Consider the following 60,948-nt stretch of genomic DNA (forward strand, 5'->3'; position numbering starts at 1 on the left):
TATATTTTAAGAGAGCAGTATAGGGATCCTTGGAATGAGGTTAGGATTGGTAAACTGCTTGAGGATCTTGATGCTTTGGCTGGCACCATCTCTGTCAAGGTACTCCCTTTCTTTCTTTTTCTTATTTCTTCTTCTTTTAAATGAATTTATCTGTGTAGTGATTCAAAGTTAGTTTTTTGAATTGTTCTGGAATAATAGGTGGATTAGGTTGTAATGAAAGCTCTGACTTTTTTCTTTGTCTGTGGTCTCAAGGCAAGATTTATGCCTAATCTTATATATATATATATATATATATATATATATATATATATATATATATATCGGTTGAGGAGTAAGCTATGTTGAGGATACCTCTTGCCGTTAAATAAATAATAATAATAATAATTTTAAAGTTCGCAATGTTGTGGTTAAATTGGTTGTCTTTAATACTGTGACATGGGAAATGGATAATGGACTGTATCATATGCTTGGTTTGTTGGCTTTTTTTTTAATCTTCTGTATGCCTGTTTTTGATGCGTAAAGAAATTTGATGTGGAATCCCCAACTACATATATTTTTGGATGATTACGTCTGTTAGTTGAGTGTTTCTCGACAATGATTGAATATTTTGAAATGTAATGCTAGTTCATGTAATTTGGATGGAATTTTCATTGCAGTATACAATTCACATGCATCTTCCTTTCTATTTGTGATTGACTGTTTGTTGTTGTATTAGCACTGTTCCGACGATGATAGCACAACAAGGCCACTGCTGCTGGTGACTGCTTCTGTGGATAAGATTGTCCTGAAGAAGCCAATTAGTGTTGACGTCGATCTTAAAATAGTTGGTTCTGCCATATGGGTTGGTCGGTCATCAATTGATATTCAACTGGAGGTCATTCAGTCCACAAAAGGTACTTTATTCTGGTACCAACTTTAGCTTTAAGATATAGTGTTCCTTGACTTTAAGAGAGTGGAAATAAAAAGGCAAGACAGAACTGATCCTGATGGAGTGTTGTCAAGTGGGTTTGAGTGTTAAGCCCTTTAGTTATACTATTAGTAAGAATCTTATTGTTGCTGTGAGATGTCTTGTGTGATCCTTTCAATCTGAATGCTTCAACATACATTTTGAAGAAGTGAATGAAGAAATGTAAGCAGGATGGCACTTATTTTCTTTTATCTCAAACTACATGGAAGTTTTAATATCTGGCTAACCAAATATATTGTTGAAAATCCAATCAAATGGCTCTTTTTTTGCGTTGTCTTTATATTTCTTAATCACGGTAACTAAATTTGTTTTGCAGAGGGCTCTGACACTTCAGACTCCGTAGCTTTGACAGCCAACTTCATATTTGTGGCCCGTGACTCTAAGACTGGGAAAGCTGCTCCAGTGAATAGGCTGTCGCCTGAAACAGAGAAGGAAAGGTCACTTTTTGAAGAAGCTGAAGCAAGGAGCAAGCTCAGAAAGAGGAAGAGTGTAGAAAAAAAGAAGGAAATTCAGAATGGGGACGTAAATAGACTTGAAGCATTGTTGGCTGAGGGACGAATCTTCTGTGACATGCCAGCCTTAGCGGACAGAAACAGCATTCTTCTAAGGGATACATGCCTTGAAAACTCTTTAATTTGCCAGCCACAGCAAAGGAACATACATGGTCGAATCTTTGGAGGGTTTTTGATGCATCGGGCTTTCGAGTTGGCTTTCTCAACTGCTTATGCCTTTGCTGGATTGGTTCCTTACTTTCTTGAAGTTGATCATGTTGATTTCTTAAGACCTGTGAGTACCAGCATCTTTTCTTTCACCAGTCATAAGCTTTTACTTCATTCTGATTATGTCTCAAAATGAAATATAAGCAACTGCTCTAGACCTCCCCCAAGTACCATCTCCTTACATCGTTGATTGAGTTTAAATTTTTGTCTGAAGCTAAGACATGATTTGCTCATATAAATGTCTTGAAGTTCAACCATCCAATTCAACTACTACATTGTATTTGAAATTTAAACTGCAGATGGTGATTTCTTTGCACAGGTTGTGATTAAAAGAGTGTGTGTGTGTGTGTGTGTGAGATACCTCTGAGAGAGAGAGAGAATTCATAGGTATATCAACTACAGAAGTTGTGCATGTGAACTGCAGTCTCCATCGTCCATGCAATCAATTTGGAGTCATAGTTTGCATCAAGAAAATTTGTTTGGTGAACAGGTTGATGTTGGAGACTTCCTACGCATCAAATCCTGTGTTCTTTACACGGAACATGAAAACTCAGAAAAGCCTCTGATCAACATTGAAGTTGTTGCCCATGTTACCAGGCCTGAGTTGAGGTCCAGTGAGGTAAGTGCCCATATTCCTTTCTTTCATACAACAGAAAATGCTTTCAGAGTAATTGCTAGTCCTTGAAAAGGGTCACTGTCTAGAACTTTTACAGTATGGATTTGAAGCTCAAATTAACATGAAACTTCCCTCACATATTTCCTATCTTTTTAATTGTGTGCTTCTATTTGCCTTGGCCATATTTGAAACAGGTATCGAATACATTTTACTTCACTTTCACTGCACGTCCAGAGGCAACAGCCACAAATAATGGATTTAGGATCCGGAAAGTGGTTCCTGCAACAGAGGAAGAAGCACGCCGTATTTTAGAGCACATGGATGCAGAGTCCATGCAATCTGGCGAAGGCAAAAGCAAATAGGAATGTATATTACAAATTAAAGACAAGCGAAGATATTTGGCATAGCTCTATATCCACTCGACTGGTGTCCAGTTCCACGCATTGGAGGGATCATCAATCTCACTTGATGTAAAAACTAGTCAATCTTGGTGAGCCCACTCATCCATGAATTCATGAGTATTACCATGGAAAAAGAATTCCTGATAAATTTAGTTTCCTTATCACTAGGATACGAATTCCTGGGGTGAAATTTAGTCACCTTTATTTTATATATTTTGAAATACATTTATGTTTCAGTGCCTTTACTGGAAAATAAAAAATGCCCCCCTTCCTAATTTAATATTGCTTTAACTGTTAATTATTTGGACGGGGAAAGAAAATGCGATAGTAATTGCTTGGAAATATGGTTCTAACTTCAAAATATTGTAGCTGTCTTTCTTCTTTGAACTGAAAACAGAATTTCATGGAAAGAAAATTACGAGTTAGATTACGGTGGTAGCAGTAAATTGATGGTGAGATAGTTGTGGTTGTGGTGATGAATAGGGGTATTGATGATGTCGTGGCTATGGTTGTAGTGGTGGTGGAAGTGGTGGCAGTAGCGAAGGCCATGAGGTTGTGGAATGTTGTTGAGGTTTTGCACACCAAAACCGAGTACAGAAGCTCCATGGGAGGGTAAGCTGTTAACACCAGTCATTCTCAAGGTCTGTGAGTGCTAGTTAGTTCTGTATGAGATTTGAAATAAATATAATGCTTTTGCCAAACATATGAAGAGATTAAAATTTCAGAAAAAGACAACAATTACTAATTAGGTACAGTACAGATTGTTCTAATGTATACAACAGGAATACATCCTATGCTCATGACTTGCATAACAGAACAGCTTAGCTTTCCTATAATTGAAGTTTTCGACAGGCTTACGTGACGACATTGCCATTGTCGACTGCGAGTCAAGCCAGCATATTGCCCTACTTCACCCAAAGAAAACCTCGTCGTATACTATCTATATGACAAAAGCAAATTACAAAATCTTTGTCATGGATTTATACAAATATTGAAGAAAAATAAATTACAGAAATCTGGCAAGCCAGATGCCAACCCATGAGAACCCCAACCTGCCCAATTCACCCACCTTAGGCATTTCCTGGCTAGGTGCAACAATAAGTTTACCCTCATATGAACAAGAGCCACAAATATTAAGGAGAAGCACTCTCATCATCGGAGGAATCACACTGCTTCCTTGCATTGGATCCAGAAAAAACCTGTGGCAGCGTTGGATTTACAGGAACTGGAAGCATTGGATTAACTGGAACTGGAAATTTATGGGCAGAACTAACAACTGTTCGCTCATTTATCATACCAACTTCTTTGCACACACGATCAAGAACACTAAGAAAGTCTCTAACCACCATGAAGATTCTGAAGGGGTGAGCCTCTTCCTTGGCGGAATTACCATGGAAGTATTCCGTGATCTCCTTTACTAGTGACAAAGCAACACTTTCTTGGGCTTGAATCCTTAAAATCTTCCCCTCAGCCATTTTCATGAACCTCGTCATTGACTCTGAAAATCTCTGACAGCTCTCCACCATTCCCAATGTTTCATTTAATCGCACCACCTCGCTGATATTCTCAATCCCTCTAGAAAGCTTGGAGACATCACTGCTAAGTACATCAGAATCCATAGCAGCTGCTTTCTTCACATCACCGAGCTCTGAACTCAGACCAGAAACAACTTGCAGGCCGAGCTTCCTACACTTGGCATCTTCACTGGAAGTGGAGTTTGGAGTGTGGTTGGTCCCAGAGAGACGAGCACCTTCAGTTCTTATAATTTCCTGTACAACAAAATGCAAGAGTGTGGTCTTTCCATCTGCACCCTTGACATCAACAAGCTTAAGGAGCGTGTCAAGCTTGAAGGCATGGGCATCACCACGGTTAGTGCCAACATTCATGCGGTTTCCTGTCTTGAGCACAGCTTCTAAAAGTTTCAAAAACATCCTGCTATTTCTCAATTCTTCACAGGCTGCCTGTAAAAAGGAAAAACCAATGAGACTTGGGCAGTGACATCTCAGATCCACCAACACCAAACAATAATGACAAGAAATCACATGGATTAATTTAGAAAGAAAGAAGCACAAGGACTGGTGATTGCTAAGCGCACAGAATTTTCTATTGGATAGCTGACAAGGTAGCACCTTTGGGCCATTCAACAATCATCCATAATAAGTTTGAGCAGCTATCTCGAGAATTGCAGAGCCAAATGGCTACTAAATGTTTTTAGGTGTTGAGGAATGTACAAGCACATAAATTGTAGGCTTGATGACCACAATTATACCACAACCAAAAAGAAGCAACAAAGAATCAAAGGAAAAGGATTAGAAGACTCCATTTACCTCCAGAGTTTCAAAGGACCTTTTGAGGTATTCAACCTCGGACTCAAAATTGGCTACGTAAAGCATTGCATCCACTCGTTTAAATGCAAAAGGTACATCAATCACTGCCTTCAGGAATTTCTCAGCATGACCAAGCTTGGTTGGAGAATCATCTTTGTATTCTTTCAATTTACGCTCCTCTTCTTTGGTAGGAGCCATCTTCAATAAACTTTCTAGAAGTTCAGTTCCTAGAGTATCAACATTTCCTGCATAACAAGTGGGACCTGTTTTAGTTGCGGGATCAGTAACAAATAATTGGGCATGTCACTGCACGCTCATCATACAAATTAAAAGGGATCGAAAGAAGCAGCAGTGGATGATGGAAGCAAGATGTCAAATGTAATCGAACGCAGGCTGGCTCATAAAAATTAAATGCATTGTGTACGTCCAAAGGCCAGAAGCAACCGAAGATCTTTCAGTAAAGTTAAGCAATGGTGAAAAGAGACCTCAACAATAAAATACTGGTTCATCTGCGGGTCAAATATGTTAAAAAAAAAAACAGCCTAGAAAGGTTATTTTCAAGCATCAAAGAAATATGCCAAGAATTCATTCCCCAGACAGAACCCCAAGACATGAAATAAAACAAGACACTTGGACCATGTCTACTATATTAATGGACATTTACCTTCTAAAAGGCCTTCACAAACCTCCTCAATTGTCACATTGAATGCCCGGAGCAAAATTGCAATGTTCTGCGCCTTTTTGGGATCAAGTACCCTATTTTCTTGGTTGGGTGTTAGGCTAACTGAATGAGGAGTGGCTGGCTTTGGTTTTGGCGTATTGACGACGAACAATGTCTCAATCATTTCCTCGTTCAATCTGCGGAATATCCAATTAAACCAATTACTCAGGAGAGAAGAGAATATAATCCATATTTGAACTAGAAATTTAGACCTATTTTACTAAAAAAAAAAAACACGAAAACACCGATTAAAAGTAAATAGCTAACACAGGGTTCAGAGTCTTACTTAAAAGAGCTGGACCTCAGATGATCCCACACCATTTCACGATCAGAGCTTGCTCTAACTTTATCCCAATGCAAGGGCTTTAACTTTGGTTTAGGAGTTTCCTCGTCATCCTCCATTGTTTTAGAACTAGGTGGCAACTCAATTGGCGATACATTGGTTGTGCTTTGTAATACAAAAGGCCTTGAGGGTGGTATAAGCGCCGGAGGCTTTGAAATTGGCTGGTCTGTTGGTGTTGATAATGCATTAACACTGGGAGATTCCCATTGTCTTCGCGGTAGCAGCATTGGCGGGGGCGGGGGCGGGGGCGGGGGCGGGGGAGGCGGAACTGACATAAGCTGCTCGAAAACATTACTAATTCTTGCATTTAGACCCAAAACACTAGAAGTCATTGTTGGTGATACATCTGGGCTCTTTCTATCCGGCGAAGAAGAAGGTGAAGACAATAATGTAGGAGACATCTTAGTATGATCCGAAACATTCGAGATTCTGGGAGATGAAAATGTGCTCTTAGCTACAGACAATGAAGGAGACATCTCAATTCGATCCAAAACATTTGAAACTATTGGAGATGTAGGTAGGCTCTTCTCGAAACCTCTTTCTGGTGAAGAAGCAACAGACAGTGAAGGAGACTGCGCAGTTCGATCCAAATCAATTGATATTTTCGGTGATGGGGTCCTTTCCAAATCTCTATCAGGTGATGAAGAAACAGAGGACAACGACGGAGAATTCACATTAAATCGAGCCAAATCGTTCAGTACTCTTTCAGGTGAAGTTGAAACAGAAGAAGGTGAGCTAGAAGGTCTATTTTGGGCCAAATTGCTATTCAATATTCTAGCTGGAGATAAAGATGGAGACCGCATAATCACATTGTTTCGATCCAAATCATTCAACACTCTAGGAGAAGTAGAAGCCGAAGACAGTACATTTCTTTCCAAATTTAGTGTAATTTTAGGCGAAGCATATGGAGATGAAGCACAAGATGATGAAGAAGATTCCCTCTCATTATGAGCATCCATTATTGATGGCGATGGCGGTGGCAACGATTGAGCAGCAAGTACAGTAACAGATTCCGGCGATTTTGGTCTGGGACTCAAACTTACTGGCGGAAAAATACTGAGAGAATGAGACCGAGCAGGAGAAGCTGAAATGGAAGACGAATGCGAGCTTGAAGATTCAATACTTTTTGCATCAAAACCTGCAGCAGCAACAGAAAAACCTCTTCTAGACCCGCTGGAGCTTTCTCTACCGCCTGAAGATCCTCGCGGTGAGTAAAACTCCTCTTCCTCCTCCTCTTCATTCCCATCCCTATCAAAATTACCACTTCCATAATTCTGCCTCGAATTATCCCTGTTGAGTGGTGGAAGGGGCCGGAGCTCCGGGGACTCCAGTTTATGATGATCAGACCTGACATTAGTGTTGTCATTGGAGCTTTCATCTAACCTCGTTGAATTTACTACAGTTCCCAAGTAAAGAAACTCGGAACTAGTTGAAGAGGTTCTTAGTTTATGGCTGTTGCTACTTGCTCTTGTATCTGCAGTTACTTGGTACTGTCTGTTACTGTTACTGGATCCACCGTAAGTCTTGTTGTCGGAGAAGTTAGTTTGGTTTCTCCGGCGGCGAGCGTAATAAAAGGCGATGATGCCCAAGACAATGAGAGCGGAGATGACAGCCGAGATGGCGACGACAAGGAGTTTTTGGGAAGTGGGTTTGGGTTTAGAGGACTGAGGGAGGATGAGAGAGGAGATGTTGGCTGGGAAAGATGCGAATGCGGTAGGGGACGGGGGGGGTGGAGGGGAAGGGTAGGAAGGGAAAAAGGGGGATTGGTTAGGGGTGGGAGTGGGAAATGGGATTTGGGATGGTGGCGATGGTGGCGATGGCGGGGAAGGCGGGGCAGGGGATGGAGGTTCGGTGGGAGGAATGGAGTCCTGTGGGAAGAATGGTTGATGAAGAATCCGACGGTTAGTGGTGGTGGAGGAGGATAAGTGGAGGGGCGCGTAGGATAAGATGAAGAGTGATATAGTGATGAAGGAGGAAGCGAGGAAAGAGGTGGGCATTTTGTGGTGTCTCGGCTCTACGTTTCAAGAGCAGAGAGGAGGAGGAGGAAAGAAATGTGCTGTGGGTGTGATTTGTGGGGACTGTTTGCTTTGTTGAAAGAGAGAGCGAGAGAAAGGAAAATGGGAAAGGGTTGAATCATGAGAGAGTAAAAGGAAGAGGAAGGGAAAGTGTGGAGGAGAAGGAGGAGGAGGAGGAGGAGGAGGTGATGCATCCAGCTAAGATTCTGCTGGTGAGTTTGTCTGGTATTTGCTACTGCTATTAGTGAAGTGAAAAAGGGTGACTTGAGTCTTTGACAATTTGCGTATGAGCTACAAAAAAATATGTTCGCTTTTCTTTTGGTCTTCTTTTATTGGGTTGTGTAATTCTACGGCGTGCTCTTTTTCTACGTAATCAGACTCTACTCTCAATTTTCTTCTTTTCACAAAAAACATCATCATATCAAACATATATATATATATTCGCTAACAAATATATTTAAATAATATTTTTTATTTTTTAAATTTTATTTTTTGATATCTTACATTAAAATAATTTAAAAATATAAAAAAATTAATAATTTTAAGTTTTTGACAAACATATAATAAGCTATTAGGTTCCTGAATATCATTTACGGCAGAAATAATAAAACAAAATTATTTTATTACCTTAAAATCCGATCTTTTTCGGCTTTGAATAATTCTTTAAAAGATGAGTTTGTCGCAGATCACAAGTTGTTTAATTGTTCGACCTCCAACAATAATCTACACGAACTACTATTAATAAATCTTTTAAATCTTTATTTAGTAATAGTGATTATTGTGCTTAGAGTGCTAGTTTTTTATTTTATGACTTATGTAGTTTTTCTATTTAATAGATAACAACAATTGAAAAATAAGATGCATGACTTACTATTTATAGAAAAATTTAAAAACCCCTATAAATTTGCAAAATATTAATTTTTTCCTTAAATAATATCCATATATTATTTAAGGATAATTTTAAAATTTTAATCAATCAAGTCCCTAATTGATTATTCTAAGACTATAATTATAATATTTGAATTAAATACATTCTAATGCTTAATTTCTAAAATTATTTTAAATCAAGTAACACTTTATTAATTATCTCACTTAATTTCTGATTAATGGTTCTTAATGTAAGCAGCGTGACTTATTAGGTTCTTAATATGATGGCTTAAATATAAATTATAATTCTAATTAAATATAATTAAACCAATTAAATAAATTAATTTATTATCAATTCAACAATTGATTAATTTATATTTGAAGATCATGTGCATCGTTTAACAACGTATCATAATCTCTTAAATATTAAAAAAGTCATTAGTAGTTTCAGTGATATTTTTCTTGATGTAATTAATATCATTTTATCAGTATTGTTCTTATTTAACATTAAAGCATATAAAATGCATGTTATATTAAATCATGTTTGTTCTCTACATAATAGTTATTGATTGTTCGAATAAGATTTGAAACTCTTTTCAAATCTTATTCCACCTTAACTAAGAATTTCTTAGTCTATACTATTTAAGAACAGATAAATTTTTTTTTTAATTCACCTTAAATGATAAGTACTCTCTTGATCACTCAAATACCTTCATATGGTTCATGATATACTTAATGTTTGTCCCTTCGTCACCTCAATTAAAATAATATGTAACAGGATTAAAGTATAATATTTTTTTATATAAAATAATTTAGTGATTTCAAGTTTAAAGATTACTTACACGACTGTTACATGAGTTTTTCTATAGACATAGGTGATCTCTTCATGTGGAATTCTCATGAAGGTAAATTCAATGTATATGTCTTATGATAAACACATATATATTAGTTCTAGGTATTTCTTATACTTCAGCTTACAAGAACAGTTGTTTCATTTCATATTAAAAGGAACATGATATATATCAGCCCCTGCCTCTCTAATAAATATAGAGTATTTAAGAGAGTATCGACCACAAATATTTAAGAAAACAATACTTTAATACAACAAGAATCTCATAATAATAATAATAATAACTTTGTAATTTCCTTCGCAAAGTATTTTTTTATCTTATGAACTTTATCTCTACTCTGAATTCATAGATCGAATACTAGATTCGTTAATATAATATGATATAAATATTAAAGGTAAACTAAATTAAATTTTTATAAATAATAAATATATATTTATATAAATATAATAATGTTACGTGTACTAAATAACCAATCGATCTGCTACAGAATTGTTAAACTAACCCTAGGCCACGTAGCAAAACGGTGCCATTTTGTTTCTCAGGGCAGTTTGAAATTGAAATTCAGCCCCTTCTTCATGAAAATGATGCCTTTGAAGGCCCCAATCATGGACGAACAAGACAAGCTCATCTTAATAATTATGTATTCAATAGTTAAATCAAATAAGTTTTTAAAATAGCAATATAGTTTGTTTAATGATTATGTAACCCTAGCCTCATTGGACCACCTCCTCCCGATGTTGAAAACGGGAAAAAGCAATCGAATTCCAATCACATCACAACCACAAAGAAAATGAAATGATGTGATCTTGCTAGAGATAGGGAAATAGGGATGCTTTTGCTCTGCATGAACGTGAAATTATATTTCCAGGTTGGACGACTCCTAGGGTTTAGTTTACCGACAATTACGCCCTTAACTAGAGGTCAAGAAAAACGGTCGCGTACAGGGCCATGAAAAAATAAATCATAAATTATTTTTCATAAAAATTATTGACCCACCCCCACTACAGTATTCATCACAATTGTGGTAAACAGCTCGAAATGAAATGAACTGTTCAGTTGTAGCTACCATTCCACTACTTTTCATACCAACAAAAAAATAAATTATTAAAATAAATCATTAAACTTAATTTTTAATAGTTATTTTTTTTTCTGGAATCATTTTTATTTAATAAGATGGTAAAATAAATAAATTTTAAAAAAACCGAGCACCATCCCAACACCGATATTTTTTTTTAAAATCATGATAACCTTATAAAAAATAAATCAAAATAAATTATGAAGTCTGATTCATAATAATCATGTTTTTTTAACAATGTGATGAATCATTTTTTATTTAATAACATGATAGGAAAAAAATGGATAATAGTAAAATCGAGCACTAACTTAATACCGTGATGTTTTTCCAAGACAATAATAACTCCTGTGTAAAGAAAATCAAAGTAAATAACAAGGTTCAATTCTCGATAAACATAGTGTTGAAATATGAAAATGAATTTTTGTAATAAAAAACACAAAAATAAAAAAATATTACTATTCCAATAAAAAGTAACATGTGAGAAGACGAACAATTTCTCCTCCCCGATTAGTTCATTGTTAATTTTAATTTGAGTTGAAAATAATAGATTTTTTTAATAATTATTTTTAAGATCAATATACTAAAATGATTTGAAAATATTAAAAAATATTAATTTAAAATAAAAAAATATTTTTTTAAAAAAATGTTTTTAAAACAAAAAACAAACTAGTTATTTAGATGGGGAGGGAGAATAATTAAAGTTAAGGGTTCAAAGAAGGTGATGGGAGAGAAAGAAATAAAGAAAACAAACAATGATTCAAATATAATTATTGATGAAGAGGAATGTAAGTGCCTGTTTTTTTTTTAATTTTTTTCCTATTAATATAAAAAATTGGCAGTCATGGTTACATTGAAGACTGTCTATGGATGGACATGGTGTTGCTTTGAAGACTATAACGTTGTGATCAAATCTACCTTTTGTGATAATTTGCAGTTTTCATGTTCACTGTCGAATGATGTGAGAACAATGATGGAACATCGTATCGATTTAGTGTTTTATTATTCTCTTACTTTCTAATATTAGGTTAAAATGGCCAAGAGTAACACTCATGTCTAATAAAAATAATAAAACGAACTATATAGTGGTGTTGTAGTGGTAAGAGCTTGGGATTAAGAGATTTGCTTCTTTTATAGTCTTAGATTCGAGCCATGTGCTTGCTCATATAATGGTCGCTAGAGGTTTATAAGGTCGTTAACTTCAGGGCCCGTGAGATTAGTTGAAGTACGCGAAAGCAGGTCCGGACACCCACGTTAAACTAAAAATAATAATAGTAATAGTAAAACGAAGAAAAAAATTTCAAGGGACAGCTCAACTGGTTAAATTTTGGGTTTCTTTTTCAATGATCACAAGTTCAAGTTCTTTTAGGGTCATTGGAAACTTATGTGATTGTTAATTTTAGGATCTGTGAAACTAGTTAAGGTATGCACATACTAGTCTGAATACTCGAGTTTAAAAAACATGTTTTCTAGTTTTTTTTTCTTAAAAAAAGAAAGAAGAAGCTAGTTTTAATACAATCTTTTTTATAATTATTTTAGAGATACTATTGTTGTATATAATAAAATGTCCAAGGCAGTCAAATATTGAATCAAGTTTTCTTTTTTCTATTATTTTCTTGTTGACGCGACATCAATCACGATGATAAATCTAAATGCTATTCCACGACTCAATGTCCGTATGATCACGTAATGATGAATTAAAATAAAAGATATTGAACATCAAATTAAATAACGTTAAAGAGTAGGTATTGTTTTCAATTAAAAATCATATAAACGCAAGGCAGGCATTCAATTAAAAATCACTACTGGTCTCTTTGTCTTTTCATTTTAAAATTATTATTTAAAATTAATATTTTTTAATGCTTTCAGATCATTTTAATATACTAATATCAATAATTAATTTTTTTAAAATAAAAAAAATAAAATAAAAGAGATACAATTGCTTGGGACATGTTTGGTATAAAATATATTGTTTGGAAGGTGTACAGAACCCTCTAAGTGAAGGGAGTCGAATATCAACGCCCTTTCCCCCAAAAGAATGCAATAATAAAAACGAAAGGCAAAGACTAACCGCCCCTCTGGGCAAGGACAGGGGCGCACCGACACTTGATTGCTGGCCTTTTTGCTCTTTATTTCTCCTCGGGGCTTTGGACCGTTGAAAAATAAATAATTCGAAAAGCATGGCAAACGACCAGTAAGTAAGTGCATGATGGAGGTGGAACATGGACGACACTGTAACTTCCAAATCTTGGAAATATATATTATTGTACTATATAATATACACGATGCTCTTTTATTTTATCATACCAGTCTTTTCAAGGAACCAAGATGACAAACAAGTATATAAATTATAAGCATGATTATACACTAATTATTGGCGAGGCTGAGGCTGTCTTTCCTGTACGTTTGAAAGCTGTTTTTTTGAAAGTAATTTTTTTATTAAAAATATATTAATGTTTGTTCGGAACGTGGTTGTATTTATTTTTCAAAATGTTTTTTGTGTTGAAATACATTAAAATAATATTTTTTTTATTTTTAAAAAATTATTTTTGAAATCAACGCCTCAAAACGATCCAAAACACATATAAAAAATTAATTTTTAAAAAACATGATTTACACCGCGTTCCCAAACATTCTCCAAAATCAACTTATACACGAGTTAAAATTAATTTTAATTTCTAAGTAATCTTAATTTGAATCTATAACATAAAGAAAGAAAGAGAGAGAGAGAGAGGGGGAAGGCCACCAACCATTCCAACCCTTTACTATTTGCTAACCAACTTGTATTTATTTAAATATTTTGAACGAATACGGGCACGTAGGTAGCCACTCAAAATCACAATCATATTAAAGTCAATAACAAGCTTGTAGTAAATTCAAGAGTTAAAACTTGTTTTCTAATTTGATTATTTTGGGGGGAATGAGGTTTCTTGGCTTTAAATATTGCTATACAATAGTTTTATTCATGTCTCTTTGCTGGTGATCCGCAGCAGCAATAACAAAATTAATATTTATAAATAAAATAAATATTTTTAAAGTATTTTTTATTTAGAAATACATATTATATGAGGTTTTAAGATATAATTTATATTATTTTTTAACACACATTCTCAAGTGAAAGCTATTTAAGCTTGAAACTTGCATATACTCATATTATTTTGTGTTTAATTTTTATTAAATAAATAAGGGTGATGAGATTCGAACTCGTGACCGTTTGATCATTGATACCATATCAAAGAACCATCTTAACTCAATAGCTTAAGCTATCATGTGAGGTCATAAGATATTATTTATATTATACTCTAATAAAAATAATGCTATTTTAATTTTTTAAAATTTATTTTTGATATGAGTACATCTCTACTCTACGCTCTAAAATATTAAAATAATAATTTAAAACTAAATTAAAATTATAAAAAGTTTTGAGAAAACAGGATTTGAGATCTGGACTCCATGTGAACAAATAAAACCAGGCACATCCACACAAGTGTACTTCCCTCAGTTCTCACTTCTCTGGGCCTCTGGCTAAGTATTTGGCTTTGTCAATCCTCCATCAGCAGCAGGTAGTTCCTTTCAAAAATACTGCCAGTACTCTGTAGTAAATGCTGATTGTGGCAGTCATGAACGCCATGCATAGACGCATACATCACATATGGATTCTTCGACGAGAGAGGGAGTGAAATCAAGCTCTGAAAGCTGCCTTCCCTTTGCTGCCCAGACGATTGTTCTCTGGTTTAAAGCTGTTCTTTCTTATTGCTACACTGCGAATATTTCCAAACGGAAATAGACATTCTAGCTATTATTATTGTTATTATTATTATTTCATGAGAGTGACAATACATGACGAAAGTGATGATATTACTTGGCAATAGTCTCTATCCCTGTTCTTGGCAACTTCTTGGGATTTTTTTTCCCACGAAAAACATGTATTGTGTTTTATTAGTTCTAACATACAAGATGCCTAGAGAAATCCTAACTTTTTGGGATTGGTTTAATTTCTTAGTTTAAAAAATTTAATATGTTTTTTATAATTAAAGCATCCTCCAATTTAATACGAAAAGCCTAGAGAATTAGTAACCGGTAGTTAATATTTGTAAAATATTTTTTTAATACATGTAAGGACTTTCCGATAATAAACTTAGTAACTTTATAGAAAGAAAAAGTAAAATAATATTTTAGAAAGAGATACTTTAAAAATATACATGCATCAGAGAATGAATGAAGAAACTTGAAGGATTTATGATGTATTTATAGTATATGGATTTTTTTTTTTTGAGAAGAGGGGCTAAAATATAATTTTTATTTCTATAATATTTTAAGTTGTATTTTACTTAAAATAATAAATATTAAATTAATATAAAATATTAAAAAACTCGTTAGGGATACCAATTTTTTTTCTAATTAGTGCTGGGTACGGCCCGTGAGAAATGAGTGCACATTGACTGGCGGATGCATGTTATTACAAAAGAAAAAAGTTATGGCGCGTGTAAATTTACAAGAAAATAAAGTATCCACCACGAGGGCATAATAAATAAAGTCATAAACGCTAGTATCCAAAGCAGGGAGACGGACAGCAAGGAAAAACAAATATGAAGAAAACGCTTTGATTCATATATATAGATTGAAAAAAAGAAGAAGAAGAAGCAGAATTCGATCCATTACCAACACATCACGTGAGGTCTCAGCTTGAATGCATGATTGAGTTTCTGTTTCTGCTTCTTTTAGGGTATATTCTCTAATGAAACCTTTCCTCGATCTTCTCTTAGATTAGCTTTCTAACAATGATATGTTTTTCTTTTCTTTTTTTTCTCTCAACTCCAGAAAGCACCAAAAGCTTGCAAAGTGAGATTTCCACCAGGAGAAAAAGTTGTTGGTAGATTTAAGAATGCCAGTACTAAAGCATGGAGGTGCAAAGCCTTTATTTTTATTTTTATCTTTCTTGTCTTTTGGGCATAGCATCTCTAACTTTAGAGGAAGGGCGCCAGTCCCCCCCCTGAAGAATCAGGCCATGAAAACAATGAAAAGGAAGCCCTAATCAGTAACATACATGGGATAACAACGCTTCTAGGAAGCAATTAAACATGCTATTTCTACCGTAAACAACACAGTAATGCTCCCTACAGGTGACCACATGATATCTTGAAGCTTGCAACTTGGATAAGAGTCTGTTGTTGCTGTGGACAGTCCGTCACGCGCGCCCTCTCGCTTTTGGTAATAGCATCTTGAGGGGATTAACCTTTTTCAGTAGCCATAATAAAAGAAGATGAAGAAAAGGAAAAAGAAGAGAGTGAAAGCAATAAAGTGACTGGCTAAAGATGTGGAGCCACTGACCACTGATGATATACATGGGCGAGTGAGTGTGTATTGATTTTTACTGTGCAACGGAGATTCAGAGATCGGCGTAGATGCATACACTGCCCAGCGGTAGATTCTCAACAGCAGGAAAAAGAAGGAAACTTGCGTGGATTGCAGCAGCAACAATGATTCTCAAAATGAGCTGTTGCAAAAATAATCAGTACTGCTTCATAAGGTCCTTGAGGATATGATTAATGCATAAGACCATATGGGAAACGAAGTGAATCTTAATTATTATTAAGCCAGATTTAATATATATATATAAACTGAATTAAACAAACGCAGTTGCCGAAGTGTATGATGATTTCTTGACCGTCCATTCATCTCAATTATGGAGTTTCTATTATTTCACATGGGCTACAACCAGAGGTCCAGAACCCCTTTTTTTATATGTAATTAGCTAACTTATATTCCATATTTTGTTTGTCATCACGTGCTTCCTTGAAGTTTCGCAAGGATGGAATGCTCCCTGTTGAGGAGGCAAATTACTAAATAAAATGTGGCATCTTCTGCAGAACAAGGACTCAAGCTGTGCAAAGAGCTTTCGACCCATGCAGAGGTGTTTAATTATAGTGTGTTTCCTCCCAATAAAATCTCTTAGATATATAGACAAAACTTGTTCGAAGTCCATTGGAACGATATAGCCGCCCTCCTTTTTATACATATAGAGAAAAACAAGCCTGTTTTTTTTTTTAAAAAAAAATCATTTCCTGCAAACTTATTTTCACCATTGAACTTTTTTCCTTCTTTTCCTTTTTTTTTTTCCCATCTAGTATTTGACCAAAATTTCTACATTTCACTACTTCATTGCATAAAGTTTCCTCCTCGAGATATTACATATAATTGTTCATATATAGTCTTGAAAAGAACCTGTCTGAAGATGAACACACGGCCTGTAGGAAAATGGAAACAATAGCACTCTTTATGTTTTGAAAAGTAACCAAGAAATATACATCTAGTGGACTTGAAATCAAGCTTAGAACAACCAAAAGGAGTTGAATATGGATAAGATGCACAGCCAAAAATTCATAAAAAAAATATAACATGGTGAAGATTTAAACATGAGCTCATATATAGGATCAAGACTTGCCATGAAGAATAGGAGTAGGTAGCCTATTAATGAGAAAAATTGTTATGGTGAAGGTTGCAGTCTAGAATTTTGATGGAATAATAGCATGAGCTGTAACATTCCAGTTAACAAAACAACATATCAAACATAATAACGATATAAAAATAGCATGGTAATATTTTTTTTTTATTTCCGAATTTACATAGAGGTTGATGAAATTTCTACTAAAATTTCAACAGAATTTCCCTTATAGTTCAGCATATCAAGTTATCGACAATTGCCTACCTTTCAAGGCTTTGATAACCACATAGGTTCTTCATCTTAATTTTCATTTCATATTATCCCGCCCTTAAAAACATTCTCAACGTCACATAGATCATTCATCTTTCAGTATTAATATCATATAAATTCTTAGTAGTATAATTCGAAACATGTGTTAGATCAAATGAAAGAATTATTAAACCAATCATGCATGAAAATCCTAAGACATACATGTACGTCATGATGATATTGTCAGGTTTCCCTCTTTTTTTTTCTTTTTCATCCCTCACTTATTCATGCCTTTTAGATCTAGTCCTCTCCTCTTTGTTTTTCCTATATTAGGTCCCAATTTCTCTTTATGCACTTATGTATTTTCACACTTCAAGTTAGAGTTTTTTTTTTTTTATCTTACCAATGGTTCTTCTCTATTTACTTAATCTCATGCATTGATGTTTAAGAGGTTTATATGAGCCATTAAAATGAGACATGTCTCAATAATATGACGATGTTTAGCTAAACCATTTGTCCAGGAGTTTCAAGACAATATAATCAATAGAATCCCTATTGAAGTAAAATAGTGTTTTAAAGTTGTATTAACAAATTCACCTTCCTCGTTGCTATGAAAAATTTTCACTTGAGTTTGAAATTGGGTTTCTAGCATTCTGAAAAATTCAGGAAGAATAAGAATGACATTTGATTTATGATTCATGGGAAAAAACCATATGTAGCAATATAATTCATCCACAATAATCAAATAAAACTAAAAACCATTATAAGAAGTTATGGGAGCTGGTCCCCAAACATCCATATGAAGAGTATGCAACAATGTTTCAACATATGTAATTCTAGATGTGATATGATTCGGGCAATGAAAAAACAATTAGATTCGGATTCTGATGTAAAATACGCAATTGTCTAGTTTCACAGAAACAATCATAATTCCCAATCTAACCGTTGGATTGAGCTGAACTTTTACGTGAAGTCTCTTGACATGTTTTCCTACAATGAGATAAAATTTTAGGTCAATCAGAGTTTGGGAAGACATCTCAATACTAGTCAACATAGGCTGTATGAATTTGTTATTTACTTCCTTTTGACTTGTGGACTTCCTATTTGGCTAAGATTCTTTTCCTATAAGGATATGACAGCTAGTTTTAGGAATTTTCTAGTCTTGTAATGATATTTAATGGGCAACAACATAGTTTTTATGTGTGGTATGGACTCCATATTAATGTGAAATCCTTATGGTGTATGGAAATAATTATTCTATCCTTATTATAATAGGAATCTATCATTAAATAAGTTTCCAAGTCAACTAAGAATACTTTGCAAACAAGAAAACTAAAGAGGAGGCAACTTCAGATTTGATTCTCTTAGCTTATATGAGACTTCTAAAGGGCAACAAATCTGATCCTATTATATTTAGGATATTAAATTCAGATTTATTATTGTTATTATTATTTTCTTCTTAGTTTAGGGTTTATTTATATTATTTAGATTCAATTGTAAGCGGGCATCATATACATAAGGGGTTTATTAAGGTTTGTTTCAGTATAGAGTTATAAAGGCATAACCAGACATGTAAGGTTAGACAATTCAGATTAATAAAACTTCTTGTTTACCACACTTGTTGTGTGTTGTTGGGATAATCTCCCTTCCTTGGTTTTTTAAAGAACTGAAAAATGACTCATCGAAGAATAGATGACTTCTTGGTGTCATTCTTGTACTTCTTATTCGGGAATCAATATTCGTTAGGTGGGGGTTTTCGTTTCCAATAGTGTTGGTGCCTAGTTACAAGTTATCTTTGTGTCACACTCCTATCAAACCTGATTTACTTGGCTCTCCGGGAATTTGGTGTCTTTGTGTATGGGTTGCTTGACTGCATGATCAAAAGGTTCGCTTCATTTGGTATTAGATCTTGGCTTCATTAATCAGGTTAGTTTCGGTCAGATTGTCTTCTTCCTATATTATTCTTGATTAGTTATATTGAATTGAGTCTTTTGGGATTAAAAAAAAAAGGTGTCATGTTATTCTTTCTTTCCAAAATTTCTTTTTAGAGTAAAAAAAAAATCAGAAAATGTTATTTAGGACAAAGGGATATGTTTTGCTTCTGTTTTGCATCCACTTATCAAACCATATTGTAATTGTGTCAAAACTGATATTCTAGTTATTTAGGGTGAAATCAAATAATATATCAATTTTCAACTCATTTCGACATCATTTGATTTAGATTCCAAATTAAGGTTTTAAAAGGGCTGATTCACGTCAGTTTCGTGTCCATATATTAAATCAATTCAGCATTAAATCTAACATGATATTCTGGTTTTTTAGCATGAATTCGTTCTAAATTTCAAATTTCATACCATTTAAAAGTCGTTTGGTTTAGGGTCCTTTTTGGGTCTAAAAAGGTTTGTTACGTTCGTCAATTGAAAGTCCGTGTAATTTTGGGTCATTTTTCAGTCCTCAATGTCTTTTTACTTTCTTTACTGTCATTAGCTTTCATTTTAGGTTTTGATATAAAAAAATGCAAAGGGAGTATTGCAATCAGGATTTCATGTATTCTAATGAGGTATTATGGCAAAAGAAGAGGAAGATTCAAAAGGAAAGGTGGTATCAAAATGAGAGAAATAAATAGATTAGTGTTATAAAAAAAGAAACCTAGAGTTTATCTCCTATTCTAGGGGAGATACAACAAGAACGTGATGTGTTAACGATATTAGTTGATGCCCAGCAAGCTTTAGAAAGAGAGGAGCAAAAACACCGCTATGATGGTAAACGAAAGAGAACGGTTATTACCTTCATCCAAAGTTGTTTGTGATAATTGTTGGCAAGAAAAAAACTTTAAAGGCTTCTAAAAAAGGCTAAAACTTTGTCTATTATCCTTGTTAATGATTTGAGGATGATTCATCTAGAAGAGAGAGGGAATGATATGTTTCGAGCAACAAAAAAAACAATCTAATTCGGATTCTGATGTAAAATGCGTAACTGTTCAATTTCATAGCAACAGTCATAGATCCCAATTTGACCGTTGGATCGAGCTGAAGTTTAACATGTGGTCTCCTGACATGTTTTCTATCTTGGGTTAAACTTTCAAGTCAATCAAAGTTCAGAAAGGCATCATAATATTGGTCAATAAAGGCTATACAAATTTTGTTATTTACTTCCTTTTAACTTGTGGATTTTCTATTTGGCTAGGATTCTTTTCCTACAAGGATGTGGCAATTGGTTTTTGGGAATTTCCTAGTCTTGCAAGGATATTTAATGGGCAACAACATAGTTTCTGTATACACTTCATATTAATATGGAATCCTTATGGTGTATGAAAACAATTATTCTATCCTTATTATAATAGGAATCTATCATTAAATAAGTTTTCAAGTCAACTAAGAATACTTTGCAAACAAGAAAACTAAAGAGGAGGCAACTTCAGATTTGATTCTCTTAGCTTATATGAGACTTCTAAAGGGCAACAAATCTGATCCTATTATATTTAGGATATTAAATTCAGATTTATTATTGTTATTATTATTTTCTTCTTAGTTTAGGGTTTATTTATATTATTTGGGTTTAATTGTAAGAGGGCATCATATAAATCCATATAAAGGGTCTATTAGGATTTGTTTCAGTATAGAGTCAGTATAAATAAAGGCATAACTAGACATGTAGGGTTAGACAATTCAGATTAATAAAAAATTTTGTTTGCCGCACTTGTTATGTGTTTATGGGATAATATCCCTTTATTGGTTCTCTAAAGAACTAAAAAATAACTTATCAAAGAACAACTGACTTTGTGGCGTTATCTTTATATTTCTCGTTCACGAATCAATATTTGTTGGGTGAGGGTTTTCATTTCTAATAATGTTTGTGCTTAGTTACAAGTTATTTTTATGTCACACTCCTATCAAACCTGATTTACTTGGCTTTCCAGAAATTTGGTGTTTATGCATGTGGGATGCTTGCCCACGTGATCAAGAGGTTTACATCAAGATGCAAAAGGAAATTTCTTTAATTTCCCAATAATTGAACTTTGATAAAATGTAACTTGTTTATTTAAGGTAGGCAAACAAGTAAGTAACAATTGCAGAATTCTAGAATTGGGATGGCCTAAACATGCATACCAGATAGTGCTAGAAACCTTTGTAGCTTGGAATGCAACAGGATTGGAATTTGTTGGGATGGCATGTAATGAATGTTTGGAATGCAATAAGATTGGAATTTGTTGGGATGTCACGTAGTGGATACAGTCTAGATCAACAAAACCTTTAAATGTCTCACGTTTGGTCTTCAGGTCCTTTATAAGAAAACCACATGGATAAAACACAAAGTAGCAATTATGATCAGTAGTAAATAGAGAAACAGAGAGTAGTCTCTTTTTAAGTGTTGGAACAATAAAAGTATTGTTAATGCTGAGTGAAATATGAACACTTGAAAAGTACCAATAGTTGAAATAGGAAGACCAAGACCATTCCCAACCATCATAGAATATGTACCTGAGTATTGTTTTATACCTTTAGCATTAGTAGAAGTAGGAGTCTTGTTTTGATTTGCTCCCGTATTTGGGTACCAGACATCTTCTGAAGTGTCTCTAGTTTGGGCAGCAAGAAAGGCTTGATAGCTTTCAGTTTCTTCATCACTAGCCTAACAATTATCAGCTTTGTGATTAGGTCCACCACAGAGAAAACATGTTATACGCCTATGACGTGCAGGAGGCTTGCCATTGCCACGAGAAAGATGTTGTTGAGGACGTCCAAAAATGATGCAACTTTGATACCTACCACCTCCATGATTTGTCTTATACTTTTGATAATTATTTTGATAATGCCCACGAGAGGAATTTCATACATTGCAATGTGGAGATGTGATAGTTTCATTGGTGTCGGAAAAAACAGTGAAATGTCTCCATGTTTGAAGTTGAAGATCAAATTCCCTTAGCTTACTGATTATAGCTTTAATGAAGTGAAAATTATCTCTTGCATTGATAACAACCATAAATGGACCAAATTCAGATCATAATCCTCTAAGTAAGCAGATGATAAAATCATCATCTTTCTTCCATCAGTTTGCCAGCACCACGAAGTACAAGAGCCAAAGATGTTGTCTTGTGAAGGTAATATTCCATTGAAGCAACATTTTTTGTGAGGGATTGAAGTTCACTTTTTTTGTTGAGCATGATCCCTTGCATGTCGACCATATAAAATTTTCAACACCTCTCAGGTTTCATGGGAGGTCTCATTGTAGATCACCTAAGATAGAGAAGCATCGGACAATGAGCTATTGATCCAGCCAAGGATTAGTTGATCAATACATAACTATTTGATTGCAGCTGGTTTTGGATTATAGTATAATTAGTGGTAGTAACAGTTGTGGCTGGACAAGGAGAGTCACGTAACATAGCTTAGGAGCCAATATCCACGTAAAATGCGAACAACCAGTGCTTTTCATAAGAGATAATTTGTTGAGGCTAGTTTAATTGAAATATCAGGTAGATGAGTTTTGAAAGAGAACAAATCAAACATGGCTCACTCATCCACAAGAGTAGTTTGAGAAGGAATAAAGAAATACATATTTAAGAAAAGTCCTCTTGAACCAAGCTCTGCTACCATGTAAGATCGAGTGAAAACTTGTTTTCCATATACATGGCTTGTATTTCATTTATATAGAGATTACATAATATGAAAACAATGGTGTGTACAAAAACATACAACTTTGAGAGTTTTATTTACAATAAAGTATGTTTAAAATAGAACATGAGTGGAAAGTTGTTAAAGAAGTGATATCAGAAGAGGATCATTATCTTTAAGAGAGATGGAATAAACGTTTTTCACCATGGGAGAAGTTAGGTTAAACTTGTTTATAGAAAACATTTTCTTGTGATGGGGTTATAGTTGAAATTTTGGGTTGCCAAGAGAAATGTTTTTATATTACTATATTTACCTCTCTTTTTTCCTTGCTGAGAGGGCATGAGAGGTGTATCTCTGGTCATGATATTCGTTTTCAAACATAAAATGCTTTTTTTAGAGAATAAGGCAAATCAAAAGCAGGATAATCGTATGATGACAAAGATATTTAACTTAAACAGATGGACTGCTTTAAGTAAAAAAAATAAACTATATAGTATGCAACAATTTCAGCTAGTTTCCATCACCCTATCGATTTCATTAGTCTTTAAGTGATTATGCTGTAAGAGAACAATTTCAAAATAGAGGGCTTAGTAAAGGAGAACAAGAGGCTAAGGAATGAAAAGCAGTTGATTTAATTCATAACAAAATGAGAAAGACAAGACTAAACAAGCTGCAAAATCACCAAAACTCAAAGCTAATATTTATTACCTTGCTTTTTATGTGCTTGCGCACATCATTAAGATCTTGATCTCCACCATGCTTTCTTTTATGAGATTATAAAACAAATAAAGCTTGAACATATTGGCAATGCATTAAGCATTTAAATAATACATTAGAGCATACATAGAAGATGCAAGTTCAAAACCACCAGCAACAACAAAATTACTTTTTTTTTTCAATTGCTAATGGCAATATATCATTTAAAATCTGAATGGTGATATGTATTATTGTGCAATCAAAAGTTGACTAATTTATCATTAATGCTAAACAACTTACAAGAGTAAGGTTTGTCCATAAATTTCACCACCTTTTATCATTTGCAACATGTTCAAGCAGCGGTTGCAAGCCAGTAATAAAACCCAACCCTTTCATGGCCTTTTTTGAAGTGATCAAAGCAAGAATCATTATGCCCACTTTCATCCTTCTTCCCCTTCTCCTCGTCTTTACTTTGATATTTTATGTTTATGATGGTATGCTCTTTATCCTTCTCCTTATATCTATGCTTTTTATGCTTCATATCCTTTCCTTGGATTCACTTTTCCATTTCCCAACTATGGCAGGAGTCCCCTTCTCGGCCCAAAGAAGATAAAGGAAATAATAATAGTAATAATAATAATAATTCATTGTGACACTAAACAAAAGATTACTCATTGCCAAAATGTGTTGGTGTTAAGAATCGATGTCATCCCCATAGCTTGAATTTTGATAAAACAGATAAACCACCAAAATTCAATGCAAGATAAATCCTTATAGAAGGCACATCTATGAGAGTGGTTTCTTTCAGTAGGAAGGCCTCTCTAAATACATTTAGTTCAAATATTCACATACATGCGTTACTATCTCTGGAACAAGAGGTATTCAGGATAAGATCGATGATCCAATTGTATCCCTTCTCTATTGGGGATTCTCCAAAATCTCCACATGATTCTTAGCCCATAATTGTAGGAATGTAATAAATTGTATTTATGTTATGATTCTTTCCTTCTTGATAGTCCAACTACACATGTATACATTCCTTATATAAATAAAACATAATCTCTACCTCAAAGTGTGGTGGTTTCTTAAAACATTTACACGGTATCAAAGCCATTCTAGGTTAAACTCTAAACATCTTCCTCCCTTCTTCCTCATGGTAGAGCCCCTCTCCTTCAATACCGTGGTTCACATGGTCACCATTAAGCTCTTAGCCATAAATTTTTTGCTCTGGAAATGCCAGCTCATTCCTCTTCTTCAATGCCAAGGCCGCATTGGTTTCATTAATGGTTCTTTTTAACAACTGTTTGAAACTTTAACCACCACAAACAATAATTCTACTGCTAGCACCAACTTCCTTGAATGGAAACTCAAAGATCAACGAATCTTAAATCTGTTGTTGTCATCTTTCATAGAAGAAGCCATGACAACCGTTGTTGGCCTTGCAACCTCTCAGGATGTCTGGGTTGTTCTTGAACATGTGTTCATCCATAGATCTAAAACTCGAGAGATTCACCTAAAGGATGAACTTCAACTCATGATGAAAGGAAACTACTCCATTGTTGACTTTATTCGTGCATTTAAAGGCCTTTGTGATCATTTAGTCGCTATTGGATGACTAGTCGATAAATCTTATTAGTTTCTTTGTGCTCTTGGCACTAATTTTGTTGCCTTCTCCTCTATATAGATGGCTCATACACCTCTTTCTTCATTTCACGTTTTGTTCTTTCTGGTTGAAAGTTTTGATTTGTTTTAAAAATCACTCAAAACTCACACTCTTTTCTACATTGTCCACAACAATAATGAATAGAGGACACTTTTATTCCACAAGAAATCATCGCAATAGAGATGGCTCACATGGCAACACAAGTGGCCTCTCCTCTAGCAACTATGATGGTCATTTATTTGGGAATAATACTATCTATAGGGTCCAATTTTTGTATCCATCTATTATAGATACAACCTTATATTAGGATCAGAAGTTACTATTTAGGATTTATATATTCTTTTTGTTGATTAAGAACTCTTTTTTTCTATTTAGTCTAAAACTATTTTATTATTTTTTCAATTTTTTAGGAAGTTCCTGGTATATAAACCGCTTATAAGAGTTTTACTATTTGATTTTAAACAGAGCCAATATTGGGGGAAAAAAATTTTAAATTAGGGTTATTATGGTTAAAACCATTTTCAATAAAATTATTTATTTGTGATTACAATTTTATTTGTATTATTTCCACGTGTATTGGTTGATATTAGAGCTACATCAATCGGTATTAAAGCCCAATAATTCATAGTAGTTACTTCTTGTGTATTATTAAATAACCATGACTAGAAAAGGTAACAAAACATGATGTGCTCATGTAGAAAAGGATGAGGATGTTCCTTTTCAAAAAAATGATGTGTCAAGAAATGGTGATAAAAGACATGCTGAGATAGAATGCATAATTAACCTATTAGTTTGTGACGATAAGGAATCCAAAGGATTATGAGGAGAATGATTACATATTCATGTCCAACTTAAAAACCCATTTAAAATGTGAGTGTAAAATAGCCAGCTTCTTAATCGGGATAAGTATAATTAAGATTTAGAATTTTGGATTAAACTTTTTAAGTTCATAGAAACTTTACAGGTGAAGGAGTTTATTGATTGGTTGTACGAGGTAGAACATGTCTATAAGTATAAGGAGATCTTAGAGAGGATGAATGTGAATTTAGTAGCTATTAGTATAAGAGGTTATGCCTCTGCGTGGTGGGAGCAATTAAAGCAAACTCAGAAGAGATAGGGCATGCCTAAGATTTATGAATGAGAGAAGATTAAAAAGAAGATGAAATCTCACTTACTTCATTTAGGATATACTCAAACCATGGATTATTCAAAGAGAAAATCTTTACATAATTCAACCTTAGAAAAGCTATCATTATACACTCATCATAGTGTTTCAGATACCAGAGGCAATGTTCTAGTTTTTACACAACTAGAGGCCCCTGGGTTTGAAACTTTAAAAGACTTAAGCAAAATGGATATATAGGTAGATGAGGATGTGACTTTTGGTAATCTTTTTTATAATAAGAAATATGTGGGTTGTATTCTTTACTAATTTATAATATTTATTTTAATGATGATAATGATAGCATAAATAATTACAGTAGCGTGAGTGGTGATAATGGTGTTATAATTGATAGGTTAGAGATTGAGCACAAAGACAATATGAAATGTACTCAACAAAAGAAAAGTATTGATTTAGGCTATCTTGATCCTTTAGATTACAAGTTTACTATTATCAGAATGGTAAAGTTGTTCAAAGGTTATATAGACATGTCACGTGTTATTAAAAGACTAAAATTGATATATAAAATTGTTATACATAATCAATTAAGAAAGAAAAGGAATTGGAGAGCCTTGATTGGATATCCATAAGATCGAGGCACAGACAGTTTGAACTCAAGGACTAGTTCTTTCCAATATGGAGAGATTGATGCATGAGATTTTGGTCAAATATGTAGCCTTATAGTAACGAGTATAATTTTTTTTTACTTTTATATTAAGATGAAATCTTTTTAAGATACTTAGAGGCCTTATTCCTTGAAAGATCTTTTTTTTTTTATAGCCATTTAAGGTTGTTAAGGCCTCCATATTAGGTCCAGAATTTACTACTTGAAATTTATTATATTTTTCTAGTTGGTTTATGATTTTTTTCTATTTGGTTTACAATGCTTTATTATTTTTCCAGCTTTAAAGATATTTTTTTCATAATATATTAGTAGTTTATAAGAGCTTTAATATTCAGTTTTAATTAAAGAAAGTATTGAGTAATAAAAATTCAAAAACGATTCTTATGGTTGAGATCTTTTGTGACATAATTATGTATTTCTTTAGGCTTGTAGTCTTTCTTATGTTATTTGTGTTTGTATCGATTGGTATCAAAGCTACATCATCTGGTATTTAATGCATGGGGTTTTTTAGTTATGAATAAAATAAAGTATTTTAAGAGTCTTTGTTATGATGTTTATTTTTTTTTAATCTTTGAGCGTTTTGACATATAACAAATTTATTTATCCTTTACTCCAATTTACGTCAGTATTATAGTTGCATTATATAGGTTATAGAGACTCTTGCTTAGGTAATGGTAACATAGTTTCAATAAACTACAAAATAGTGGAAAAAGCGAAGGCAGTGAAGATATTTTCAAAGCTGTTTTTTTTATTTAATTTTATGATAATTAAAATAAATATCTAAAAGGTATCAACTAATTAAGATTCTAGAGAAAAAAAATGCATTTTTTAGTTAAAATCCTGACTTCTTATTTATGTATTTTATCATGTTTTAACGGAAGATGTCTTTTTTATTAACAACATAATTGTTTGAATAAAAAATTAAGATAATTAAAATAAGTATTTTTAAGAATTCTGATAATTTAAAATCATGAGAAAATAATATATTTTTGAGTCAAAATCCTATTTTCTTTATTAATTTTTTGATTTGATGAAAACATGTATTTTTTATGGTAGGAAAGTAGCCAACCCATAATTTTTCTCTTTTATCTTTCTCTTTCGATGATTTTTTCTCACCTCTCTTAACATCTAAGAGCCTAAACATGAGAAAATTGAATTCTTAAGACCCAAATGTAAAAGACCTAAAACTACAAGGACCTAAAATATAAAAATAAAAGCTTTAGGAACCAAAATAAACCTTTATGAAAACTCCAAGGAACAAATTGAACTTTTTGCAACATCCCAAAACTAAAAAATAAGAAAAATAAAGTTGTAGGACTGGAATAAAAATACATAAAATAATAGGGACCAAAGATGAGAAAAAAAACTTTAAAGGTTAAATTAAACTTCTTCAAAAACTTGAAGGATCAAAGTAAATGTTTCACAGCACAAAGAAAACTTGAAGCATCGTTTTCCTAAACTGCTACCTGAATGACAGTTCTACCCCTGGTTTCTAACTGCCCGAATCCTTCTCTCTCTATAATAATAAAAAAACCGCAGCATGTGGTGGTAAACGCTGCAACAAGCAACCACTAAAAACAGCATCTCACTCAATGACATCTCTCTCTGTCCAAACGCTGCTCGTGCTGATCGTCTTCGTAACGGCATCGTTTTGCATGATCGAGGAAGCGAGTGCAATAGAAGGACAGAGGGAATTCGATTACTTCGCCTTGTCTCTGCAATGGCCTGGCACCTACTGCCGCCGCACCCGCCATTGCTGCTCCAAAAATGCTTGTTGCCGAGGGTATTTTTGTTCTGCCCTTCTATTCTGGCTTCTAATTACTTTTCCGATTCTGAACTTAACGGTTTCTGATTCTATAAAGTTTGTGTGATTTAGCTTGTGCCTGCTGGAGTTCTTTTATTCTATTTTCTTATTTTTTTTGTTTATGTAATGGAAAGAAAACCTGGCAGTGGAACTAACATAGCATCTGTCGTATGTTCATTTTTTTTTTGTGCCCAGCGCAAATGCTCCGACTGAATTTACAATCCGTAAGTAGAATTCTTTATGTTACAAATCTCAATTTGATGAATCTAAGGACTAAAAAGGCTGGTGGTTGGGTCTCCTTTTTTAGTTGCATTTTTGGAACCTGATTGTTATCATGCTAATGTGTTTACTGTTCTTGTGTGGATAGATGGCCTCTGGCCTGACTATAATGATGGAACGTGGCCTGCGTGTTGTACTCGATCCGATTTCAATGAAAAGGAGGTATCTTTCTCTTGCTCCTCCATATGCTTCATTTGAATCTTACTTACTCGTATGAGATAATGCCTTTGCAATGGAGTTTTAAGTGATAGAAAATAGTTTGCACTAAAAGTGATCTTGACTTTGTATTTTTTGGACAAATTAAGTTGTAGAATCACTGCCAAAATTATGAAAAAGCTTGCACGTTATGCAATATTCCTATAGAGAACAGAAAAACATCATTTGGTCTCGTAATGCAAGGAATTGGGTCTGATAGCTATGCTATGTGCCTTTTTCTAGACATGAATAATAAGGTATCAGTACCAGGGTATGGGAGGTTTTCCACGTTTTAACTTTTTTTAAGTTCCGGCAACCATTTTTGTATTCTTAATGGGAAGCTGTATAGCATGGTCAGCTGATATGGATGCATTTCATGCTCTTATATGTATTTATGATGCAATTACCTATTTCATATAAGTAAGCCTTTTGGATCTTATCTTTTCTTACAGGCTGCAATTTCTCTTCAGACCTTTTCAGAAGATTTCAACCAACCATAACATGCACACACATAGAATAGGGGTGTGTTTGCATGTATATCTTCAAGCATGTATGCTGGTTGACTTCTGTGTTTAAAACATCAGCTATGTTTTCATACTACTTTTATGTCCCAAGTACCCAAACTATTTTTATAACATGCAGATCTCCACATTGCATGATGCTCTAGAGAAGTATTGGCCATCTCTTAGTTGTGGTTCATCATCATCTTGCCATGGTACAAAAGGATCCTTTTGGGCACATGAGGTGGTTTCAACTGCTGACTCTGTTTGTGACTAAATTATCGTTTTCTATGATTCCAAACTGACAATACTTTGTTTTTCATGCTATGTGATGGCGAAAATGGGGGAATGCACATTGGCAGTGGGGTAACTGTCCTCAACTTTTGTTCTCTTACATGATATGATTTCATCGTAGTTTGCTGTCTTTTAGATATAAACAGAGAGGGAGTGGTAGTTTGGAGACCCGTATCCAATGCCTGGTAGTGTATTGAGAGATCCTTGTTACATAACTTGGGCCTAATAATAGCCAAAGCAACTCTAGCTAACATTTTTAGATGATGGGCGGCTTTGTTACACTTTCAGATACCTAGGACTTTCTCATGATGGATGCAAAGCTTTCTCTGTTATGCATATATCACAAATAATAAGATATGGTAGTAGATATTCAGAGGCCATGTGCAATGCTAATGTCCAGCTCTATGACTAATTTGGTGAAATACATAAAATTTTAATTCAAGGTTTTTTTGTTAACTGCTGACTTTGGGACAGTTAAGTGTAAGACAACCCACAAGCTAGACAGGTCAAGAAGTGGCAGCCCATGGAAGCTATGTGTCATAGGAAAAACGTTCTGTATCATGTTTGGGGACCGAATAAGAACATTTGATTCAAAGGTTGATGATATTTTGTTACTGTATGATGGATGACATTTGATTGTACTGGTACAAAAAAATGTTGACATTGGATTGCGATGCTGTACTCACAGATGAAAGATATGATGATCTTCAATGCTCTCAAATTTCTTTTATGTATTTATTTGTTTTTCTACTGATGAAAATAAAATGCCATTCGTTATTTTGAATGGTATTTGGCTTTAGAAGATATCAACTACAAAAATTTGCTGAATGCCTTTGCATGTGAGCTTTGCTTCCTATTGAGTATGTTGACCAGTAATTGAATGTGAATTTTCACACGAGTTTTTCCGTGGCATTTAACCTTCAGTTGGAGGGTCTAGAAGGCATAAAATTATGGATGTCTCTGGAATGAATTTTGCATATGTTTTGTATGCAAAACTCTCTACTTACCCTTTTTCTCTGTTCTTGCAGAGAAGCATGGAACTTGCTCCTCTCCAGTTGTTCACGATGAATATAGTTACTTTTCAACAACCCTCAATGTCTACTTTAAATATAATGTTACAGTAAGTGGTCAGGAGTTTTGTGATGATTAATGAACTTTTAATGTCTAGTAAGCTACTTTTAACATACACAAGAATCTTGAACAATATTCTGATAAAAAAGGAAGATTATATGTGGCTCTGTGTGTGTGTGTGTGTGTGTAAAAGGAAGATTATATATATTATGCAGGTGTTGGTTTTGATCAAATTTTATTGAATGCCTGTAACATAGTCAAATATTAAACACTCTTTTATATCATGATTATAAATGCCATCTAGATAAGCATCTAATTTGTGCACATTCCTATAGTTTTGTTTTGCTAATTAATCCACCTTGTGTTGCCTCCATTTACTAATAATGATGTAGTTGAAATTCTATTCAATAAACTGTCAATCTTCGGTTTCAAAATTTATGATCGTGTGTGTCAGTTGCAATCATTTTCTCTATGTCATCTTTTTATGCTCTTATACATGATTTTGTGTTGAAAATTAAAATATATTGGGGAACAGTTTGTATGTGAAATTATTTTGCTCATTGAATTGACCAATAACTATCCTTTTCAATTCTTGTGCCAGAAAGTACTGAATGAAGCAGGATATGTTCCTTCAAATAGTGAGAAATATCCTCTTGGAGGCATTGTATCTGCTATCGAGAATGCTTTCCATGCAACCCCGCAACTGGTTTGCTCAAAGGGGGATTTGGAGGAACTTCGTATATGCTTCTATAAGGATTTCAAGGTTAGACTTTGTTGTTTATGCTTCTCATGGTGTACATTTCAGTCCTAGTTAAACTGGTTAGAGAAGAACATTCGGGTATTCATTGTTTGTAGAGCAACAAGCAAACAGGTGTTATGGTGGTAACTTTGTACACAGATGATGTTAAGAGGTTAGAGGCCCACTGCTGTTTGTTTGTTCTTTATCTTTGACTTTAAACTGCAAAAAGTCACAATAATTTAATCCTAACAGTTCTTCTGATTACCTAATTTTTTATCCTGTTTTCCTATGTATTATTGATGGATCAGATGAGGAAATTATGATGTTAGTATTCTAAATGAAGCCCCTTAGTCTGGCATAATTCACGTATATGATGTTAGTATTCTAAATGAAGCCCCTTAGTCTGGCATAATTCACGTGCTTTTGTGTATGCAGAGCATCCATTGATGTAAAATTTTATATTTCAAATTGTTCCTCCTTTTTCATGAAGAAAATTGCTTTGTGTTTTGACTCCTTCTTTTACAGCCTCGGGACTGTGTAATTCAAAATGACATGTACACTTCAAAGAGCTCATGTCCGAAGTATGTTAGCTTGCCAGCATATGTTTCATTGGGTAAGTTTCCTATGCTATCATGAGAATAGATTGTATTACCATAACAATCCTTATCTCCTTGCATTACGGTCAAGTTGTGTGATGGTACAAGTTTTTAGCAGCTTGCTTGCCTCTAACTAATCAGTGGTTTACTGCGATGCTGATTTGAATAACCAAAAACTGGTGGTTGGAGAATAACTTGTGGATTGTTCACATGGGGGCGGGATGTTTTGCTGATTATACTGACTTATGGCATAGGTTTCCTGTAGGACCCACAAGATGGACAAGGGTGTGAGATTGATTTTTATTCTTGCTTTTTTCTCACTGATGCTTTTCTGTAACTAAACCCATGGCCATTGTTTTTTTCTTTTCTTTCTAAGGTTTCAGAAACTCTTGTTTCTAGAAGTTCTTTGCTGGGTGTCATAGCAATAGTTTTACCAGGGTGATGATGATGCCACTCCATCAATTCATAGTGGCACTTCACAGATTGTGAAATAATGTATTTGAATATTAGCTAAAGTGAAGTGCTGTTATGAATTGATGGAGTGCCATTATCAATTCCCATTTTACAAATGCTAGTGTTTTTAATTATATAACACAATGTCCTTGTGGCAACAGCATTCATTTTTTGAGAGATGGAATTTTGGTGCTTTTGTTTCTCAAAAATCACAGCTCTAGACCACTCCCAAGACTTAAGTTTCTGTATCTAATATCACCGTGCCACTGAATTTATCCTTGTTTTGCTTGCACTTCTCTTTTTAGATTTCTGCTATAGTTGTGGGATGTTTAGTCGGTAGTATTGTCATTTCTGGTCTTCAGGACTTGTCTTGTGTATTGGACTGTTCTGTATGTTGTTAAAGTGGGAACACAATTTCGGCCAATCACTTGCGCCATATCAATTTAGCAGTCTTGTTAGCAAATATGTTCTGGAAACTAGATTTCCGGCAGGGCAGTGGGAAGGAAAAGAGGGAAACCATGGCTTGAGTTGAAGGGTAAAAGTGGTATTGTTGGTTCTAGCTCTCATTTGCTGTAAGGAGACAGTTGTGGATTAGGAATTATTAAAGCAGCATTCCAGTGGTCAAGGAACTCTAAGAACAGAAACTGTGAAACATGGATGATAAACTAAAGAGAATTTTGACTCATCATTTCTGTTGGAAAAAAAATGAGTTTGTGAGATTATTCAAATCACCTTTCCCCTTGCTCTTTTTATAAGGTTCATTATTTTCGTGTGCGGTAGTGCCTGAATGCATGCTCTAGAAATGTGAGCTTATTACAACTAATTTTACTAATGCTGGTATTCAAGCCCCCATAAATGATGGAATTTGCCTCTAGATTAATGCACAGTTCTAGGTCTCCTTTTGTTTTGTTCCGCATTTTAGGTCTGCCTTCACAAGATGGATGGCAATGCGTTTCCATTGTCCTTTTTATCCTTTTCTCTCTGCGCACCTTTATTCATCCAAGTACAATGTGATTTGTGTGTGTCCGACTCCCATTTACATCACTGAATATTGTTCTAAAGAATGTTTTACCAGATTCTGGCTAACTTTTGTGTCCGTTTCTTTATCTGTAGGGCTTGACGGAGCTGGAACAGAAGTCTCGTGGGTGCCTGATAATGAAGGTGACGAGGCTCTTTGAGATCACGCGAGACATTCGTGCTGTATGTGATTCACAGCATGAGAAACTGGTGTGAAAGTGATTTACGTGTCATTGTTTGAGTTGTGAACAATTGCTGTTTATTGTACCTGACGTGTAGATTAAAATAAAGTGTTGCTGAAATCTGATCCACTTAATAGCCTTGGCAAGAAATGTTTGGAAAATCATATTCAAGGTGCCGCCACATGCACATATCGGACCCGCAATTTCTTGCATATTGTCAGTTGATAATGCTTGCTACATGAAGCTCGATGTGATCGGCTGTTACGTCATATTGTGAGCTTTTCAGATTACAACCCTTCAAATGATCTGCACGTCACCCAAGTTCTACTTTAATAATTTGTTTGTTTTTAGTGAATTTGAGTTTGGAGCATTCGAGCTTGCTTGCCGTGCGAAAAGGCTCCAGCAGTAGCCAAATGTTCGGTTGATTGGTCCAGGTTAGGTTTATTCGAAACCCACCGCTTAAGATCTAGGGAGAATCGCAAACAAAAGTTTATTTTTGAGAAATAAATGATCGATTTTAAATCCGATAACCTCACTTTTCGAACCTTTCTTCCAAATATATTTCCCATTTTAATCAAACGATACATTTAAGAGTTTGATGTTTTTGTTTTTTAAACCTGATATTTGCAAACATGAATAATTGCTTTTTTCACTTTATAATCATAATCATATTTGATTTCTTTTAAGTTTACAACAATGGATATATATTACCATAATAAACATCTTACATACGAGAAGAAATAAGTAATTAAAAAATAGTTATAATTCGGTTATTTTTTGGCGAATTAATCAGGAGTCGAAGTTTCAGTCCTGCAATCCCAATTTCCGAGCCATGCTTCATCTAGATTGACCATTGCATGCATGTCAAATTGGAAGGAAATGGAAGAGAAGTTCCTGTAAGCTCATGCATGCTGCAGTATACAAGTCGATGGTATTAGAAACTTGCTAGGTTAGCAAGGACCAAAATTTAGCACCAAATTGTATGAACATGAAAAGTTTCCTGGTGATGAAACTTGCCACCATCCTTGGAAACCAAAAGTTACAGTCTTGTCTTGCTTCCAAAAACTGATCTTATACACCCGATGAAGATTGGACCAGGCCACGATTAGCCCAATCGAGCTAAGAAATTGAATGCTGCTGGTATAATGGGGTTATGTTACCCTAGAAAACATGTAGTCCGAAGAGATGCAATTCTGTTGCATGACAGAAGCTTGAGGCTCAACCCTTGCAGCATTACTGATGGCAGATGAATGTTTTTCTGGCAAACTTTTAAACCTATAGCTTAGTCTGGCAGCAAGTCCACGCCTAATGAGATGCCCAAATGCAGTCATGAGATCTCCTAGTTTATTCATCAAAGCAGAAATGCTTGGCATTCATCTGGATGTGCTCCGAGTCAATTCTTGACCCACTGAAAAGAATGTGAATCATCAGCTATCAAAGAGATGAAACCTAAAGAAAGGAGACATCTCCCCTCCTTCCCCTGCACCTCTACACAATACCCTAGCAGAAATAGCTAATAGCTAAGCCGCATAAAATTAAGCCACGTTCCTCCACTTAGCAAATGCCCACTTCATCCACGTGGAAAAGCAAAACTTTGAGAGGTGTTCCGGCAGATCTGCCTGCAGAAAATCACAATGACCAGATGGTTAGCAAAACACACTGTTGGTCTTTTATTTGTCACCTAAACTAAGAAGAAATCATAATATATGAAATCTGTCTGTGTGGAAGATAAGAAAGAAAGACTCGTAAGAGCAATTCAAGAGGATTGAAAAAATAAACAAACAAAAATAATTGATGTATTTTCACATTACAGACAGTTTCTTATCTCTTAGCACCTGTGTCAAAGGTAATGCAAACACAAAGTAGAGGACAGACTTGAGATTTTAAAAAGACCACACCAGGATTTATTGCCAGGTGATTTGACAAGCTTTAGCTATATAGAAATGTCTAATGCAACATGTATTGCTAACAAGGTCATAAAGGACAGCAGCACATCATATCATAGCATGAAAGATCACACGACAGGCATTCCTCACTTGTAGCATGAAGATTTGCAAGAACACAATATCAAGAGAAAAAAATTCCATACTGGTAAAATAATCTAGCTGTTTCATATAAAGCATGAATAATGCGACTCACATTAGTCCATGATGCAGAAAACCCATCTGTTGAGAGCAACCAGCTCCCATCCCTAGCTTGCAAACCTAGTTTACTATTTGATGTGTCTAAATCCAGCAGACCATGGTCATAGCTGTCGTCATCATCGGAGTTCCTTTTCCTTTTCTTTTTACTTTTCTTTTTCTTCCTGCTCTTTCTTTTAGTTGATGCTCTATCATCCATTTCAGAGTCATTTTCTTCCAACAATTCATCACCATGCAGCAGCGCGAATCTATCAGATTTGCGGAAACTTATACCATTATTTGAAAATAAAGATTCCCAGGCCTCTGGACTCTGGCATTTCTCTGATAATGCATAATGAAAGGCCCATGACTGCAGCCCCAAGATCTTGATTCCTCCTGTGGTTTTCATCTTTAGGCACTCATTCAGTATAGGGACAAAGCTGTTAGCACTGCTTGAAATTGAGCAGATATGAGACACAATATCATTAATTTTTGCCTGTTCCTCCTGGGATTCTTCATCATGCAAGAGCTTTAGAAGTTGACGTCCTCGATAAATAACCGCATTCAACAGGAGCAACTGATCAATAGATTCATAACCATTGAATTTAGAGAGCACAAACTCAAGCAGGCAAGAAGAGTCCCCAAAATCATTCGGCTCCATTCTCCGATTCAAATATTTACAAAGTGATTCAAGAAAAGCACAGAACTCCTGCTCTTCAAGTGTGATAAGTAGATGCTGACACAAAACAGAGAAAGACTCCTCCATGAGAAACTCATTAATGACTTCCCATACATCTCTTGAATCCTCTTCATACATCAACCCCACAAAAAAATCTACAAAGAATTTAGTCTCGACGAAAAAAATATCACCATCTCTTAACGAGTCAGCAAACTCTCTAGAAGTCCAAAAGTCAGGCACATTTTCAAGAAAATTTTCCACCGTTCGTAGGATATCCAACTCAAGAAAGTAATGTGGCTTGGTTGCAACCACAGCAGGGGATTGCCCATGTTTACCCTTCCACTCAAGCTCCTCCCAACATATATTTCGATGCACAAACGCGAATTGGGAAAGCGCTTTGGCACCTTTTTTATGCCTTAATCCAGTACTAGAGAAGTTGGAAAACCATTGCAATATACGGGTTTGATTTCCTGCATGAGAAAATAAAATCAAATAAAAGAAAAAAGAAAAATTAATTCACAATCAAATCAAATCAATTACCTTTTAATATTCACGAAATTAACAATTTCACTAATCAAACCCTAATTAAAAAGGCCGAACACAATTAGCGAAAACAATGAGAGGTAAAAAAAAACTTGCCTTGAAAGAATTTCTCAAGCACATAACTTCTCTCGGCCAAAAGTGTTCCTGCTTCGTGCGGTCTCTTCTGAAAAATCAATTGCCAGAGCTGGGAAGCTAAACCTTTCTTGCTCGTCGTCCTCAATAAGCTCACAAAAAGCTCTCTTTTTTGGTAAGGAGTAAGGGAGGTGATGCATGATATAGTGTTGTAAAGCCATAAACGTGCTTCTGATCGAGTAATCAGTGACCAAATAACTGATTCTAGTTCCTTCAAAAGCCATATCATTCGCTTTGCACGTTCACTATCTTCCTCGCGCACGTCTTCTTTCCTCTTAGCTTCTTCTCTTAAGAACAACTGAACCATTTGAAATACCGAAATCTTTCGACGGCGACGGAATTCCGGTATGGTTGTTTATCTTCTTCTCTCTATCTGCTTCTTTGTGACTCGTGTGAGGATTAAGGGGGAGAGGAGGAAACGGTTTGTCGGTTATCAGGGGAAGTAGTTGAGTGACATGTTGCTCGGTTCTTATGGTTTAACAATTCTAATTAATTCGTCCCTGAGATTGTTAAGGTTGTGGGTTTGGTATTTTTTTCCCCTCCAATGTTCTTTTTATTTTATTTAGTATATTGTTTTTGTATTTTAAAAATATTTTAATTTTTTTATATTTTAATATATTTTTAAATTAATATCAAAACAATTTTAAACAAATATATTATTTTAATATATTTTTAAGTAAAAAAATATTTTAAAAAATATCACTAATTCTCAAAAAACTTTTATTAACTTAAATATTCTTAATTTATATAAAAAATAAAGAAATGAAATTACGAGGGATGTCTAATTAAGTTTTAGCTAACTTCGATGATTATGGATCAAATATATATTTTTAAGATATTATTTTTTTAAAAAAATTATTAAATTAAAAATATCTTAATATTCTAAAGTTGAATAAACAAATAATTTGCGTATTAAATATTGTAGTGTATAATATATCAAAATTATCAAAATTAAAAAAAAAGTATTAATTTAATAATTTTTTAAAATTGAAATTATTTTAAGAAAGTACTCAAAATAGTTATAAACACACTCCGAAACAATTATAAAAATCACAAGGAATCTAACTAATTCGTTTCAGGGCTAAATTATAATTAACAGTGTGTAATTAATATTCATTATTTATTAAATCATGTTTTATCTTCTTAACGACGCGTGGGATAAAACAAGGGTGTGACTGTGAAGAGCCTCCCCTTGTTACTTTATTAATAAGCAAAGCCCTGAAACTGACGCGTTAATAAAGCAAAATCATCTCGTTAGATTTTGGAGGTATTGTTGCGGTTTAAGGCAATGTTCGGAAGCGGTTCAATCATGTTTTAAAAAAAAATTTAATTTTTTTTTTATTAAAATTTAATATGATTTATATATTTTAAATCTACATTGATATCAAAAATAATTTTTAAAAAATAAAAAAATATCATTAACATGTATTTTGACACGAAAAGTTATTTGAAAAGCACCCGCAACCACACTGCCAAATAAGCTATTTATTTTTTAAAATTTTTATTTTTTATTTTTATTTTAAACTATTAATATTAAAAAATAAAAAATTATTTTAATATATTTTTAAATAAAAAATAATTTATACCGTATTCTTAAATAAAATCTTAAACTTTTCAAAATTTTAAATTTTTTTGAAAATATTTTATATTAATATTTGTTAATATTTTATTATTATTTTAATGTATTAATATTAAAAATAAAAAACTATTTTAATATATTTTTAAAAAAACGTGCATCATACTTCTAAACAAAAGACTCAAGTATCTAGTGGCTTTATGTACAAGTCAGACAGGCACCAAGCCAAGTACCTAGCACTTTCCTTTCCTTTATCACTTCATCTGTCTTGGCTTCCTTCACTAACCCTAACCCTAATACTAGCTATTATTACTCCATCAAGCATTATCTTCCTCCACCTTCGCCCACATTCATCAGGTAAGTGATTGATCCCCACAACCTAGTAACCGAAAAGATGCTTGCTTTTTTTCTTTTTTCAGTACTGTATTTATCGTAGAAAAATCCGCAATGTAACTTTATCATTATATTAGAAAGGTTTGAAAATTATTCAGAGCCTTAGTAGTATTTATTTATTCAATAATTTGTTTTCTCAGTTTGTATTTTTGGTGATTTAAATGGATAAATTATGATTTTTTTTGTATTTTTTTCTTTTGTTTTATATTTGATGAATCAGGTTTTTCTAATGTTGACTCTCTCTCACTGGTGTTTATGGATTCCTCTCATGTCCTAAATTTGCTATTAGCCGTTGGTGTTTGGTTTACTGCCTATATTTCTGTTGCCATTCTCTCGTCCCTCCGGGTTTTTGGTTCTCTCTGTTCCTGGTGAATTACCAGCACTAACTGTTTCAAAAAGGGTTACCATGGGCTACGCGCAGCTTGTTATCGGCCCTGCTGGCAGTGGCAAGGTGATTTACTACCTTCTAACTCTTTATTTATGCTGTTTGTTACCGCTAAATCCATGTTGTTTCCTGCGAATCCTTTCGAGTTTTCTCATTTGTGTGTACATGTGTGGTTGCTTGTCCTTGGCTTGTTTATGCAATTGAACTTTTTTGTTGCTTCAATTCAGTCAACATATTGCTCCAGTTTGTACCGACACTGTGAAACCACAGGGCGTTCAATACATATTGTGAACCTAGATCCTGCAGCGGAACAGTTTGACTATCCTGTGGCTATGGGTGAGTTGATTTAACCTGTTACTTGATGTCTTGGAGTCAGGTAAAATGTTTGATTTTACATTTTTAGCTCTAAGTCTTGTTTGCTTGCAGATATCAGGGAACTCATTTGTTTGGATGATGTTATGGAGGAACTTGGGTTGGGTCCTAATGGTGCTCTGATGTACTGCATGGAGTATCCTTTTGCTTTGTCCAATGTTTGAGTTTCCTTTTATTCTTTTTTCCATTCATTAAACTATTTCATTCCCCTTTGTTGCACACTCTTGCTGCTTCATGTGTTTACTGGGAATTTTTACTCTTTAATGTTAAAATGCTTAAGGAATTGTGTTTATGTGTTCTCAGCATATAGTTTGAGAGTACAGGCATGGATTTTAGTGTAATTGCTTCATGTGCTATCTTCTGCGTTGGTCCAAATTGTTGGAAATGGCTATGCTATTAGCATGCTGTGGTCTCCTTAAAGACCTAGTTTTTTTTTCTATCTTCTTTCAATTTTTGGAGTCAAATTTGAAGGGCCTTAATCTAATGATTAGAGAACTGGAAGACAATCTGGATGACTGGTTGACTGACGAGTTGGATAATTACATGGATGATGATTACCTTGTTTTTGACTGCCCAGGTATGCATACTTATCTTTCCATGTCTGTTTTAGTATGATGTCACTCACCCACACTCTTATAATTGTCCATCAGGATGTTTTTTTCCTGTGATAATTTAGCAAATGAACTGTCTTTTCAAGGGAATCATCAAGAATGATTCTAAAGCAGATCTTGCATGTCAAATATTTGATTAGATATTTCTAGTTTTCCCAATTACCAGAGTTTTTCATGGTTTGTTAACGCATGCTTTAAGAGAGAATGTGTCAGGGCCTGTTATACTTTATAATTTGTTTATTTTCTTGACAACAATATTTATGATTACTTCTTATAAAACGTGAATGTTTTATAGGCCAAATAGAACTTTTTTCACATGTGCCAGTGCTCCGAAACTTTGTGGAGCATTTGAAGAGTAAAAATTTCAATGTTTGTGTTGTATACTTGCTTGATTCACAGGTATGTTAAAGTTGTCCTTTATTGCCTGTCTTTTACAAGCACCAACCTTAAAATTTGACTAATCACTACACTCTCACTTGGTTTGGAATTATATTTTTATCAGTTTATCACTGATGTGACCAAGTTCATAAGTGGGTGTATGGCATCTCTTTCTGCTATGGTACAACTTGAATTGCCTCATGTTAATATCCTCTCCAAGATGGACCTTGTAACCAACAAAAGGGATATTGGAAAGTGAGTTCATTAATTCTCCATGACTGTTAAAAGCGCTATTATGTCAATCTGAATATGCTGATCTTTTCTATGTTTTTCCCCTGCTTTTTAGGTACTTGAACCCACAGGGTCATGTTTTGTTGTCTGAATTGAATCAACGCATGGCACCTCAGTTTTTTAAGCTAAACAAAGCTTTGATTGATCTGGTGAGTTTCTAGGAACAAAAGTTGCTTCATTTTAGATGACGCGGTTTTTGCATTGGGTTACTTTGACCTCGTCTCTTTTTTTTTCTCATGGTAAATTGGGTCTCAAAGAAATGAAATTTGATATCATAACTTGGAGGCTGCAGTTGTTGTTGTTTAGCATGAGGTTAAATTAATATCTGTGTCCATCGTCTGCTTGATTTGCTTTGTTACTAATTTTTACTTTTCTTTTTGGTATAAGGTCGATCAATATAGCATGGTGAGTTTTGTGCCTCTTGACTTGCGGAAGGAGAGCAGGTACCCCCTCGTCTCATCTCTCTTCCATTTGTGGCCTTTGAATGGTTGATGCCAAGGCTGTTGGATTTTTCTATCTGAAGTGAACTCGAGTTGATAAGATATAGTTGCAATAGAACTTTCAAAATAACATCACAAAATGTCAATTCAATGGGCTAGCATTTTCAGAAAATATCATCAGATGAAATAATTGATGCCAGAAAATGCGATTTACCTGGAAGTTCCAGGTGTTATATTAATTATTTTTTGGGCAAGATAGATGTTAAGATTTCTGTAATTGGAGAGCAAATTGTTGTGTCTGTGATATGAAACCCTTTTGTAAGTTTTCACTGCTCTTAACATGCTGGAGTTGCAACCTTGTTTGGTTTAGCATGTTGCTGCTGGCAAAGATACCTGGACCTCTACCAAGTTCTCCGTTTTAACTTTGTTCACGACTGCTGTCTGATCATTGTTAAGATAATTGTGTTTGTATTGTGCAGCATTCAATATATACTGTCCCAGATTGACAACTGCATTCAATATGGAGAAGATGCAGATGTGAAGGTTAAAGATTTTGATCCAGAAGATATTGATGATTAGCTTCAACGCTCGAGGATGTCTTCGTTCATGTTACTCGAGGTACTGGCTTTGACGCAGTCATTCCTGGAAAAACTGTGTAGATAAGTAAAGATGGGCAAGTTGAGTGCCTTGTGTTCCTTTAGTTTTGAGGTTGCCAAAGTTATAGGTTGCTTTTAACAAGACGAGTTCTATCAATCTAAACATTTACCATGGACTTGAAAAAGCCATGCATTTTATTCGTTGAAAATGTGTGCTGCCCCATTGCAGCCATCTCCAATGGAAGATAAAGGAAGCTAAGCATTTTATTCGTTGGAAATGTATGCTGCCCCATTGCAGCCATCTCCAATGGAAGATAAAGGTACAGGTTTTTATTTTCTTTGGATCAACAATGCTTTCCACGCGGTAGTTTTTCTTTCCTGCAATTTGGGATGGAAAATTCGGGTGCTGGGCTGTGTCAAGAATCCTCCAGTCTAAAAGCAAGGCCCTCTGTGCATGGAATAAACGAATCCAAATCCTCCCATTTAACATGATCAAACGTTTACTGTTATAAATTTGCATCCCACTTCTCAAGCTGACTGCTCCACAGTTCCAACCTCCACACAGATACATTATGATTCCCCATTGAAGCCATCTCCAATTGTCCAGGTCTCCAACCCTGTAAACTGTCGGGCAGTGTTTTAACTCGCCATCATATGGCCGCGTTTCAACAGGCAGCCTGTATGCGCCGATGAGCATGTCATGGCGGTTGAAAGATCACTACCACGAGAACCTAAATAGAATCCACTACTAATAAAAAGGCAGGCAAAAATACGCGTCCAGGTTACGTAAACAACAAAATTTAAAGGGTGATCGTTGTGGTATTCCTTCAGTATTTCTGGGGGTGGGGGGTTGCATGGTAGATAGCACTTTTTTAGGAAACAACTAGCACAAAAATACCTCCTGTTAGAAGAAATAAAAATCGTCAGAAGAAATAAAAAATAAATATATTGATATTTTGTTGATTCACTAAAAATCTAAAATGGCATGGTCCTTTCTCTGCACATAATATTGTTCATGTTTTTACATTTTATTGTCGATATACTGTTCAATTTTTATTATTTTTTTCAATTATTTGGCCTAAATTGAAGGACAATTGTATTAAATTTTTTAGTTAAGGATAAGATTTGAAAGATCGGGGACATAGTAAAAAAGACATCACTAATGGGTGATGGTTTTAAAGTTCACACAAAAATTTTAATCTAGTCCTCAAACTTTACAAATTATACATATTCAGTCCCTCAATGTTTTTTCAATTCAATCTTGGTACAAAAGTTTATTTTTGTTACTTTTTAATCCCTGATTTGAGAGATAAAAGAGAGATAAAGGTCATCAATTCCTGTAGTAGAGAGAAAAAACAATGTTGACACGAATTTTCACCATCAAAATAGTCGATCTTGGTGTCGGAGGATTCTATTTGATGAGGCGGTTTCCACTTAGATGTTTTTGTGCCATAAAATCACCTAAAAAACTAGATTTGAGCTCGATAAAATTTTTGATTTTGGGTTGATCTTAGTTTTTTGTGTGATTTTTTTTCTAAGGCTATTTACGTGTTTTTCAAGGTGTTTAAGCTCTTTTCTAGACGTTTTAGGGTTAAAATCGGGTTTTTATATCAAAAAAACATAGAATCTATTTTTTTGGCCACCATAGTGGCTAAAAACCAGGGAATATCAGACGACCTATTTTTTTTTTTTCAAAAAACAAGCAGATAATCTGTTGTCCGGCCAAATTACATTAGAAAAAAATAAGACCCGCACGTGAGTCCTTCTTAGATGGGCCAAGTGCTAGCTTAGCTAGACAAGCCTAGACTAGCCTTTTTTATATCTTTTGTTTGCTCTTTTTTTTTTAAAAAAAAATAACATGTATTTTTTAAAATAATTTTTTTAATTTATATTAGAATTAATACCCCTTCTCTCTAAGATTTTATTGTTTGTATTTAGCCTTTTTTAAATAGTGATTGTTTTTCATTATTTTGTTTGTATTTAGTTTTTAAAGAGATTATTTTACTTCATCTATAACTTTTTTATGTTTTATACAATTGAAATTTATTTTTAATAATAATTTCTTTTATTTTTGGAAGGTATTTCTAATTAGTGCAACCTTGCGAGATACTTTTTGCCTTTTGATTTTATTCAATCAATTTTATGTATGTATTTATTTTTGCTATTATTTGATTAAATAAAAAATTAATTTTAATAAAAAATCATCAATAATGACTTTTTTTCATTTATTGACACGGATGATTCTCAATTTATTTTAATTAGATACGTGCATAACATTTTCAATTTATACTTGATATTTTTTATGTAAGAAAAATGTTGAAAAAGCTTACATGTTCAAATTTTTTTAACCAAAATATTTAGCTCACAGCAAAGTGCGGATTAAATAGCTAATAAAAAAATAAAAGGCTTGGGGGAAATATTGTTCCCTCACGCATTATAGATTCACACTCATGGCATTGTGGGTTCACTGTGCCCATGAGTTTTTTTTTCCGTAATCCTTTTTTATTTTGCCCTGTAAGAGCCTAATTTAAGGCTAATTTAACTAAAATTATTAAGGAATGAAAAAAAATTAAAAGATAGAGAATGAAAATGAAACACATGGAGAAGATCGATGGTGTTTATTCTTTACAAATTATAACAATTGGATCCCTCTAGTTTTTTGAGTCTCAACAAAAATCAATTTTTGTTCAAAATTTTATTTTTCTTAATTTTTTAGTTCTTTTTTTAAGAGGGAAGAGAGAAAAGTGTCGGATTTTGAAAATTGAGAGAAATAATTATTGTTGATACTTATTTTGACCACCAAAATAGTCTATCTTTATGTCAAAGATTCTATTTAATAAGGGGAGTTCAAACTAGGTGTATTTTTCTAATCTTGAAATTGCCTTAAAAAATTAAGTGTCCAAACACTTGGACCCTTACTAAATGGGCTAGACACGTTGGCCTGACTTGTTAAGCTCAACCATGCCTGATCTTTCTTTTTTTTTTGAAATTTATTTTTTTAATTAATGCTTTTTTATATGTATTTTTTCAAAATATTTTTTTAATTTATATTTATATTAATACCCTTCTTTCTTTTATTTTGTTTATTTAACTTGTTTCAAATAACAATGATTTTTTTTATGCATTCAATTTTTGAAGAGATTATTCTAATTCATCTATAAGCTTTTTATGTTTTATATAAATGGATGTAGTTTTTACAAATAAAAAATATTTATTTATGATAATATTTCTAATATGTGTAACCTTACATAATATTTTTCTCTTTTATTTTATTTAATCAATTTCATGTGTGTCTATTTCTATTATTGTTTGATTAGAAAAAAAATATTAATTTTGGTAAACAAAATCATTAAACAAAACCAAGTCAAAGGCCCATATTGTAAAGTCAAATATCTTAATTTATATATGGCTCTTAATTTTTCTATTTTTTTAATCTTTATTTATCATTAATTACTTTTTTTTCCATTTATTAACACACATGGTTCTATATTTATTTGATTATATGCATGCTTAAATTTTTCGATTTACATTTAGAATTTTTTTATATACAAAAACACAAAAAAAATATTCAACTCGATGCGAGTAATGGGCGAAATAGCTATTATAAATAAAACTAAAAGGTGTGAGAAGAACATTGTTTCCCCACACTCATTAGCACTGTGGATTACAATAGTAATCCACGATGCTTTTTTTTTGCATTTTAATCTTTTTTTTTCTTTGGTTATTGATTTTTTTTAAAATTTAGTCATTATATGATATGTTTATAAGGGTTTAGAGTTGATAATTTATTTTAATTTTCCTTTTATATGGTTATTCCAGTATCAGAAAAATATCTCAACATCGCAGTATAATCTATTTTTAAAAAAATTTAGTTAAATAAAAAATAATTTTAAAAAAATTAGGTTAATAAATTTCGTAGAGTCAATGACCTAGTTTGCGAGTTAATAATTTATTTTAATTTTCCTTTTATATGGTTATTCCAGTATCAAAAAAATATCTCAACATCGTAGTATAATCTATTTAAAAAAAAATTAGTTAAATAAAAAATAATTTTTAAAAAATTAGGTTAATAAACTTTGTGGAGTCAATGACCTAGTTTGTGAGTTTAACATGGTACTTCTTTTTTTCTAATTGAACTCGATTATGTGATTATCTATTTTTATTTTTATCATTTAGTTGAAAAAATAGTTTCGGAAAAAAAAATTTGTTATTAAAATTTAGAAAGTTCATGGGCTTGTTGACGAGTATAACTTATTTTTATTTTTTTATAAATTCATTTTTTGATTTATTATTTGATATTGGACTGATTGAGAATTGAGTTTTATAATTTTTTTCGTTTTGTTTTCTATAAGGTTATCATAGTTTTTTTTAAAAAGTCTCGGTATTGGTTTGACGTTCTATTTTGTGATCTTCTATTTTTGTTATTATATAATGAAATAAATTATAGTTTTTTTAATAAAAAAAAGTTATTAATCCCAATGGAGTCCATTACACAGTTTACAGGTTTGACGTGTTAACCCGGGTTGCCCAATTCACAAGTTTAGTTGGTTTACTCATCAAACATGCTATGTTTTTTTTTAGTTTCTTGTATTTTAATTTTTCTAATTGTTTTTTTATTTCACTCTTATTCAATATTGGATTGGTTAAGAAATAGAATTCATTGTTCATTTTTTTTCTACTTTCTATAGGGTTATCACAATCTTAAATAAATGTTTTTTTTTATGGTTAATGCTCGATTTTAAAAGTATATAATGTTATCATAAAATTAAACAACAATAATTTACAAAAACAATAAAGTTATTAAACTTATTGAAATCCATAACCTAGATCACAGGGTGACCAAGGTTGATCCAATCTGGCATCGTCTCAATATATAAAAAAAATTATTGTCTTAAAGTTTTTTTAAAAATCATATCATGTTTTTACCAATCATCCAAGTTATCTTTGAACTTATTAAATTAAGTAATTTATTTTGGATTAACTCTCACATAATTTAATTTAAAACTCAAGTTAGACAAGAAACTAGATTGGCAGATTTCAAAATCAAACTACTTCATTAAATTTAATGATATTATAAAAAAAATATTCTCCTATCTCTTAATATATTTCTTTTTAAGTTTAGAAAAGGAATAATTCCTATAAAGACGGACTAATATCCTAGTTAAATGAACTCTAAAACACGTGGGGAAAGCACAGTAGCTTTCCCCACAAAACATTTTTTTTAGTTATGATTATATTATTACTACACTGTAGCTAGCTGTCTAGCTTTTCTTTTGAGCCTAGGAAGTATTTGACTTACAGAAGCAAGATCATGATATTGGTGCATTAAATGCTTTGAAAATTTACACTGTCTTTTCTTTTTCTCTATAATTGGGTCTTTTCTTCTTCTCTGCAGTTGAGGGGGTTGCTAAATTTTCTGACATGCCATCGGCTTGAAAATAATTAAAAAAACGTGCCAAGAGACAATGAGCTTACACAACTAATTTTTGCATCTTGGGAGTTGTGTTCAACAATGGCTTAGGCATTGGGATAAAATATATGCATAGCTAGTTGTGGAGTTGTGCATTAAATGAATATGACATTGACATCATTATACACACATGCTTGCCCTTACCTCTTCATTATTTGATGTTCTGTTTTAGTTAACACTTTTATTTTGATTAGTAAAGTTGGCAAGCCCTTTTTGTTTTTATCTGTAATTGCTTTATTGCATAAGATGATGCTCTTTTAGAGTGTTTTTTTAGCAATTCAATTCACTAGGCTCCAAGCTCTCTTATGATATTTAAGGTGTTTTTTGTGCAACTTTTTTTCTTTGGGTTGGGTTAGCTTTTATCAACAAGTAGCGTTTGTTGAGGGTTCAAGTGGGATGCGCATCTTCCTTTTTCAATGTATGCCAACCATAATTTGTCATGCTTTCCTGTTTTTCATCAGATTTTTGCATGTTTTTTTAGGGTAGTACTTTCTTTTTATTGTACATTGGTTCCTAGGTTGTTCATCATTTCTTCTTTTTTATTTCACCCATAGTTGCATGTTGATTTGTTATCGGTTTTATGCATTAGTTTTTTTTTTCATTTCCCTGTTATTTATCATTGATTTTTCTTAGTTGTTTTAGTTCTTCATTCCCTCTATCAAATCATCTTTCAGGAGAGGACTTAGAGTTCAAGGTTAGAACATGCCTCTGTTTGTTAGCTTTTTCCTTCTCAACAATATATAGAGAGCTATAAAAGTGCAAAATCACTAGGTAAGAATTTATAAACCCTAACTTTTCATTTTGAATTCAATATTTCACATTCATTGTAGTAAACTGTACCCTAAAAATCTAATAATTTGAATACGTTAAGTTTTTTTAATACTTTAATAGGTCTCAATTCATAGATCATGATTCGTTGAATACCTTGTCAAGTGCGTTGTTTTAATTTTTTATTTCAAAGTTAAGTTCCCCAAATATCCTCGTAGTCTGCATTTCATAAATATTTTATTGTGACATTAGTATCTTTTCATCTTGCACTTGACTTCTCTAATCCTTTTTACTTGAATATGTTATAAATTATAATGAAAAATTAAGGAAGCAAGAGAGGAAAAACTATGTTTTCATTCTTTAAACCAAGCGAACAAACATCAATCAATAAAGGACATTCTCCATCCAATGTTGATGTCTCAAATCGTAGTGAACAACCCCCTTTCAAATCTCAAAGAGTTGAAATTGATGTTAATACTCCTAAATGAGATCATGGGTTACGAATTCCAGTGTGGCAACATCTTATTAATCAACAAGATGAAATTAGAAGAGCTTATATCAAAATGGGTCCATATCAACCTAAGTTAGCAGAGTATCCAAGGACTGAATCAGGGAGACAATATCATCAATTTCAATACACTTGGTTTGATCAATTTCCTTGACTAGAGTACTCTCCATGAAAGGATGTAATATTTTATTTTCCATGCTTTATCTTTGAAAACAAAGTGCCTTGTAATCTCATATTCACCACTGAAGGCTTTCGAAGTTGGAAGAGGGTTTAATGATGGGGTTAAGTGTGCACTTTTGATGCATGTGGGAAGTCCTATTTCACCACATAATAATGATGTGAAATCTGTTGAAGATTTAATGAAAGTAAGTAAACATATTGATAAAGTGTTGAATTTAGGACAACAATTGAAAGTGTTCGATGGCTTAGCTTACAAGCATACACATTTAAAGGTCATGATGAATCTTCAACTTTTAATAATCAAGACAATTTTGTGGAGATCATAAGACTTATGAGGAGATTGAATGTGGGCATTGATGATGTTGTCTTAGAAAAAGCTCCGAAAAATGCAAAGTATACCTCACCGACTATTCAAAAAGAGATTTTGCATATTCTCGTGAACGACATGAGGAAAAAGATTTGTGAAGAAGTAAGAGATGCAAAGTTTTGTATTTTGGTTGATGAAGCCAAAGCATCAAATAAAGAACAAATGGCTAATGTTATGAGATTTGTTGGCATTCAGGGTTTTTTACAAGAGCGCTTTTTTGGTATTGTTCATGTTTCAGATACTACTTTAACACTCAAAAAAAAAATTATGATGTGCTCGCTCGATATAACTTGCATATTCTCAATATGCGAGGTCAAGGGTATGATGGTGCTAGCAATATGTGTGGCGCATTGAACGGACTACAAGCTTTATTTCTTAAAAATTACCCTTATGCATATTATGTACATTACTTTGCTCACCGACAACAACTGGCATTAATTGTAGCAGCTAGAAATGAGATTTCTATTTAGTTATTTTTCTCAAAATTAACAACCATTATCAATCTTATTAGTGCTTCTCTTAAAAGTTATATCGAGTTACATCATACTCAGGCTATAAAAATTGCACATATGGTAGCTAATGGAGAACGTGAGACTGCTAGAGGGGCTAATCAAATCGATAATTTACATCGAAGTGAAACTACTCGGTAGAGCTCTCATTTTGATTCTATTTGTAGCTTAATAGATTTGTATGGTGCAACTATAATTGTGCTTGAAAGTATGGTTCAAGAAGGATCTTCTAACTCTATACATGGAAAAGGTAGTGGTTGTTTGATTGTGATGAAATCTTTTGAATTTATATTCATCTTATATTTGATGCATAAAATAATAAGGATTACTGATTTACTTTGTTGAGTTTTGCAACAAAAATCACTAGACATCTTAAATGCAATGGATCTTGTATCAACTAATAAAGCATTGCTTCAAACTTTGAGAGATGCTAGATTTGATCTTCTCCTTGCAAATGTGCAATCTGTTTGCACATAATATAAGATTGACATACCACATATAAATGCTTCGTATAAAAAAGCTAAAGGTCGTTCATGTCAGTAACAAGGATCAATGACAGTTTACCAGCATTATCATTATGATATATTTAACTCAACAATAGATTTCCAGTTGGAAGAATTAAATTCTAGATTCAGTGATGGGACAGTGAAACTCCTTGTACTTAGCTTTGCTTTAGAACCCAAAGACAACTTTAAATCATTTAAAGTTGATGTTATTTACAAGCTTGTTGAAAAATTTTATCCTAAAGATTTCAATTAACAAGAGATGTATTATTTGAGATCTCAGCTAGAGCATTATCATATTGATGTAATTCATCATAAAAGCTTTCAGAATATGTCTACCATTTCTGAATTATGTCGAGAATTAGTTGAAACAAATAAGTCACAACACTATCATTTGATTGACAGGTTGGTTCGTCTTATTTTGACTTTGCATGTTTTCACGGCTAGTACAGAGCAAGCATCTTCAGCAATGAAACATGTTAAAACTGTGTTTCGCAATAAAATAGAAGAGGAGTTCTTAACGAATTCTATAATAATTTACATTGAACAAGAGCTTGTTGAAGATATTGATTTAGATTTGATCATAGATAAATTCTGTTCTACAAAACATTGAAGCGTGCAACTTTGATTGTATAATTTATTTTTATTTTTATTTTCAATTTTATGTACTTTAAATTTTATTTTATTTTTTATATTTTGTGTTATGTATTTGGATTGAAACTTTATTGTTAACTTGATAAATTTATATATACAAGTTAATGATTGATCTTAAAAAATAATTGATGTGTATTTGTATTGTAGCTCATGGCAAAAAAAATTCACGGCTCCGCCCTTGAATACAGTGTTTATGTTGTCAAAACAAAACTGAATGAGCAAAGTTTTTTTTTTTTTTTGCCTGTAATGGATGACCATGCAAATAGTTTAAAAATTAGTATGAAAGACCAGTTAATGAGCGAAGGTTGCTTCTTCTTTTTTCGGCATAATGGGTGGCCATACAAATCATTACAAAAATTAGTGTGAAAGATCTGTTAGGCTAATTCTTGATTTTTGTTGTTTTTAACCATTGATTTATTTCGTATACTAATTTCACCTCTAGGATGTTTCTTGGTGTTGGAGAAGAAAAACAAAAAAAAAATTCCTATCTTTTCTACGTTTTTTTGGTCTACTATTGTCTTTATATTTAGGGATTCAAGGTCCAATTATGGGAGATTATTTAATTTTCATGGAAAAAAGGACACGTATGATTCATTATATTGTATATTAATTTGTATATGTTTATCAGCATCACAATTAAGACTTGGGTTATATATTTATTAAGACATGTTTTTATTAGATATAAGCATTGGTTTTTTCATTGTGCTTGAGAGGAAAAAATATTTTAAATCAATATCTTCTTAGATCTAATGCGAAAAGAAAAATTCAAAACTACATACAAATTGACACTTTTAAACATGGCTACCATACATGTATTAATGGTATGAATGACATTTTAGGAAATTACATGGGATTTATGCTTAGGGTAAATATTCTTTGTTTAAGAACATGAGCTTATAACGGATTTGGCATGCCTGAAGACCATATAAAGAAAGGAGGTCATAATTCCCTGTTTTTTAGCGGTGTTTACATACGTCAATCTACGAATTATAATTGTGCTTGCCAGGATTGTCTTGTTTCTTTCACCTGAATATGTTGGCTCATCTTTTATTTTTATTTTTGTTTGTTCTTTCATTGCGCATGTATCAAAGCTAGTTACAACTAAAAGATGTTTGCAGCACCACAATGTTTAAAAAGCTCATTATAGCTAAAACAACGGTGTTAAACACAATATTTAATAATTGGCATGCACGATATGATATTTCCCAAGTATTCCATCTTGCTCAAGAGTGTCTAATGGCTACTTCACTATCATCTACCTATGAACTTTATCTCTTATTCACTTATCTTATCTCTATGTAATTTAAACAACTCTACAGAGGTAGCAGATAATTTCCAAGTGCGTCCAATGAACAAAACCAAGAGCCTTTTGCACCCCTTTCTCAAAGCTTACAACCTGAGATCACACAGATTGACACAAGATGGCATGCTCACGCGCTGCCATGAGCTTATAAAATAAATGTATTTGATAGTGTTATAATTATGAATCAGCGTTAATAGAAACTAAAAGTATGATGAAACCAATATTTCATGATGAAAAAAAAAGTTGTGTTGGTGATCAAAAACTTAGAGACTGAACAAAATAACTTGTAGCAATCCATAGTGTTTTGTGAGGAAAGACACGGTGCTTTCCCCACATGATTTAGTTTTTCTGTAAAAATTACAAAGCAAAATTCTCTACCAACTTAATATTAAAAAAAAATCGACAAAGATAATTTTGGAAGAAAAAAAACCCATGAGGAAAAACGTTGTAACAATTGATAATGTTTTGTGAGGAAAACTACAGTGTTTTCCCCAATAAAATCAACAAAGATAATTTTAGAAAAAATCATAAAAAAATCATTTAGAGAAATACTGTAGCAATCCATAGTGTTATGCGAGGAAAACCACAACGCTTTTCCCATATGATTTAGCCTTATTTGTAATTATAATTCTTAACCAACTCAATATTAAAAAAAATCGACAAAGATAATTTTAAAAAAAATCATAAAAAAATCATGTGGAAAAACACTGTAGTAATTCACAGTGTTTTAAAGAAAAAAATTATAAAGCTAAATTCTCAATCAGCTCAATATTAAAAAAATAAAATCGACAAAAATAATTTTAGAAAAAAATATATAACAAAAAAACAAGAAAAAACAAGAAAAAAAAAACCATCTTGGAAACACTTTAGCAATTCACAGTGTTTTGTGATGAAAGTTACAGTGCTTCCTCACATGATTTAGCCTTATTTGTAATTACTTGTAATTGTAATTCTCAACCAGCTCAATATTAAAAAAAAAAATTAAGAAGGATAATTTTGAAAAAATCATAAGAAAAAAAAATCATACGGAGAGATATTGTAGCAATCCACAATGTTTTTAAGGAAAGCTATAGTGTTTTCCCCACATGATTAAGTTTTATTACAAAGTTAAATTCTAACCAACTCAATATTAAAAAATAAAATTGACAAAGATAATTTTGGAAAAAAATATTACAAAAATAAAAAAGAAAACACAAAAGAAACTAGAAAAAAACCATATAAGAAAAAACTGTGTCAATCCATAGTGTTTTGTGAGGAAAGCTACAATGTTTTCCTTACATGATTTAGACTTATTTATATTTACTTGTAATTGTAATTCTTAATCAGCTCAATATTTAAAAAATAAAATTGACAAAGACAATTTAAGAAAAAAAATATAAAAAAACAAAAAAAAACATGTGGGAGAAAACATTGTAGCAATCCACATTAATTTGCGAGAAAAGTTACAGTGCTTTCTCCACATATTGTAACTGTAATTTTTAACCAGCTCAATATTAAAAAATAAAATCGACAGATAATTTTGGAAAAAATCATAAAAAAAAACAAAAACAAAAAAAATCATGTGAAGAAACATTGTAGCAATCCACAATATTTTAAAGAAAAAAATTACAAAACTAAATTCTTAATCAGCTCAATATTAAAACAATAAAATCTACAAATATAATTTTTTAAAAAAAAATAGAAAAACTATATGAAAAAACACCGTAACAATCCATAATATTTTAAAGGAAAAAATTTATAAAGCTAAATTTTTAACCAACTTAATATTAAAAAAATAAAATTAACAAAGATAATTTTAAGGAAAAAAAAGAAATGAAAGTATTGTAGGAAAAACAAAAAAAAAAGTACTCTAGCAATCCATAATAACATGTGAGGAAAGCTACAGTACTTTCCCCACATGCTTTAACTTTAAGTTTAATAAAATAGAAAAACAATGCGAAAAACACTGTACCAATTCACAGTATTTTAAAGAAAAAAAATTACAAAGTTAGATTTTTAACTAGCTCAGTATTAAAAAAGTAAAATTGACAAAGATAATTTTGGAGGGAGGGCAAAAAGAAAAAAAAATATTGTAGTAATCCACAATAACATATGAGGAGAGTTACAATATTTTTCCCACATGTTTTAGCTTTATGTATAATGATTTTTTTTCTGAAACTATTGTTTTTAACTATATAGAATAAACGATAACAAAATCAAGTTCAATTAAAAAAAAAATCTCACCAAACTTGTAAACCAAAACAACTTGGGTTAACCTAACAAACAAATAAACCATTTTAACCCTGTAAAAAAGCAAAATAAAAAGAAATAAATTACAAAACTTAATTTTTAATTACATCAATATTAAAAAAAAAGATAAAAATAAATATTAAAAAAATAATAACAAAAATTTATATAAAAAAAAATAATACACTTTAAATTACTATTGTAATCCAATAAAATGGGTGTGGATTAACAATAATTTCCGCATAAGCTTTTCTTTGAATGAAGCTTCTCCAATTTATTGGAGAAGATCCCAATATATTGCAGTCCTGCAATCCTGACCCCATGACGCAGCCAAATTTCATTCTTCAAGCATCCCTTTGCTATTGCCGCAATAGACTTCATCTCCATCGGTCCTGCACAGCCAAATGTTAAGAATTTTAAGCCAAGTGGCAAAACCTGCACCGATTGCTGCACTGCGTCTCCACTTACACACCATTTCATACAAGTTCAAATACTCAACTCCACCTCCACCTCCACCTACAATCCCGATAATGCCTTCTGGCTCAAGCTTAAAAGAATCAGCATCTATATGAGTTGAAGTTGGCGAAAACCCTCCAAGCCCAGAACCATTTACTCCGCTGCAATGAGATACGTTAACTGCCTCCAGCTGACAGCAAGATTGAATACGGGTTCTCCCAGAGTCAGAAACAAGTGAGCAGTAAGAGAGATTGACGTGCTTCAAGGCTGAACAACCATTAGCTAAAGTTGTAACCAAGCATCGGTAATTTAGGATTGATATAGACTAATAACCTCTAGGCAGGAGCAACTAGCGGCAACCAGTGAAAGTCCATTGTCAGTGATTCCAAAACGGCAGTCCAGGTTAAGAGAAAGAAACTTCAAAGCATAGGATTGCGAAAAGCTTAGGCATGAATCAGGCATCTCAGAGCGACCAGATGGGGGCAAATACTGTAAATGCTGAAGCGGGTTAGCAGCCAGTGAAGTTGGAAGGAGCTAGTAACAAGCCTACTCTGAGATAAAGAAGAAAACATTGGGGAAGAAGGCCAACGAACAATGAAATTGTAAGGACCTACAGTGTGTATTTTTGAATGTTAAACCAGTAATGACAAGTCAAACCAAATGATTCACGATCAGAACTACAGCCAAGCAACTGAAAAACAATAGACAGGCAATCATCGGGCAGGTGCATGATGGGGGTAAGAAGACAACTAAAAGGTTCTTCCATGATGACTTTGTTAGCACTCTTCTGAAGGCTGTAGAGCTCGGATCTTTATGGTAAATTTTTTATAAGCTAAGCTTGATGAGTTGGGAGAGTCAAAACCACATAGAGCGGGCGAATCTCCATATCCATAGCCTACGTGAACCCCACATTTACGACAAAGAAGTTTACTTTTTGAATGATAACGACCCCAAGACACAGGAAGACAGTTTACCTCATCAACCTGTGTGAATCGACTAAGATCAACAGAAAGGAAGGAGATATAACCATTCTTTATAGATTTCTGGTATCCAGAACCTATGTTGGAGGTGATTCGATTGGAAGATGTTAAATTCAAGGGGTATCCACAAGAGCCACAGCTGCAAAGGAGAAAAACCATCAATAAATGCACCGTAAGAAAAACATAAAATCACAATATTCACTACATAAACAAACACCAAACTGATGAAGAGGAGGCGAAGGCTAGGATAGATAAGAAAGCTGATTTGCTAAGATGTTTATATCTCAAGCAAATAGGCTCAGATTTTTAACATTCTAAACCATTTTGGCTTTTTGGATAGAACAGGAATTGTACAAAAAGAGAAGATATAACACCTAAGAGAGCAAGCTTGCAGGGCTAGAGGCTTTGAATGGATAAAAGATTGCAGAGATACAAAAGAACATCGGTGGACAAAAAGTTATGAGTCCTGGCAGTCTGGAATATCAGCAAGTACAAATGGCTAAGAGATATGATGGTGGGGATCAGTGGAAGCACCGTTGAAAGGAATTTCAAGACTGGAAAAATAACGAGAAACAAGTTATGACCCCAAGCAGATTGAACAGTTAAGGAATTCAACAGAGAAAGAATACATATTGACTCTCAAATGCATTTTAGTTGGCATATTTTTGTCACAATTTTCTTGACATGTCTGATAACCCGAGTGCTGAGTTTATCCATCAAAATTTTAAGAATGACATGTAGAGTGTCAGAAAAGAGGTCTGATGGGGATTTCAGCATTGAGGGGCAAGGCCTAGAATGGTGGTAGAAAAGCTATTGAACAAAGAAAATGCCATGCCAGATCCAACCCTTAAAAACGAGTCTGCTAGATATCATTAACATTGAATCAAAGAAATTAATAAGTATTCCAAAAATTGTCAAGTGAAAGGGAAAAAAAGGACAGCAAAGCATGACTAAATTGAATAGCAGCTGCCTTCTTGACCGGTAACTAAAGCAATATTGATGCTCTTGAAGAATGACAAGGAGGGTTTGTGCTTTTAGGATATGATATAACAAAAGAGATGCAAGGGATTAAAACAGCAATTTAACTGAGCGAGTCCCTCAAACAACATGAAAATTGGGCAAGATAATTCACCACTGCACAACTTCTTTAAACAATATTTCTTGACTAACATTCCTCAAACTATACAAAAGAACACGCAATTTATTGGGGATTAGCCCAAACAAAGATCCCAACACAAAGCCCCAACTTGGTCCACACGCCATATGACTAAGAAGAACAACCGTATTGTTGTATTGTTACCATTAACAAAATTTACCTTTGCAGCTCAAACAGAAGCTTAATTCTTGCAGATTGCCTTGTTTTACGCCTAGAAAACCGACGGACAATTCTCGGATCAACGTTGTTATTTCGCTAATCATCTAATGCAAACCCAAACAACCCAAGACCTTAATTTTTCAAAAGAGTTGTATTAACAAAAATGCCAAGCAAGTCAATAAATATATCCAATCATTTGCCTTCACTTCCTTCACCGACCAATAATCGAAAAACATACAGATAGAACATATGTTTTACTCCCCTTTAGCAGGATCTGGGTGATTGAAAGGACCACCCCCAGTAAATTCTTTTGTCATTTCAACATTTTTTATGAACAAAATGTTGGTGATTATTCTTTGTAGTATTCAGCGGTCAAATCAAATCAATTCTTTTGATTAATGACAAGCACATAAAACACACTGAAATTTCATTTTTTTTAAAAAAAAGTCAACAAAAACATGAACCAGGATTGATAACAGAGGCAAAGAGCGGAGAGGAGAAAATGGAAGGAAGTGGAGGATTTAGTTACCTGTACGAGATGTCAGATTGAGACATATCCTCCGTTTGATGATCAGAATTTTATCATTCCTGGAATCCCATTTTGATTATCTGACAACTGAGGAGGAGGAGGAGCAGCGTTGGCAGTTGTGGTAATGGATTTTTTATCGTTGTTGTTCAGTTAGTTAAGATTCATGGGATGGATGGAGAGGTTTTGATCCAAGGAATCTGAAGCTCCTCTCCTCTCCTCTCCTCTCCTCTCCTCTGTGTCTTTTGTTGCAAACACTCTTGACTTTTGGCGTTGATGACTGGTTAGCTGCTCAGAAGATTCAACTCTGGGGCAATTAAAAAAAAAGAGGGACATTTTGTATTTCCGAGGAGGTAAAGGTTATCGTTCCAAAATGGTTGAAATAACAAAGGCTAGGCTTGATAACAGGGTGGGTTAGTAAATAAATTTTAAAAATATTAAATTGATTTTATTTTAATAAAAAAATATTAAAGATATTCAATGAATTTTTTATTAAAATTTTACCTGAGTTTTTCATATTATAAATTAACCCGAGTTTTTAATTAAGTTAAATTAGTTTAATTTTTTTTATTTTTTAAATCTAAATCAATTTAGATCTCAAATCAACTACATCAACAAATAATTGAGTTTTGAATGATCTATTAAGCCGATCTAGATTTTATAACTAAATTTATTATAATATTATTAATTTTAACTTTTAATATAAATTAAAATAAAAAAATATTTAATTATTATTTTTTATATATAATTTTAATAATAATATATATAAAATATTCATATTTTGTTTTGTTTTGTTTTTTTATCAATTAAGTAACACACACACACATATATATTATATCACTACCATATATAATTTTATTAATATTTCATATTTTATCTTGTCTCGCTTGTGCTTATTGTCTTCGGCTCCATTCGGGAACGTGGTTGAAATGATGTTTCCTTAAATTTCAAGATTTTTTTTGTTTGCTAAAAAATTTTTTATATATGTTTTCAAATCGTTTTGATGTGCTGATTTTAAAAATAATTTTTTTAAAAAAAATTATTTCAATATATTTTTAAATAAAAAAAACATTTTAAATCGCAGCTGCTACCACAATTTTATCATTTTCATGGCTTTGTATTTAGCTCATTCTCTCACCTTCTCTTTGTTTTTTTTTTTAAGGTTAAAAAGGGTAAAAGCCTTTCCCTCCTTCAGCTTCGATACTTTAACTTTGTTTAGCACATAATAGTAATTAACTTGATTAATTCTCACGTTTACCAATCATCAGTGGCGGAGCTACAGAGGAACAAAAGAGGGCAATTGCCCCCTTAAAATTTTTTTTTAATTTGTTTTATTAAAATATTAATATATGAGGATAGTGAATTGTTACTGCACGCACAGAAGACGGAAGAAGAAAAGTTGTTATTATAATATAATATATATATATATACACACACAGCTCATTCCCCGAATTTTTCTCAATTTCCCTTTTGTTTCTATATCAAATCAATGGGACCAGCATAAAAATATGGAGTCCCCTAACTAGCAAAGAGTATTTTGCATTCCTGCCTTTGCTGTTTTATTATTTTCGTGAGATACTGTGTCACTTTGTTATTTTTATGAGTTTTTGTTCTTGCCTTTCCCGTAAATTTCTCATCAAGTATAATTAAGTAATTACTCTATTTTTTTTTTTGCTTTATATTTTAAGTAAATTTTTTTATTTTTTTTATTTCATTATTTAATTTTAATTTTATTCTTTTATAATTAGTTATTAAAAATATTAGGGTTTATGATAATTTAGGGGTTTTGATATGAATATATTCAAATATATTGAAAATAAATGTTTAAATCTGCTAATTTAATCAATTAAATATTTCTTTTCTTATTATAAAGGAATAAATTAATATTCATGCAAAACCACTATTCTAGACATCTCTTGCATTGACAAAGTAGTTTATTGAAATTTAATATTTTCATATGATTTGTTTGTAAGTAAAATATCAAGTAGAAATCATGTTTTTCAAGAATTGTTCCTCTTAAACATACACTAGGCATTGCTCCTCAACTAAATATCTAGAAATGATTAAGTATAATTTAATCAACATACTTATTATATGCATATAGATATGCATTAAAACAGGTTCTAATTTTGATGAATTGATGTGTATTTTGCTATGAATTTCATATGAAAGATTTAGAATTATTG

At 33.0% G+C, this 60,948-nt stretch overlaps 6 protein-coding genes and 2 long non-coding RNA genes across 13 annotated transcripts in view; 4 read left to right on the top strand and 4 right to left on the bottom strand.

Annotated features, from left to right (window-relative positions):
* The window catches only part of LOC133682774 (acyl-coenzyme A thioesterase 2, chloroplastic), a 3,380-nt gene extending 397 nt beyond the window's left edge, over positions 1-2,983 (top strand). Inside the window, exons 1-5 of one of the 2 annotated variants that reach the window (XM_062106291.1) lie at positions 1-99; positions 716-893; positions 1,284-1,753; positions 2,111-2,305; positions 2,497-2,983. The exon at positions 1-99 is cut by the window's left edge and continues 397 nt beyond it. In XM_062106291.1, coding sequence (XP_061962275.1) covers positions 1-99; positions 716-893; positions 1,284-1,753; positions 2,111-2,305; positions 2,497-2,664 — 1,110 coding nt within the window. In that variant the 3' untranslated portion in view covers positions 2,665-2,983. The remainder of the gene's footprint in view (positions 100-715; positions 894-1,283; positions 1,754-2,110; positions 2,306-2,496) is intronic. The other variant, XM_062106292.1, reaches the window with a different exon arrangement.
* A 439-nt stretch (positions 2,984-3,422) lies between these two features.
* Positions 3,423-8,405, bottom strand: LOC133682772 (formin-like protein 1). Its single transcript, XM_062106289.1, has 4 exons — positions 6,038-8,405; positions 5,695-5,888; positions 5,031-5,275; positions 3,423-4,664 (listed from the first exon to the last, which is right to left on the bottom strand). The coding sequence occupies exons 1-4, from the start codon at positions 8,089-8,091 to the stop codon at positions 3,837-3,839; spliced, it is 3,321 nt and encodes a 1,106-aa protein (XP_061962273.1). The 5' UTR covers positions 8,092-8,405; the 3' UTR covers positions 3,423-3,836.
* A 7,064-nt stretch (positions 8,406-15,469) lies between these two features.
* Positions 15,470-16,495, top strand: LOC133683154 (uncharacterized). The gene is made up of 2 exons (XR_009836760.1): positions 15,470-15,625; positions 15,721-16,495. It is a non-coding gene; the product is annotated as an uncharacterized LOC133683154 (long non-coding RNA).
* On the bottom strand, positions 15,795-16,605 carry LOC133683153 (uncharacterized). The gene is made up of 2 exons (XR_009836759.1): positions 16,231-16,605; positions 15,795-16,135 (listed from the first exon to the last, which is right to left on the bottom strand). It is a non-coding gene; the product is annotated as an uncharacterized LOC133683153 (long non-coding RNA).
* A 12,272-nt stretch (positions 16,606-28,877) lies between these two features.
* On the top strand, positions 28,878-34,645 carry LOC133682120 (ribonuclease 2). Its single transcript, XM_062105381.1, has 9 exons — positions 28,878-29,134; positions 29,351-29,379; positions 29,523-29,596; positions 30,272-30,373; positions 30,492-30,495; positions 31,452-31,543; positions 32,096-32,257; positions 32,759-32,846; positions 34,396-34,645. The coding sequence occupies exons 1-9, from the start codon at positions 28,944-28,946 to the stop codon at positions 34,458-34,460; spliced, it is 807 nt and encodes a 268-aa protein (XP_061961365.1). The 5' UTR covers positions 28,878-28,943; the 3' UTR covers positions 34,461-34,645.
* A 768-nt stretch (positions 34,646-35,413) lies between these two features.
* On the bottom strand, positions 35,414-38,418 carry LOC133682118 (uncharacterized). The gene is made up of 3 exons (XM_062105380.1): positions 37,920-38,418; positions 36,621-37,750; positions 35,414-36,100 (listed from the first exon to the last, which is right to left on the bottom strand). Exons 1-3 carry the CDS (start codon positions 38,260-38,262, stop codon positions 36,017-36,019), a joined length of 1,557 nt encoding a protein of 518 aa, XP_061961364.1. The 5' UTR covers positions 38,263-38,418; the 3' UTR covers positions 35,414-36,016.
* A 1,307-nt stretch (positions 38,419-39,725) lies between these two features.
* On the top strand, positions 39,726-43,206 carry LOC133681424 (GPN-loop GTPase 3). Of its 2 annotated transcripts, none has more exons than XM_062104465.1 (10): positions 39,726-39,888; positions 40,145-40,375; positions 40,537-40,645; positions 40,736-40,817; positions 41,173-41,258; positions 41,588-41,691; positions 41,795-41,925; positions 42,017-42,110; positions 42,349-42,404; positions 42,881-43,206. In XM_062104465.1, exons 2-10 carry the CDS (start codon positions 40,331-40,333, stop codon positions 42,978-42,980), a joined length of 807 nt encoding a protein of 268 aa, XP_061960449.1. In that variant the 5' UTR covers positions 39,726-39,888; positions 40,145-40,330; the 3' UTR covers positions 42,981-43,206. The 2 variants fall into 2 exon arrangements, with proteins under 2 accessions (XP_061960449.1, XP_061960451.1); XM_062104467.1 differs by having other exon boundaries at positions 40,214-40,375.
* A 12,309-nt stretch (positions 43,207-55,515) lies between these two features.
* On the bottom strand, positions 55,516-59,122 carry LOC133681840 (uncharacterized protein At4g08330, chloroplastic-like). 4 transcript variants are annotated; one of them, XM_062105002.1, is made up of 4 exons: positions 58,766-59,122; positions 58,238-58,288; positions 56,969-57,060; positions 55,516-55,877 (listed from the first exon to the last, which is right to left on the bottom strand). In XM_062105002.1, the coding sequence occupies exons 1-4, from the start codon at positions 58,789-58,791 to the stop codon at positions 55,711-55,713; spliced, it is 336 nt and encodes a 111-aa protein (XP_061960986.1). In that variant the 5' UTR covers positions 58,792-59,122; the 3' UTR covers positions 55,516-55,710. The 4 variants fall into 4 exon arrangements, 3 of the variants coding, with proteins under 3 accessions (XP_061960986.1, XP_061960988.1, XP_061960985.1); XR_009836568.1 differs by lacking the exon at positions 58,238-58,288 and having other exon boundaries at positions 55,958-57,060; XM_062105004.1 differs by lacking the exon at positions 58,238-58,288.
* Positions 59,123-60,948: the final 1,826 nt, after the last annotated feature.

This window comes from Populus nigra, chromosome 2, assembly GCF_951802175.1.
Source record: "Populus nigra chromosome 2, ddPopNigr1.1, whole genome shotgun sequence".
Classification (NCBI taxonomy): Eukaryota; Viridiplantae; Streptophyta; class Magnoliopsida; order Malpighiales; family Salicaceae; genus Populus; species Populus nigra.

Excerpts from the sequence above, each read along its gene's own strand:
- LOC133681840 (XM_062105001.1), bottom strand. The coding sequence starts at position 58,791 with ATGTCTCAATCTGACATCTCGTACAG. Across the intron at positions 58,289-58,765 it reads CAATCTGACATCTCGTACAG|GCGTAAAACAAGGCAATCTG; the intron begins GTAACTAAATCC and ends TCGGTTTTCTAG. Across the intron at positions 57,061-58,237 it reads CTTCTGTTTGAGCTGCAAAG|CTGTGGCTCTTGTGGATACC; the intron begins GTAAATTTTGTT and ends TCTCCTTTGCAG.
- LOC133682120 (XM_062105381.1), top strand. The coding sequence starts at position 28,944 with ATGACATCTCTCTCTGTCCAAACGCTGCTCGTGCTGATCGTCTTCGTA. Across the intron at positions 31,544-32,095 it reads ACTTTAAATATAATGTTACA|AAAGTACTGAATGAAGCAGG; the intron begins GTAAGTGGTCAG and ends TTCTTGTGCCAG. Across the intron at positions 32,258-32,758 it reads GCTTCTATAAGGATTTCAAG|CCTCGGGACTGTGTAATTCA; the intron begins GTTAGACTTTGT and ends CTTCTTTTACAG.
- LOC133682118 (XM_062105380.1), bottom strand. The coding sequence starts at position 38,262 with ATGGTTCAGTTGTTCTTAAGAGAAGAAGCTAAGAGGAAAGAAGACGTG. Across the intron at positions 37,751-37,919 it reads GCTTGAGAAATTCTTTCAAG|GAAATCAAACCCGTATATTG; the intron begins GCAAGTTTTTTT and ends TTTCTCATGCAG. Across the intron at positions 36,101-36,620 it reads TTTCTGCATCATGGACTAAT|GCAGATCTGCCGGAACACCT; the intron begins GTGAGTCGCATT and ends GATTTTCTGCAG.
- LOC133681424 (XM_062104465.1), top strand. The coding sequence starts at position 40,331 with ATGGGCTACGCGCAGCTTGTTATCGGCCCTGCTGGCAGTGGCAAG. Across the intron at positions 40,818-41,172 it reads GCTCTGATGTACTGCATGGA|AGAACTGGAAGACAATCTGG; the intron begins GTATCCTTTTGC and ends TCTAATGATTAG. Across the intron at positions 42,111-42,348 it reads ACAAAGCTTTGATTGATCTG|GTCGATCAATATAGCATGGT; the intron begins GTGAGTTTCTAG and ends TTTTGGTATAAG.
- LOC133682772 (XM_062106289.1), bottom strand. The coding sequence starts at position 8,091 with ATGCCCACCTCTTTCCTCGCTTCCTCCTTCATCACTATATCACTCTTC. Across the intron at positions 5,276-5,694 it reads TTGTGAAGGCCTTTTAGAAG|GAAATGTTGATACTCTAGGA; the intron begins GTAAATGTCCAT and ends CTTGTTATGCAG. Across the intron at positions 4,665-5,030 it reads GGTCCTTTGAAACTCTGGAG|GCAGCCTGTGAAGAATTGAG; the intron begins GTAAATGGAGTC and ends TCCTTTTTACAG.